We start from the raw sequence: 72,089 nt of genomic DNA, 5'->3' as shown, positions 1-72,089 counted from the left end.
TGGTCAGGACTACCGCAAAGCAACCAGAAACTTTGGCAAATACCTTTGTTGCAAACTCAATGCTTTCCAAAAGGAATATGTTCGCAGCCAACTGAACCTGGCGTGAAATTCCCTTTTACTATCCTATTCTTTCCGACAAAGCAAAAAGCATTCTTACGGTTATGCTTCCATCGAACGGAAATTGCGAATTATTCCTGAAGCTATCGCAAGAATGAAGTAATCCCCTGCTTAAATGTAATCAACATGGCTTTTCACGGGCCTATATGTATTATTTTTTTCATTTGAAACGAACCCCGCATGCCGGTGTTTGCATTCACTGCGACTGCGTTATTACTTATCGCCTTCCTACGAGACACACTCAACCTCCAGACGCAGCACTAATTCCCCGCCCAGGTAGAACTCTGTCCGCGAGATAAGGTGCATTGATCAGGGCCGCTGTCGGCCGGCGTCCGAAACTGGAGCACCCCTCGTTGGGCCTTCGTGCCCGGATATTCTGTTCCTTCATATTTTATTTCCTACTCGGCCGCGTTCCTTTTCATTAACCGCCTTGTGTGCTTGTGTTGTTTTGTTTTGACGAAGCATGTATACAGGTGTCGGTGCTATATACATGTATGAATCGCGCGTATTGCGTCATCGGGTGTTAATGAGCCACACAGCGGCTTCACTCGAAAGGAATGTGTCTGAAAGTTTCTCAACCAGTTTTTTTTTTCTCCGGAACGTTTCGAAACATGCCACAGAGCTGCTATCAATTCTCTTTTTTCTTAAGTGCTCTCCAGGCAGTGACGCATTCAAAAGGAAGCTTGGAAGAGCTCAACTAGCTATGACAAGAAAGGGGACAGGCTCTATGCTAAGTGAGAGCTGCGTCTTGTGGAAGATGTTGCAGAAGTATGTGGACTTCCAGAAGTACAAGACTTGTGAAGCGTGGAACAGGCGATACGGAAAAGTGAATAAGAAAAGAAAGTAGCGCTGTAGGACGCCGCAGAAGCAAAGAAAAAGAGAATGGTTATGGGCTGAATCACTCAATAAGTGCGTACATTAACTGGATAGAGGAGGTTTACACAAAATCAAAGCTGGTTAATGCCCAGCTTTATTGAGGCACTAGCGTCACCTGTTGGCTGTCAGAGGCGAATATCGCTCCACTCAGTAGGACACTTTAAATTTTTAATTTTTTAGATAATTCAACACTCTCGAAAGGTTCTGCGCGAACATGGTGATTATCATGGCGACTCTTCCTGTTCGGTGTAAAATCTGACGCTTAAAATTCCTCCTGCGCTCGCACAAATTAATTTTTTTGGTCTTAATAAATAACGGGGTCTACAGCAATGTCGGGGTGAAGCGCGAACAACGCCTGCGAACGAAATGAAAAATCTTACTTTGTGTACTGTCAGTAGCAATATGCAATTAGTTTGTATCATGGTTCTGGGTAAAGAATCTACAAAGTACATATTCATTAACCGGTTAAAAATGAATATCTCGCTGCGAAGAAGAATATATCGGCATATGCATGTTGGCGTTCATTTTCGGCCCTACTGTACAGAATATTCGAAATTCCCGTGGTGTTTTTTAGTGTTCAGCGCCACGTGGCACGTTGTGGGAGACATGCAAGCTATAAGCCTGTACGCATATTTCCTGGGTTTGAGGGGATTGCAACAGATGACTTCACAATTAAAACAGGATAATATGTGTATTCGAGCACTAACAATTCAGTAGTGTCGTACTCTTGCCTTGTCTTATAATGAATTGGCCTTATTTTAATCCCCCTAAATGTCACGTCTTCAAAGGCAAACAACTAGCCCAACCGCATACACTATCTGCTTGGGAAGACGGGATATTGGCCTCCGTGAACGTAGTACTGCCGTTGGAAATGGCTAATGATGATTATTGTGTTAGTAGCGGATGCTCACGAGTATTAGGCTGTTCGTCCCTCGGTGATAGTATGTGGTTAGAGTTAACAATATATCGGAGAACGGAAACCACAGGGAGCAATGCTTCCCCCTGAAAAACTACTGCTACGATGAGTTTGAATACGTCAGCGAATCATAATGTGAGGGTAACATTAAATACGCATATGTACAGACGCAGTAATAATCGTTTACTTGTTTGAACAATCAGCAGTGCAAAGATGGATGTGGTAAGCTTAAATACATGAACGCTTTATAATATTCATGAGCTGCTCCGAGTAAAATTCCCGATGACCCCTTATGCGGCTAACATCATAATAAATATTCCCGAATCAGCGCAATTTGTTACGTTGACATTTGTCACTGGGATCTATACACTAGGCGAAAGGCGTATTCCTAAACAATCGTCACGAAATCCTCGTAACTTGATTACTATTGCTGAGCGATGGCTTTCCGACATGTCATTTCTGAGGCTCGTTCGTTGGATGTGATGAGCTCCGCCACGTCTTGACGACAGGTATCGCGCAATCGGAAAAAAAGTTTATAAAATTTTTATTTATTTATTGCTTTAGCCTTATGAGGCAAATATACAAGAAAAAATTAATGCAAGAATTCTTGTTGAACGCATTAAATTTTTATTTTTTCGAAATCATCAGTGGCGCCCTCGCGGTCTGCAGCTTCTAGGACAATAGATTCCCAAAAGCTCTTTTGGTAAAGAGAACGGCAGCGAGAAAACGTGCGTTCTTGCTAAATAAATTACAAGCAAGCCAAGACTTCACGCACGACGCCGTTCTTGCTAATTTGAGCTGTACTATATGGGGCACATATGACACTGGGGCAAAGAAGTCTTTTAAAGCTGTAAAAAGGTTTTCCATCATCCTTGTAAAGATTCTCACTTTCAGGGGTGCAATAAGTATTTTCTTCACTACATGGCTAAGGAGCAAGCGGACATGACCTGAAAACTTGTTTAAGGATGTTTACGTGGGCGGGAAAAAAAGAATGGGAATGAGATGGAACAGCCTTAACGCTTTTCCCGTCCTGGCTCGAAAACAGAATCCCTGAAGGCATTGCAAATAGCACATCCTATTGAAAGATTTAATGGGACACTGAGAACGACCCCATCAAACTTATACTCTCAGTAAAAATTGATTGTTTGGCTTTTTCGGCTATGTTGATGTTTGTTCGTTAAGGTAAAGATGAATTTAGTGGCCTCAAAAGTGGAGCTAAAATTGATCACTTTTACTGTCGTCAATAAAGAAAAATACTGTCGTCAATAAAGAAAAAAGGATACTGAGCTCATCCTTTGGAAGTGAATAGCGGGTCGCAGCAGTCTACATATAAACGTTTCTGACGTCATCGGACTTTGCTTGTGAAAATGGTCGGTTGGGGAGATATACCTACACTTTTTAATGCATTAGAAGCCAATTAAGGCCGAAATTTGTAATCGTTCATCAGATTCTCCCTTTGGATGGAGGAAATTGACGTCACCAGATGGAAGCATTACCTTTGGCTGGAGTGAAGTGAAGCCCCCAGACCGGACGCGAAGTCGGTATCATAAATGCATCAACAGCTGCTAATTCTCTACCATTGCTAACACACAATGAAGTTAGGTATCCCCGCGAATTTCTTTTTTTTTTTGAAGCTTATAAGGCCTCGGTATTTCTTTTCAGTAAAAGTAGCCTCTTTTTCATTATAACGCAGTAATTGTATATCGATACTAGCCAACCTCACTTCGCCCTTCAGTGCACGTTCAAAGAACCATTCATGCATTCAAGCAGCACCTATTCACAACAACGCGCTACTATCCAGCGCTTTCTCGAGTCTGTTTCAAGGGTAATTGAGCAGCGAAACATACCGTGCGAGTACACGGCAGCTACAAAAAAAAGAACTTCTTTGTGTTTTTCATTGTGGAAACAAAGACAGCCGTCGTGGCCTCGGCCGTGGCGGAAACAAAAAGAAAAAAAAGCACGCATTTCAGCGCCATTCCCTGCGGACAATCGGCGCGTGAACCTGAACTTGAAAGACAGCCCGAGGAGCTGTCTAGGGAATCGGGGGCAACGCGTGCCACTTTGGGCGTCCCTTTCTTTCGCGTCGCGAATATCTGATGCAATTACTCCGAAAAAGTACATATATATATTAAGGCGACGCCTTTCTTCAGCGGCAGCTGTCATAAGATAACGGTGTACGTTGCCCTGTCTCTGCCCTAGAGCGCGGTGTCGGCGCCTCGGGCTGCCGACCAGTGGAGCCAGTTTGTTTACCCCAAGTTGTTCCTTTTATTGCTTGATCGTTTTGGGCGCGGTCCTCTTGGTCTACATAGGTTTTTGTCTGAACCGTCGGCAGTGTTGCGTAACGCTCGCGTAAGGTCTATCAATTGGCGCGTGCACTTGACAATGGCGGCTGCTTGCGCCTGCTTCCTTATCGGCGTGCACTTAGCGGTAAAAGGTTCTTTATGGTCTCGCTACGCTATTTTCCGGGGAGAGAATGATGGTTGGAAGCCGACGGCTTCAGTTTGCTCGCAAAGAGAGGAAATGCTCGAGCTGCTCCTGCATTCATTAATGTACGGTCGCGATCAAAAGTACCCAGGCCATGGGCGCCCCTGGAAAATCATATTTCAACGCGATAGCGTTATGAAGCTCGTGTAGCAGAAGGTGCGACGTCGACGTCGTCGGCGACCATAAGCCAAAAATCAGCGAAAAATCCCCAGAGAAGCAACCTGGGAGGCAGGTGGGCCACCTAGGTCACGTGACCTTTCGACGTCATCACAACCTGCCCAACGGATGGTGAACAAACTGGCCACCGTGGCAGGTGGCAGTTAACGATGGGTCGCTCGGGAAAAGCAAACTAGGTCGCCCAAGGCCCACCGGTGGCAGCACCTGCCATCTCAGGACAGCTGCGCACCGCTTAACCGCTGCACCACTGCGACAGGTGAGAGAGAGAGAGAGAGACTCTTTAATGAAGTGTGGTATGGGGCCTCCCTTGGCTCACTGAATGTGAAGCCGAGAATGACCAATTCTGCATATATGGGAATTAACCCAATACGCTATCGCTTCTATGTACTCTTAAAGCGGAGCTTAGGTGTCCCCTTCAATTTTTTTAGAATTAGAAGCAAGGACAGAAACTGATTCTGGCGGATGCGCTGAGCTGTTCACAAGCCTAAAAGAATATTGACCCTTTAGAGAAGCGCGAGGTCCTCAACTTTCTACTTCCATTTGCTTGTACCCATTGTAACACTGGTGGGTACCCGGCGGCACTGGGGATCGAACCTCGCACCTCCCGCATGAGAAGCGGATGGCCAGACCACTGCGGTCCCCTGGCCTGGTTTTCGGCTTATTTAGGGTGAAATGCTTGGCAAATGTTTCCTTGACCCCACATTGAGTAGAGGAAAAAAAACCTTGCGCCATGGCGCTCTTTGGCCACAGAAGCCCTTGCGCGTTAAAAATGCAGCATTATCAGCATACTTGGATTCGCAGAGTTTTTTTTAGAGGTTATCAGAACGCTAAAGACATTGCAGAGGCAGTGGTATGTGCATCGTTTGAGCGGGAACGACTCTCCTGAGCTCTCCAAAGGCAGTGCATCTACTAAACAGGCTAGAAAGTTCGCTTTGTTTCTTCCGCAGAGGTTTAGAGATTGCCGCTCATTCAGCAACGTTTCGGATTGGGCAGCATTTCGCACCTCCTACATGCATCGCGTGCTTAAATAAGCTCAAGATGATGAAGTTTTAGTCAACGTTACCCATTATTTGTCCATACTCCGTTTCATACATAGCAGTCAACGCAGCCAAGGCTGCGGCGCCTGTTAGCGCTCCTCGTCCGCATCGTAATGTAGTGCGTCGAAAGTGACAAGAGTAATGAACTTATAATTAAAGTAAATGTTGGTCGATGTTTTAGCATAATAATAAAAGTGTTTTATTTTGCAAAAAGATTGCTTTTTTATGTTCTTCAAAACAGAGGGCCTCAGTTTTTTGGTTTCTTTTTCCGGCTCCTCCTGTATCGGGTTTTCGCAGCTAGGCCGGCCGGTGATGTCGTCTGCTTTCGTCTTTCGGTTTCTGAGTCTGCGAAAATGGCACCGCTATCTCCTACTCGCTTGTTTTCTTCACCCACTGCGACTTCAAAAACATCTCCTGCTCGCCTATTCTCCAAGCTGAAGTCTCCGAAAATTTCGAAAGACTGCAAGCAGGTGATTGTCAACGTTTACTCTAGCGTAAGAAAAGCGCTTCCCGGAGACGACTGTGCGTGAAGTTCTCGAAACTGTGGCCGAGATGACCGGGGTGAGCCCTCGGACAGTGCGAGGTTCAAGAAAGAAGGTCTCTGTACTGGAATAAGGTCACCGTAAAAACGACCTAGCAAGGTGACAATATCTACCTCTCGCAGTGTTAAATATGACAGCTTTGCACTCAACGTTATCCAACTCAAGTTTCATCGTATGTATGCCGTACACTATACTGCCTGTTTCCTTCGAAACAAGTAAACAGTGCTACGTTTTTCAAAGTAGGTATTAGAGTTTGACAGTTTCGGGTTTCTACCTAATGAATCTTTTAAGAAAAAATAAAAAAATAAATAAATAAGCAGCCAAGCCGGGAGTCGAACCTTGGCCCCTTATAAAATGAACACACAGGCGCGCGCTTCGTACCACTCAGCCACGACGCGAGGCGAGCGGATACATTTCGCTTCTTTTTTGCAGCGGACTACTTTCGTAACTTTGGCAGCGTTGACTGCTATGTATGAAACGGAGTATAGAAAAGCACGCGCTACGCAGTCGCTGAGGACGGCGGCTTCTTTGATGTGCCTGCCACAGCACCCCAGTTAATTGCTCGCTGCGCCTGCCTGCATTCGTTGTACCTGTTGTCTGTTTTGAAACCCGTAATAAAAAAACCAAATTGGCCACTCTTCGAAATGCATTCTTAAGTAAGGCACCTTGAGGTTCACCGAACATGAAGTCGGTTAAAGAAGAAAAACCCTGGAAGCGAGGTGACAAATGCATTAGGTTTGCTCAGGCTAATGAAAAGAGAACAAAAATAAAATGAGGTTTTGCTTTCACATTGCTGCAATGTGGATCGCCGCAGTAATCTCACAGTTATTTCTGCTTGGTCAGGAGGGTTCTACCTGCACTTCTGGTTAAGTTGCCGCGCTCTCTACTGTATGCGCGATGAACACCTACTGCCGTGAGGCATTAGACGCTGGCTTTTATTTGCAGCTGGCTGTCCTGCCTATTTTTTCGCCGTGGTTAAGGGCCGCTTGGATAGCACTTGCAATGACGAACAGGTAAACGATGAGTTTTCAGTAAGGGCATAATTATGAATAATTAAGTCCCCGTAGAGATACTGCACTAAATATGCGCATGTCTTGTCCTGTGCACTAAACATATATATCCTGTGCGCATGTCCTGTGCACTAGAATATAAGACGAAAGTAAAGCTATGACCAAGAGCAGCGACGAATTATTTATTTATTCATACTTCAATCTAAGAGAGGGATTTTATCAGTTTAGGAATGCGTTGAAGATAAATAAAATAAAGCAAAGATATGGAAGAGTGAATGAAAACAATTGCAAGTTTTGACACCATTGAATCGAAAGGAAATAGAAACAAGAGCACTAAAACACAACAAGGCAAATACACAGAGATATAAGGCACAGTAAAAATAAGAAAAAAAAATACCAAACAGAAGCGTACAAATCGCATTCAAATAATTTCACGGATGGCTGTAACACTTCATTATTTTGTGAGCACGCTCTATTCTCTGTTTCTGTGCTACTGGGGACTTTCTTAACAGCGGCGAAAGCTGACAAAGGAAAAGGCAGGTTGTGATTGGTAGACTGCTTGTAGCGCAAGAAGCTCAATACCGTTCTGTACTGTTTCCTCTGACAATTCAAGGTATCCACATCGACAGCGATATCGGTGGCACACCACGTCATCGTTGGCCTTAGATCCAAGTAAAAACCAATGCCTGCTCCATTCTAAAGTCAGTAATATCATTCGCTTCGTAATGGAAACTGTTTGGATGCTTCAGTTCGTTTACTTGACGAGATGTGGCACCACCTATGTGAAGCGACGTCTTCCGTGAGGGCGCTAGCTGCTGGCATGATTGGCTGTCCTCCCGCATTAAGCCTTGCCAGTGACATTTATTCCCTCCGGGATGCTGGAGACTGATTTGGAGAAAGTAAGAAAGAATAGGAAGAGATGGCTTGATTTGTGCAAAAGGGCACGATCTGGCTGACATTGAAATGAAGAAGGCATTGCAAAAACAGATAGGTGCATCCCTGCCAAAACAGGTATGTGCACACCCGTTGGCAGTGCGTTTATCAGCAGTTGGTACAGAGTAATCTGATTGGCATTCAATGCGTCGTGAATCCTTCAGTACATATCACGTCCTATGCATTCATTATTGTCTCCAAGGCAGTTGAATATTCCACCTTGCCTCTACCATACTCCTTTACTTTGAGTGGCATCTCGAAGCTGCCCCGCCCCCCCCCCCCCCCCCCCCCGCTCTCGTTTCTCCAAGAAAAAAAAAGGGTTACAGAAAAAAAGGGTTCTTTGCTTCAAGCTTTCGCAACTGCTCTTCGAAAAAAATTACGGCTCTGAGATAGCCCCTGAGTGAACACTTCGTGCTTTCATGTCACGAATGTTATCTTGAAGAAATATATGTGAAATTTCGTTAAATTAAATTCTCGTATTTTGGTCTTCCGGTTTATTAGAATTGGTTAGGTTTATTGGGGTTTAACGTCCCAAAGCGACTGAGGCTATGAGAGACGCCGTAGTGAAGGGCTCCGGAAATTTCCACCACCTGGGGTTCTTCAACGTGCACTGACATCGCACAGTACACGGGCCTCTTGAATTTCGTCTCCATCGAAATCCGGCCGCCGCGGCCGGGATCGAACCCGCGGCTTTCGGGTCAGCAGCCGAGCGCCGTAACCACTGAGCCACCTGGGCGGACCGTTTATTAGAATTGATGCCGCGACCCGGTCAGTATGAAGTGTATTCATTAGGCATCTCTTAAGTTGTAACTCTGCGCAATTCGAACACATTTCCGTCTCCTTCGAGTAGAATGATGTTATGGCGGAGTATATAGGGTTTAACGCTCCAAAGCGACGTGCTCAATGAGGAACGCCGCAGTGAAGGGCTACAGATTAAATTCTATAACCTGGGTTTCTTCAACGAGCACTGACATCGCACAATACATGGGGTCCTTGGGTTTCGCCCCCCATCGAAACGCGGCCGGGATCGAATTCGCATCGTCGGGCTAAGCAGTCTAGCACCCTGACCGCTCAGCCACCACGGTGGGGTATATTGTCGAATGAGCATAGTGTACTAGCACATGCAAACTTGATGTGATCCATTGGTGGAATGAAATATCACTTTGTAGCAAACAAGCAAACAAGGGAAGGGGATGAGGGGCTCGTTATAAATATGAAAGAAGCCAACAGCCACAGAAACCAAGGGACAAAGGGAATTTTTTTAAAATTTATTTATTTATTTTGTGGTGTTGATCAATTTAGAATATTACTGAATATGTTATCGCTTAAAGCTAATTGATTAGAAAAGCAGAAGAAAAAACAACCACATGCCGCCGGTGGGATCCGAACCCACGACCTCCGGAGGTCGTGGGTTCGGATCCCACCGGCGGCATGTGGTTGTTTTTTCTTCTGCTTTTCTAATCAATTAGCTTTAAGCGATAACATATCCAGTAATATTCTAAATTGATCAACACCACAAAATAAATAAATAAATTAAAAATCCCGTGTGCCCCTTGGTTTCTGTGGCTGTTGGGTTCTTTCATATTTGTAGCAAACAAGTAACTCTCGATTTTGAGCACAGGATATGTCAAGTGGGACATAAAATTGATAGCACTCCTACACGCAATTCCTTCGCGGACAATGAGCCTTACCCATTGGACACTGCAATTCCCTTGGAGGTCCCGGGGACGTCCGAGACGTCAAGAGGACGTTCAATGAAGTTTCAATGCTCAATGGGTATGCAGGCCGCATCTTGCTAAAATAACCTGTAAAAATTTATTTGTTTCAGATGAACCAAGAGTCCATTTAGCTATCTTATATGAGCGATCAAGTAGGAGCGGATACTAAGAGTATACAGAAAATATGGCTCGAAATGCACTGAAAATGAGGAGGCAGGAATGCACACTTTTAACGCAGCATAAGCCGTCACTGTACAGTGTGCCACTTTTAACGCAGCATAAGCCGTCACTGTACAGTGTGCCATGGCCACATTGAAATATAAGTAGCAGTTGAAGCAGAGGAGTGGTAGTACAAAGAAGGTCCAGTACAGATCGAGAACTGTGCGGTCGGCTAGCTGGTTCCATTCGTTCAAGGTAAAGAGGAATGGATAATTTCGATTTTGTATTCTTCTCGAAATAAGGCAAATTTTCAGGGAAATGCAAGGTGTCAGTGAATTCTAAGCGCAAGCAAATGCCGAATTACAGTCACACAACGAATGGAAGGAAGGCAGACGCCGCCGATTTCTTCGCAAAGTGGATTGTACAAGATCGAGTGTGCAGCGTCGACTGGTTCTGGTGACGGGAATATGGCTGCATTGTTCTGTCGTGATTCGACGCAGTTAGATTAGCTGTGGGTGGGGGCCAAATGAATGTCTGGTATTCATATTTGACTGTTGGGTATTCAGTATGACTCACAACAAGCAATGCAATGCATAAAATGAATTAGTTTCGGCAGAATGTCGAAGAAGCGCGACGTATAATTGCCGTAATTTCGTAACTATAGTCCGCCGACTACACGTGTTTAAAAGCTCCCATTTGCAATCGGCTTCGATATGCAAGCGAATTCTGCTCGCGATGGCTGCTTTTAAGTGCCTTGATTTGTGGCACATGCGCGAAACATCGATGAATAACGCCAGGGGTGGTGAAGTAGCGCATTGTACTAAGGCGAATAAAGACGGTATCCAAAAGTTGTCGTCTGCGGTTTCACGAAAGCTCCTCTTGAAGCTGTTGCAAAAGAGGCGTCGGATTCTGAAGGCCATGAATACACTGATGAGTCGTTCGTCAAGTCCCACATGCTTGACTTATTCCGGCAGCCCCGTGGAAAATATTGTTACGGGGAAATATCTTTGATGGGTTTTGGACTGACCACTATGAGGTATATGAAAGGGCGAAAGATTTAATGCTTTACAATAATTTTTTTTTCTTACCGATTGGGTATTGCTTGACGGCAACCTAAAAAACTTATTCAAACTCAAAGTTCGTCACTGCGTGCAGTAGGCCGAAACGGACTGTATGAGCAAATATTCTTGTTTTATGGCGCAATTTTTCCCTATGGTCTATTCACCGAGTGCGTACTATAGTCCGGAACACACGGTATAACAATGGGAGTTTTGAACACAACAAAGTAAAATGTTTTGTGGTGAAGCCTTTTTCTCTGTTTTTTTTTAAAGCAAACGACGTTTCTTTCTTTTACCGTGGGTGCCATTTTTTCTATTTCAATTATCTTTACCACCCTGTTCCTTTCAATACTGTGCCAATTCTACCTACGTAAATGATCTTCAACTCTCCCTTTTTCTGTTCTTTGACAATGTTTGACGAATCGCTGCTCTCTGTAAGGCCTCCATCGTATCTCCCTTGCCTTGGACACAGTTGTAAACATCACAGAGTTCAAATGACTGGGTGGAAAAAAAAAATCTAGGCGACTCATCGATCAGCAAGCGCCCCGTCAGATTCCTTCCCATACGGAGCAGCTGCGCCCTGGAGTCCGGCGATAACGAATCGCGCCTTCACAGTTCCGGCGGACACTTACAGTAACTCATTCGACCGCGTTAGCATGTGACCGCACCCTTCGCGACCGCGCAACTCTTAATCCTTTTTCTCTTTCTCCTCTAAACTGGGTCAAGGCTGTTAAATGCAACGACATGTAGAGAGGGGCGGTTTCCCGGTGTTAACGCGACGATTATTTCTCGCCATTTTGTTTGCTTGTTTTGCGGCGAATTAGCGTTCTGACGCTTGCGACACTCACGTTTCCCACGCTCGCTCTCCTCCTGCCTTACGCCTGGTGTGGACAACCTCCGCACTTGTAACACGAACTAAGCTCGCATTGTCACAGTTCCTCCGCAGGAGGCCCAGACGGAATTCCCGAGGCGTGCCCTTAACATACGTATATTCTGATTTAAGACTTACGAACCCTGAGACTGCAGGTTTACAGCGATATCCGAATAGAAGAAGTAATAATTCGTGCGAAATAACGCGTTAGCTTCCCAATGGGCACTGAAGTGCCCTTGAACGTCCTGTAAACGTTTTAGACGTCCTGTGGACGTCCAATGGAGTTTCAGTGTTAACTGGGCTTTTGTGCTTATAACCACCGCTTGGGGGTGCAGTGCATGCAATTCGAACATTTCGTGGTCTGTGAGAACTGGATGCAAACGACATCAGTAGAGTTCAGTAGAGAGAAATAATTTAGGGATCATGAATAGTTCATAGCTGGGATCTTGCTAAATTGGTACGTGAAAATCATTATCTACTCTTATTTTCCGTTATGGTTACGAACATCCCTTCGCTATATGGCCACGGTACAGAGGTCCTCAGAATTACCGAAAGTTTAGTTCAACTTTCACGTAACATTGGCTTCAACAGGACGGCTCACAACTTCCCGCTATCTCAGTGATCATCTCGTTGTGTGTTTGTGACTGCGCTAAGCACGAAGAAGTTCCCATACCTGCCTGAGGAAAAATGTTTCTTTATTGGAATGGGAAAGTGCGTAATTATTAGTTAGGCTCGCAATGGCTTCCTTTAGTGAGTCATAATCCTATTCATTAATTTAGCTACCATGAACCTCCAAAGGAAATGTAGAGGGCTGCGGCCTAGCTGTTACAAATATTCTTTCGAAAACAACAGCAAGTTTCAAGCAAATGCGAAATGAGGGCCCATAGCACAAGCAGGTGTCTGACTGTAAACAACAATGAAACGACATTCAAAACTACCGTTATTTTTCCGTTATTTTTGTCCTGATTCCGATTGTAGTTACCCCAGAAAACATTACAGGACGTTTTTTCTGCAGCAGTCCGTATTACTATTAATTGCGCACTCTCGTGAGCTTGCATGTCCGCGAATATCTCAACCGTAAAGCGCGTGTGCAAGATATGTTGCATGTTTTGTCCGTTGCATTTGTCACACAGCGTAAATAGATACATGTACACGACCGAGGGGGCCTATTTGTGGTAACAGGTATTCAGGCATCAAAAAAATTCTCCTTCCTCTGTACATCTAAACAATTGACTTGCGAACAGTGATTTTATTTGTCATTATTTTAAACAAAATTTATTCATCTAAAACAAGGGGACAGACTTAAACACTTTAAAGATTCGTCCTATAAACGAACCCTCCTCGAAGTCTTGGCGTTTGCCACCAGCGGCAACCTGGATTTGAAGACGAAGCACGCGTTATAGGCAAGAATTATTAGTTTGCACTCTAAATATTTCTAGGCCCCAACATATCATCCTGAGGTAATTATTCCTAATACGGCCACACACAGCATACATATTATTATAACAAAAGTCCTCATAAGCATGGGTTTTTTTATTAATTTGATTATAAAGATCGTATACCAATAATTATTCCCAACAAAAGACGGCAACCTGGATTTGAAGACGGAGTGCACGTTGTAGATATACTTAATCGTTTCCACCCAAAATGTTTCTGGGCAACAATATATCATTCCGTGGTTATTATTTCTAACACAAGGACACAGCATACGTGTTATTCTAACAAATGTCCTCATAAACACGGGTTTGTTTTATTGGTTTCACTAGAAGGCACCTATCCCCATAATTATACCCAACACAAGACCATAGCGTATACATTATCGTAACTAAAGGCCGCCGCGGTGGCTCAGTGGTTATGGCTGCTGACCCAAAAGACGCGGGTTCGATCCCGGCCGCGGCGGCGGAATATCTTTGGAGGAGAAATTCTAGAGGCCCGTGTACTGTGCGATGTCAGTGCACGTTAAAGAACCCCAGGTGGTCGAAATTTCCGGAGCCCTTCACTACGGCGTCTCTCATAGCCGAGTCGCTTTGGGACGTTAAACCCCACAAACTAAACCAAACCATTATCGTAACTAAAGCCCTCACCAATGTTTTTTTTTGTTCGTTTGATAGGAACGTGCCTATTCCAAGCGTTTCAGTAACAATGTGGTTCAGTCCAGACCTAGTAGCGAATCCTGGCGGTGACTTTTCTCACTGCTCCACATTCAGGCACTCACCTCGTTTCGTACAAGCACCGCGACGTGGCAGCACCTCTCGCTCTACATTCTGCGCCAGGGCTCCTGCTTTTCCTTCCTTTCGCAATGCCCTCGCTTCGAAGGCGAGCCCACGTGCTTTCTCCTTCCCACCTTGGACGATGCGTATCGCATCGGCGCGAAATCGAGTGACCCCGATTCGACCCGCCCTAATCGCGAACTCGTAAAAAGGAATGCCGGAAGCCATGAAGTTAAGAAAAAAAAAACTGAGGGGCGAATGAAAACGCTAAGGCCAAGAAACAGCGACGCGCACGTACGCCAGGCGCCAACGCCATCCTCCACGCCCTCCAGTCGCCTTGGTCTTGTTTGGCTTCGTACGACGACATCGCAGCAGCTCCGCTTGGCAGCCTACACTGCGGAGAGCACTTTCTTTCGCCGAAACGTCAGGTTACGAGAAAAGCTACAGAATGTAATGGCGTTGTATCCGTGGGGGGGGGGGGTGATGTGGCAGATTTAAAGCAGGTATTCACTTTCAGCCGCGCCCAGAAGACAATGTTCGAAACATGAGCTGTAGAATAGAATACGTAGAGCCGAATAAATACGTAAGTAAGAATTTTGTAAGCTACGTTAGTACCCACGGAGTGTGAAAGCAGACGATACGGATATTTTAAAAGGGCACAGGAGCCAATGCAACTCAGTTTAAAGATCTTAAGAACCAGGGCGCCGCCATATTGCTTGTTGGACAGAATTTTGCACCTCGTGGTACTAATCAAGCCGCGCTAGAGTTTGAAGCCCGGAGCAGCTTGTTTCATTTAATTTCCTTAAAGGCATCGTTTACATTTCTCAACCTTCTTTTCCTGTGCTTACAGGCACCGAAAAGGTGCCTTTAAGCACTGGCAAAGAAGGTTTGGAAGTGTAAATGTTCAGTAAAACATTTTTGCGATAGTGCATACTTTATACACTTCTAGTCAACTTGTATGAGCATGTGATGATATCAATGTCGCTTGGTAGGCCGTTCCAGACTGCAGAGATGGGAAAGAAACGAATTGTAAAAGGTGGCGGCTAATGAGCATTGACGGGCCAGTGTAACTAAGCGAACAACCCCCTAGTGTGCTGGTAGCGTCAAGCGAACACAGCAGAAATGTGAAGAACATGGCGGCGCCCAGGCTCGAAGAAAAGAGCCTCTAGCTGGTAAGGAAGCGCCCGCACTGCGCAACACCTAGCGCTAGCCAACGACCGAGCCGATCATATTGTGGACGCCTCTAAACATTTGAGTATAGCAAGTGCTCCGCGAAGTGAGCTGCGTCTGCAGCTTCGCGACCTCCAGGAGGCAGCAAATGGCAACTAATTCTTCAAAAAAAAGTTTTTCTTTTTCCAGCCGGGCGACATACGAATTTCTAGGGTTCCAAATTCATACGAAGTCTTCACCTGCTCGGTGCTAATCAGCTTCACTGGCGGCTTGGTTCGTCTGCATATTTGTATAACCTGAAATGTTTTCTAACCTGCCGGCATAGTGTGGCTTCTGAAGACGAGGTAGCATGCTCGTTGCTCGGTGAGCCAAGACGATGATAAAGCAATTTCCACTGAGTAGCGACTACATCCATTGCAGTGGCTTCCTTTGCCATTTACACAGAAGGGAAGCGGCAGCTACTGGCACAAGGCAAGGTTTCCAGACCTGTAGAGTTGCTTCGGGAGAGCGTGAGTCTCTTCCTTAGGCCATCATCTCCCTTTTGTAGCTAACACTTCACTGGAAATCAGTGTTGTGTGATTTTCACGAATGCGCGCACATTGCTGAGCAGCTGGTTTTTAATGGCTCATACTGTCGTCCGTTAACAAAGCGTGTCACATGCATTCAACTCGAAAAATAAAAACGATAGAACAAAACCAATGGTTGCTTCGGATACAGGAGGAAGCAATGAACCTAGAAGCCAAGTCTGATGACTGTAGATTAATTAGTTAATTAATTATAGGCAAAAATGCAGACATTGCGTCCAAATAGCGCGGATGTCGATATAGCCACGGCAACGGTGTGACGTCACATATACCGGAAGTCCTCACGGCATAGTGACAATTTCCACAGAATGGTCGGAAAAAGTTCGGATTTGTGTTAGATTAGATGGAAAAATGTGTAACTAAGCGAAATTAACCCTTAAGATCCCTGAAAGATGTATAATCTGGGTATGGATATAGCCACGGGAATGGTGTGACGTCACATCCACCGGAAGTCGTCACGGCATAGTGTCCTCGGCTTTCGCCTCTCAACACTTTAGTTGCCAAAGTGTCCTCGCAATTTTTGTCTGATGCGCACAGCTTTGTTCCCTGAAATATGTTATTCACTCTTGGTTTAAACACTCTCTTTTCTACGTAAAACGACTTGCACGATGGAAGGGACCTTGTAGAAGCACGTACTATTTGCTGCACCGCTGGCAGAGGCTCGCAGTGTTCTTAACGCGATGCTTGCTTTGCACCTTAATTTTCGAGGTCATGACTGCGGACGGGCAGGTGTTATGAAGGAACGGTCGTTTTCTTGAGACTCCTTCTGGAGGCAGTTCATGTGTCTGGTTGTAGAAGATAGAAAAATCTGTTGTTAGCAGTGGCTTGACCGAGAAATGGCTAAATAGGCACACTCGATCTATAATTACGCCAGACGACCGCATGCGTTTTTATTTGCGTGAACAGCGAGAGAGACAAACATGCTAGGATAACGCTCCCATAAGAGCGGCAGAACGCCTTGGCCACTGCTCATCTTTTTTTTTTCAAACATGCATAAGCGCTAGAATCGCGATATCTAATTAAAAGGTCTGCAGAAATGTAGCAAGTTAAAAGAAGAAATCAGAGCATTGCAGTCTGCTGCATTGGAGAAATCCGAAAGCATTGCGTTGTTGCTGCTGTGGCGGTGATTAGGCGTTTCGTTTGTGCGACAGGTGCTTCGTTTTGTACATTACAAAGTGACATTGAGTGACATTGCAGCTTTTCTAATTTCGTTGTCACGAGACACGATCATGTGACTTTGAACGACGTAACAACTTTTCAAAGTTCGAAGTCACGTGACACTTATCATACGACCCTTAAATGACGTTGCGACGTTTCGAACTTCGTTGTCACATGACGCTTAGCATACGACCCTTGAATGATGTTGCGACGTTTCCAAGTTCGTTGTTACATGGCTCTGATGCATGACTTTTAAATCATCATTGTCAGGCGACACTTATCAGAGTACCATTGGACCAAGCCATTACTTTTTTTCATTTTCTGAAATCATCAGTATCCACATGACACTTTTCACAAGACCTTTAGATAACGTCACAGCTTCGTTATACAACTCATCGTTCGTCACATGACACTTCGTTATAACCAGTTTATTCATTTGCGTCACTACATACGACACCGGCTGGCGCTATGGATCAGTGGTTATGGCGCTCGGCTGCTGACCTGAAAGGCGCGGGTTCGATCCCGGCCGCGGCGGTCGAATTTCAATGGAGGCGACACTCTAGTGGCCCGTGTACTGTGCGAAGTCAGTTCACGTTAAAGAAGTCCAGGTGGACGAAATTTCCGGAGCCCTTCACTACGGCGTCCCCTTAGCCTGAGTCGCTTTGGGACGCTAGACCGCGTAAAACCATGAACCATAAACTTACGACACCGGTATCTCACAGTTAAATGTAACACATGAGCGGTGCCCCTTCCTGTGGAGATATTTTGCGGGCACGATCGGCGGACAACTTCCGGATGTGCGTAGTCGGCTCTTGGGCTGTCACATAAGCGGCAGGCCGGCGAGTACGCTCCGGGGTGGAGGAGGGCAAGACGTGCGGGGCTGAGAAAGGTGTGGGCCTGAAGGTGGCGCCACAAACGTTGGTGGTGCTGGGAAAGGGATTTGCGCGGAGCGGGCAAAGTGAGAAGAGAAAGGCGGTTGTGGGAAGTATCATGGTACATACGTGAGGTGCCCGTCGCGCGTATCCATTCCCAGTGGAGGCGGGCTTGCTAGGTCGGTCGAGTCGAGAGCGATATAGTTAGCCGCCTCGTTGCCAGGATGGGGAGAGCTTAGGGTATCTGTTACAGCCGGCGTTGTCGTTTCGGCGGACGCGGTTGTTGCGACGCGTGTCTTTTCTTTCAATCGTTCTACTCTCTTCTGTCAGCACGTGGCAGCGATTGTGGCTCAGCCCGAGGCAGTGGGCAGGCCCGTGCACTTTCCCTTTCATCCTTCCAACAGTCACAACAACAACAACAGGATTGGCCGCGCCAGTGAGCACTCAGGTGATTTGATGGGGCGAGAGGGGACGGTGTGTGAACCTAAGATGCCGATGGCCGGGGCTGCCCCCTGTCCAACCGCGTAGTTATAGACCGTAGGCGTGGAGTCACTGAAAGGCCGTGGTGGTGGTTAAAAACTTTTTGTAATACTGAAAGAGAGTTTGGGGGTCAGAAAACCCCGCTACATGATCGGTATCCTTAGTCCGGGGCACCGCACGACGAGGTCTCGCGCCTGCTTTACAAGAAGAGCCCTTTGGGACTCCAGTGTAGAGGATTTGAGGAGGGCAGTCTCCCATGCCTCTCGGGTGGAGGATTCTGAGTACATGCCGACACCATGTGAAAGGTATCGCAGATCTCTCCACTGTGCGGGCAGCGCCCATCTGTGTTGGGATCAAAGTGTTTGGCGTTGGCAGGAAAGAGAAGAGTTCCTGTCTACAGACGCCGCAGAGTTCGCTCCTCCGCCTTACTCAGCCCCTTGGCAGGTGCCGGGTAGCGTGTTCGCCAACTGCAGCCGGTACAGCCAGCGATGACAGCGCCGCCCACCGGCAGGTACCAGCCACATTAAGGCTGGTTATAAATATTCATTCAGAACGACGGCTTGACATCGCCGCTATGGCGCAGTGGATTAGAGGCACGTGTTGCGTATGGAAGGTCGGCCGTTCGACTCCGCTCTCTGTACTGTAGTTCTATTTTTTTTAATTTCATTTTTTTTCAACTTTTTCCCTTTTAGGTCGCAAATCGTGATGCATAGTGGCATATAACGCCGTTTAAGAGGATTTATTATCCCTTTTAGGTAAGCCGTTGTGACATCTTCAGTCACCGTGATCAATTCACCGTGGTTTCAAGCCTTGTGGCTGTACAGGCTGCAGTTGGCGAATACGCTGCCGGGTACAGGTGGTGGCTGTCGCAGTAATGAATTAAGAATGCGCGGAACCCCACAAGCGGTTTATGAGCTTCTGAGCTGGGAGAGCTTGGATGAGGAGGAGCCCGGTGTGTGAGCGCTCGGGCGGCCGCATCAGCGGCCTCATTGCCTCGTAGACCATAGAGGCGAGGAGCCCAGATTACGTTTGCGCGAGTTGGATCGGCAGGAGCCCGTCATAGAACGTGGGAGGCAAGAGGTGATATTTCCCCTGCAAGATAGTGTTCTCAGGCCCGGCGAGAGTCTGTGACAACCGATCTCAATTTTGGATCGGCGTTCGAGAGACCTAGCTATTCCAACTTCCTCCGCTCGCGTTGAATTTGGGGCCCAAAAAGATAGCCCATCGACATTCATTCCCCAGTGGACTACGGCAACCGTGTAGAATCCCGTAGGCGACGGCCCTGTGATGTCCACGTTGTAGACCCCGACCCCCTATTTAGATCCATATCGCCGCCGCGGTGGCTCAGTGGTTATGGTGCTCGGCTGCTGACCCGAAAGACGCGGGTTCGATCCCGGCCGCTGCGGTTGAATTTCTTTGGAGGAGAAATTCTAGAGGCCTGTGTACTGTGCGATGTCAGTGCACGTTAAAGAACCCCAGGTGGTCGAAATTTCCGGAGCCCTTCACTACGGCGTCTCTCATAGCCTGAGTCGCTTTGGGACGTTAAACCCCATAAACCAAACCAAACCTATTTAGATCCATGTGTGCGAACCCGAGTTTGGCGTCTGCCTTCATGTGAAGCCATGTCCATGTTACGCGGGAGCGGAGCGACCCAGAGCATGTGGCGCCACAATACCGGGATGTTTTCCGTCCCCTCTGGTACTTATGTGTGTTGGATGTGTAAGCGGTTTAGCAGGCGGGGACCAGGAGCCCTCTCCAAGATCCGCGTATATTAAGACGAAAGCCTTTAATGCCTGATACTGTCGTGAGTTAGCAAATGTGTCCGCGTTTTGGATGAATGCCTTATATGGGCATATGCCAATCAATAGCCAATCGATACTTAATCGGGTGCAATCGAAAGGCATCGGAACATGATATAAAAAGATTTCATGATTATATCATTGTAATTAATGACTAAATGACTAATTGATAATTAGTAATAGTCAAGAAGTGACATGTGGGACTGTACACTGCGCCTGCATCTTAACACTAATTAATCAGTGTACTCGGTAAGGTCACGATAACTATCACTAACCATACATTAACTAGTATCACGAAGTGTTCAAGTCGTGCCTAACTATAATTAACCATCATCAAAAGTTAAACTTTGCTAGATGTTTCATAGACATTCTGTCGAACATTCTAGAGAGTTCTATCACTCGACAGGTGAGTGACAGGACATTATGGATGGCATTAGAACAATAGTAAAGACCAATTAGCCTAATTATCCTTTCTAGTCAGATCACATAAAAAAATAAAACCGAGCAGGAAATTGGTTGAGTTGGGGAATCGAACCAGCGTCTGTGGAGTGCTAGACGAGCACGCTAACCACTCCGTATAGCCAGCTCGATGGTTTGGATTGAACAAAGGCGCGTCTAGCTGATACGGCGTCTTCGTTCACTCCCATCTTCCTCCCTTCCCTTGGCGGGGTGCAGGTCTCCACAGAGATATGAGAGAGTGAGATACGTTTCCTTTCCTCAAAAACCAATTTGCCGTCGAGCAAGGCGTACAGCCGAATGGGCGATGGCGTTCTGTGGACTCCCTGGCAGCGTTGCAAGACGCTGTCACGTTCCACTCTTAGAGGCGAAGCTTAACATCTTAACCACACATCAGTGACAAAAGCAGAAACATTACGCTTAAGGCTTTCGCCTCAACGCACTTTAGGTCAACAAAGCGTCCCCCTGAATTTTTGGTTCACGAGCTGTCCGCGAAAGTGTCCGCAAGTTGCGCAGTCGTACCTTGGTGCCCGTGCAGAGCCCGCCGGGGCTGTTTTTGCGACTCCCCTTTCTTTTGAAAAGGGTCGATGAGGCTGCGTAAGAGACGCCAAGTACCCTTAGAGCTCATAAGACGCCCAGCCGACTTGCAGCGTTGCAGCCGGCCTTCCGAACGTGAGCTAGACAACTGAAAAGCCGCTGTCCAGCTCACGTTCGGAAGGCCAGCTTTCACTGGTGAACCGGGAAAGCACGGCGGCAAAAGCCGAGGGGCTCCTGGAATGAAGGCGTACCCAACCACTTTATGCATTAAACGTTTTTCTCCCTCTCTGTCTTTTGCCAATTCCACACATTGTTAATGCGAGAGCATTATATGGCTCTGTCGCGTCAGCAAAAAGTATCTGCAGTTTTGACCGCTCGATTACGTCATTATCTGAAGATAATAGTGTGAAAGTCTGATTTTACTCTTTCCTCATCTTTTAATTCTCCTCTATCTGCACGTGGCAGCGGTGGTGGCTCGGCTTGAGCCATTCGGCAGGCCCGTGCACTTTCCTTTTCATTCTTCTCTCAGTCGCAACAACAACAACATTATGACACATAGTGTGATCCGCAGAGAGAGAGAGAGAAACAACTCTATTTGCTCGAGCTAAATACGACGTCTGCTTAGACGCCGTCGATGGGAGTGGTTCCCTCTTCACGGGACCCATATGCATCCCTGGCCGCCTGGCCCCTGGATATCAGGACGAGCTGATCTTCCACGGCGGGGCTGGTTAGCAAGGTCTCCCATCGCTCGGTAAGGGAGGATGAGGGATGGGGTGTGGTAGTGGGGCAGGTAAGAGGTGGGGGGATTTCCTTGATGAAGTTGCATACTCCAATGACATGTTGGAGCGTGCCTAACTCAGTCCTGCAGAAATCACATTCCTTCTGGTACCTTTCCGGGTACATCTTGTGTTGAAGGTAAGGGTGCGGGAAGGATCCTGCCTGTATCTGTCTGTAGATCGCTTGCTGTTCTCTGGTAAGCGATTTGTGAGGATCGGGGTAACGTCGCCTCTACGTCTTGTAATAGTTCGTAATTTCCTTATAACTAATAATGGACTGTGGCTCACCTTCCTCTGCCCGGTGTTCCATCTCTCGGGCGAACTGGTGGGCAAGCTCGTTGCCCTCCAGCCCAGAGTGAGCCGGTGTCCATATCAACTCAACTTTCCTTTCAGGAAAGTCGCGTTTACTTTTGAGAATTCCTAGTGCCGCAAGAGACACCCACCCCTTTCTGTAACTGTTATATGCCTTTTGCGAGTCGGTGACAATTCTGGCTCAGTGGTTAAGGCGCTCGTCTACCGAGCCGGAATAGTCGGGTTCGAACCCGACCGCGGCGGCCGCTTTTCGATGGAGGCGGTACTCAAAACGCAACCGTGCGCTGTGCGATGTCAGTGCGCGTTAAATATCCCCAGGTGTTGTTGTTGCAACTGAAAGGAGGATGAAAAGGAAATTGCACGGGCCTGCCGACTGACTGAAGCTGAGCTACAGCCGCTGCCACGTGCAGATAGAAGAGAGCTGAAAGATGACAGGAAAGAGAAAAAGGGAGAAGAGATGCGCGTCGCAACAACCGCGTCCGCGGAAGCGACGACGCTGGCTGTAACAGATAACCCCCCCCCCCCCCCCCCCCCCGGGTGGTCGAGGCGGTTCGACCTCCACTACGGCACCTCTTTCTTCTTTCACTCCCACCTCTCTTCCTTACCTCAAGGCTTGGTCTGGTGTCCACCGAGATATGTGAGACAGATACTGCGCCATTTGCTTTCCTCAAAAGCCAATTTACACAATGTGTGTGATAAAAGTTTGCCGTCTGGGAAAAATTTGTTTGATGAGAAGTAATTGGTGGATTAATTGCTCTAATGCGGGTCACCGCAGTGATCTCAAGGTTTTGGCCAGTGCTGTTGACTGCGGGAACGCCACCATGCGACGCGTTCTTGCTGCACGATCGCAGCCAGCACGTAGCAACGGTCACCGGTTTAACGCTTCGAGCGCTCACCACGTGGAGGCGCCACCGTCTTTGAAAGTTGTGAATGCCAAAATCGCACTTTGCTTTGTTTCCAGATCAGGTTTGGTTTGGTTTGTGGGGTTTAACGTCCCAAAGTGACTAAGGCTATGAGAGACGCCGTAGTGGAGGGCTCCGGAAATTTCGACCACCTGGGGTTCTTTAACGTGCACTGACATCGCACAGTACACGGGCCTCTAGAATTTCTTCTCCATGTTTCCAGATCATTCGAAAAGGAAGAAAACTGCTAATACTGTGAGCCAGCCAGCCTAATGAAGACGACAAAGAGAGAACGGGTTCGCCTGGAATTAACCAAACGAAGCTTTTGTTTTGCGCAAAGGCAGGTAATATCTCTCTTTTTTACAGCGTTTCTCTTTGAGGATACCCTGCTGTGGACATTTAGTGCTCGTGATCGGCCCTTGGAAAGGATGAAATTTTCTTAATTACCAGTATGTTTGCACTTGCAAAGAAGACTTGGCACCTTGTTTCGTTTGTTTCTTGCCGTGTGCAGGTCCTTCACTTGAACGTCCATTATGCCCCACTCCGAAAACCGCCTGCTGCCTGCCTTCGCTACGCAGGTAAGGCTGTGAAACTGCGCTTTCTATTTTTTACACGGTTAGCGGCGTTCGAGTGCCCTGCGTGGTTTGTCTGCGTGGCACCTTTAGAAGTTGAGCGATAAGTTTATTAGCACTGCTAACCTCGCGACTATATACCAAGAAGTCTGCACTCTTTTTTGGCGCGTCTGATTTCACTCCGCGTAACAAATGGAGCATTACAGCGCCCACGAGCCATTTCATGAGAATGTGCTGTATGGCCCCATAGCGAAGGCATGTGGAATATCTAGTTATAAGGTGAGCTTTTCCGAATAGCTTCGTTCATAGAATTTAGGGAGCACCGCGGCAGCCGTGACGGGCAACGTCACGCGGGGTGCTTCAGCATTTCGCCGGCATCGGACCGCGGCTTTTGCGGACAATTACGAACCCTGTTTGTGTGAATGTAGCGACTGAAGGAAGAATGAAAAGGAAAGTGCGTGGGCCTATTCACTCTCTCGAGCTTAGCCACATTCGCTGCCACGTGCATGCAGCAGAAGAGTTAAGAGATGTGAGAATAGACTGAGAGAACAGAGGGATGGGGCAACAACCGCGTCTGCCGAAGCGACGAGGATGGCTTTAGCAACAGATACCGCTGGCAGCAAGGAGCACTCGCCGCCATAGTGGGGAGAGGGGGTGTTGGTGAATAGCACTTATTGCGAAACAAATGAAGAGCGGGGCAATGGCCCCGTTACATGGCCAAAGGCAGCCCTTGGGGTCGTCTTTTCAGAGCAAAAGACAGCCCTTTAGCCACTTCATGGGCGGTAAATAAAAACAGAGCAGTACAGACAAAAATACCACAGTAGAATTTCCGGCGCATAGATGCAGAGTCTTACTATCCCCACAGACCGTCAGTAAACTACATTTTACTTTTGGTTTTAAATCGGGAACCTTACCACTCAGCTCTGCGCGCACAGAGTGTTACTGAGGAGATACACGTATTATTTTGTTCTCCCCATCGCGAACTGACGGGAACTGTGAAAGAGAGCACGGAAACGTGAACGGGGGAAACAGGTAACAGCACGACAATAGGAAACATCCTGGAGGTTTGTAGCAGACAAAGGTGCAGGCCAAAAGTGACCAAGATGTGGTGAAACTCTGCAGCAGACGTTGTCTAGCCCCAATGAATGTCTAGCCCCAATGGACAATAATAACATGGACAGTTCCATAAATATAAGATTATAATTTAAGGAACCGGAAATAGCACAACGAAAGGAGGACGAATGCGCGGTTCTGACGCTATAGCGTTAAAGGCCTCGTTGTCCAAAAATCCAGTGTCGGCGTCAGAGTTGTGAGCGAAAAATCACCGGCATGGCTCGTCAGGTGGACCGCAGAGAGCAACCTAGCAGGCAGGTTGGCCACCTTGGTCACATGGCCTTACGGCGTCATCACATTCCCACCGAATAGTTGGCAAAGTGTCCATTGTGGCAGGTGATAGTCCTGGCACAATGGTGAAAAGAAAAGAGGCGCGTCGCAGCAACAACCGCGTCTGGCGAAGCGGACGCTGGCTGAAAAAACAGATAAGCGGCCATAGCCGCGCTTCGTCACCGCCTCCTGGATTCCCGCTTGGAAAAGCCAGGCATTATATAGTTCGAGTGCTAAACAGGCGCGTTCTGATGGTAAATTGGCAAATTGTTTTTTGAGGAAAGGAAATGGCGCAGTATCTTTCTCGCATATCTCGGCTAAGACCTGAAACGCGCCGTAAGGGAAGGAAGGAAGGTAGGAGTGAAAGAGGAAACAGAGAAAAAGGTAGTAGAAATTATTTATTCGTACATTTAATATGGAAGGTAAAAGAATGTTTGCTGCCCCGGCATCTGCTATCGCAGCTGGAAGTACCTGAGCTGGGGCAGCGAAATAAAGGATACCAGGCCGTATGTAGAAGTGAAAGGAAAGGGGTGAGGGGATAGTAGAAAGGACAGGGGGAGGGGTACACTTTCCATGAATCTATTTACATGGTGAATATAAACATATATACAAGTCGCACGTGCGTGAAGTTCTGGAAGATCACTGTTGAATCACACGCGCACGACACAAAACACAAAACAGCTGGAGTGGGGGCGTCCAGCTGTTGATCGTCCGAGGTAGCACACGCGGAGCGTTCAGGTCACTGCACGTAACTACCTGGCGGAGAACAGGCGGCACGTCAAGCCCGCCTGTTCGAGGAATGCACAGAGGCTCACCATTGTTCGCTCACGGGTGCGCGCACTGCCCTGCGGCCACAATAGCGTTGCGAGGTCGCGACGGGCATCAGCGAACGCGGTGCAGCGAAGAAGCAAGTGTTCGAGTGTTTCTGCTGCAGCGCATCACACACACTGCACTCGTTGCGAATCCATGGCGCGCACGTCGTTCCCCGGGCCACACGCATTCAATTCGCAAGCGAAGGATCATTGCGCGCTGCGCCCGCGTGAGCGGGCGACAGCCGGTGATGATGTGAATGCGCTCACCTCCTGCGATACGGGGATCGGGGTGCTGCCGTCGGAGATGATCCTGGATGACCGCACGCACGTCCTTCAGCGTAAGAGGAAGATTGTTGGGAGGCAGCTGATGTGCCGCGGTCGCGAGGTCGTCAGCTTCCTCGCTGCCGGCGATGCCGCAGTGACCGGGTACCCACTGCACGCGCACGACGCATCCGAGCTGCGCCAGTTGCGCGAGGCGCGATCGGATTTCGCGCACTAATGGCGTACCACGGCCGTTGTTCTGCAGCCGGCTGAGGGCGGCGCGGGAGTCGCACAAAACAGCACACTTGGGCGGCGGAGGGACGAGGGTGAGCAGCAGTTCCAGCCCAAGCTGGAGCCCCAACAGCTCCGCCGTGGTGGAGGAGCCCAGGTAAAGAGGTGCCGTAGCCTCCGAAGTAATTTCGACCGCATGGGGATCTTTAACGTTCCCTGACATCGCACAGCACACGGGCGCCTCTTGCGTTCCGCCTCCATCGAAACGCGGCCGCCGCGGTCGGGTTCGAACCCGGGTACCGCGGTGGGTGGCTCTCCGGAAAATCACTCATCGGCATGTGCGGTATGGTACCCTAAGTGACACGCCTGTTTCGCGACCTCAGCCTTCGAATTTGCGTCCACTATCACACGGATGGACAAAGAAATTCAGGAAGCCTCCCGCCACCGACGCCCTTTTAGGGAATCCTGTGCCAGAACCAAAGCCGGAATAAAAGATATGTTACATACTACCGCAGGCTCTTACCGGATAATATTCAGAAGAGGAAATAAGCTCCTATCACTCCTAAAGAGAATGCGCGGTGTGACCATGTTTCCGTAGTAGGATGATGCTGCAAAGAAAGCGGCATTTGGGCTGCATTGATTGCTTAGCATAACTTAAAACAGGTCGTGAAATAGCCATACTAGTGCGACCTATGCGTTCGTTATTTCTAACAAGGAAATATCTTTTGAAGTCCAGACTAACCTTCGGTTTTTATGTACCTGTTCCTGAACCTAACGGCACCTTTCTGAGATCATTAAATTGCTCGACATTTTGTATACCATTATGCAGACTGTAAAATGGTCTGATATTTTTTCACGGTTTAGTGTAGTTTAAGGCATGGAGGAGTTTTTCTTGACGTCTGCATACAGAAACTTCGTTCCCACATCTTGAGTGCCATCTACGAGGTATTCCTGTAGTGACAAACACAAAATGTGCGGACACCATTTCATCGAATAGGTTTATGGTTTGGTTTATGGTGGTTTAACGTCCCAAAGCGACTCAGGCTATGAGGGACGCCGTAGTGGAGGGCTCCGGAAATTTCGACCAGCTGGGATTCTTTAACGTGCACTGACATCGCACAGTACACGGGCCTCTAGAATTTCTCCTTCAAAAAAATTCAACCACCGCGGGCGGGATCGAGCCCGCGTCTTTCGGGTCAGCAGCCGATCACCATAACCACTGAGCCACCGCGGCGAATAATGGTCATAAATATTTGCCATGGAAGTGGTGGAATGTTAATTAATTTAATACAGAAGAAAGTGATCGCACCGCTTATAACAAGACTTTTCATGTTGTCTCTTATCGCTTTTCCTTCGATACGCAGTCGTGGAGACGGCGGTGCAGGAGACGGTTCTTGGCAGCTCTCTGCATCATCGCAGTTTCGGTCGCTGTTATGGAGACTTCCCTGCCACTTCACTTTCCTTCCAAAGGTAGTCAGTACTTTTCGTACAAATGTCACGGCACGAAAATTGCCCTCGACAAAGTGGGTACAACGCAACGATATCCGTTATTGCGTACTCAAACATACCGGTAAAAAGGAGTGTTGAACAGGAAAGAGTTTATGCGCACAATTTTTTCACTTATTGTAAAATTTCACTGTAGCAATCAATATGTCAGCAGCTCTACCATCGGCAGGCTTGCATTTTCTTGCTATATACGTTTTTTTTTCTCTCGTCGAGTTTTCCCCATTGTTTTTCTATTGCTGGATGCGATCGATGGAAACACTATAAAAAAAATTGCTGCATATCAGAAGAATGGACCATTAACTTCAATATCTCTTTGCCAGGACCTTGCAGTTTTCCAATATTCAAAAATTTTCATTCAAGAATGTTGGACATGGATATCTGTGTGACCTTGTGTCCGCTATCTTGGTGCGGTGCAGACACTGGTAGAACAGGAGTAGTGTGTTGTACTCGCCGCCTTACTCTCCCCGCTAGAGTCTCGTGGCCGTTTCCGCAGTCTTTGCTGTTGTTATGCTCTTTTTACTAATTAATAAATTGTCTTCGAACAATCAAATTTGTGTTTGGCTTAATTCGTACGCTTTTTACTCCGTGATTATCGTTTATACATTTCGCTTATTGATCATTTACGCTTTACTGCGAATATGACTGGCCGTTGCTCAGAAGCCTTTGAGGCATTTGCAGTTTTCCCTGCTGTGCTCTCTTTGTCGTGTATTATGAGTTGCTGTTGTGTTGCCATTTGTTGCACACTACGTCATTGGTTCTAGTGTGATCACATTCCCTATGCGAACGGGAGTAGGCGGCGCTGATTCGAGGCACCAACTTCTCCTTATGTGTCCATGTGAAGAAAGAAGAATAAAAAGAAAAGACCTGTTGGCTGCGCTTAGGCTCTCAAAATAGACGGCCGAATGGTTGACGATGACTAGCCTTTTGTTGCGAAAGCAACACTACGCGAGTCGCCGAATCATTTCGCGGAGCTGACGAAAGGCCATACTGCGCATGCGCGAGGAGCAGTGACGTCGCACGGCGCACAGCTGAGGTGCCATCGCCGTCGCTGTGCGGGTGACTCAGAGGTGCCGCTGCCGCGGTCGCCAGTTGCGCATGCGCAGTAGCGGCGCATAGCTAGCGTGCCGGGGCCGCCGCCGCTGCCGCGCGCTCTCCATCGCCTCTCTCTCTCCTCGTTGCTTTAGCAAAGCTCCAGGTTTAACCAGCGCTAAACCACTGCCAACTTTTATTTTAGCCGAGCGACGGAGCTAGAGATAATCCCGCCCGCCCGCAGTCTCAGGTTTGAGTTGACGCTCGCTAGTAAGGGAAATTATCGCCGACGTTTCCGATTGGACGCCGCAGTCTTGCAACGCGTAACCAGCGGACGTCGCTTTTTCACTTGGTTTCCTGCGCTCCTCATGCGATGAGTTTCGGTTTGGTGCGGGGGAAAAAAAAAACACGCTATTTTCTCGCGCTGCAAAACTTTAGAAAATAACATAATTCTTTGGTTGAGAAATTCTTGAGGCCCGGGTACTGTGCGATGTCAGTGCACGTTAAAGAACCCCAGGTGGTCGAAATTTCCGGAGCCCTTCACTACGGCGCGTCTCATAGCCTTAGTCGCTTTGGGACGTTAAACCTCATAAACGAGAAACCATTTTCTTCGCTTCAACAGCATGTAAGCCACCGTCGTCTTCGTGGCTACGAACTCGTCATTGGCAGTTAACCACCAAACACAGTTAGTTAAAAAGTTATTACTAACTTCTAGTTGATTACCTAGTTAACCAGCACTCTCTCTACAATTACTGATGTCTGCCCCAGCTGAGAGTTTCTTCCTGTAGAGGTATTCTCTTTTTCCCTCCAAAAGTCTACCTGTAAGAATTTTTGAAACGATTCGCTGAAACACCAGGTATTTTTCATTTCTGAAACTCAACGGACTGAAGACCAACAAGGGAGCTCTGGCGGGCCCACTAGTGAATGACTTGGGGTAGACGTCGCCTATCAGTGCTTTCAATATCGCGAGACTAAATTTGGTTATAACAGTGTTTTATCAGTTCGATTTCATCAAAATTGTCCTGCGCGGCCGTGGTTGAATGCACAACCTATAGTGGTCTCAGCTCTCTTATCGGCTGACTGAGTGTAATACTTAAACAGTAGAGAGAAGCGCGGCTTGTTTGATGCCGAGTACCAAGAAGAAAATCTAAAGCCGTAGTCATTAGCAACGTATAACTGACGGTCTCTGTTCACTGTGTCCTCAACATATTTTTTCAGTGTCCCCACCATCGAAGCCAGCAACACAAGCTCTACCAGTGAACAAGTACACCTGCAACAATGAAAACTATCGTCTCATATTGTCTGCAATCAATGCATCTGATCTGATGCTTCGGAAGAATCTGCTTTCGAAGAGCCTTCCTGCGCCGCCTTTAATGCCTTACGAAGACGAATCAATGTTTCCAGAGAGCTCAGTCAATAACTTGTTTACATACTCGGCTTTCCTCGACCAATCGCGCTCCAATTTTTGGACAATCCTCATCACGAGCTTCGTGCCCTCTCCGAAGAAATTGTTTCAGGAAGCAAAAAATAAAACACGGTGCTACGTGGACTATGGAAAAAAGACGCAGAAAACCGAAATCAAATTTATGGGCGCTCCCGAACACCTGTACGGCCAGAACAAGAATGCACTCCTGGTCTGCACCCTCAAGAAAGAGAGCCCAGTACCACCCTTACGAGTGGCTATTGGTTCAGCAACTAATGGCACAAATTTGCGCTGGATGAAGGTGTACACACCAAAGAGTACACGAAAGGTTTTTCTTTCCCTCTGCTTAGCTCCGGTTTTGGGCAATTACACAGGAATCACGCTTATGGTCGAATTTTTTTCGTACTATACTGCCATGGGTGTCGAACAGTTCCATGTCTACCTCAGTGATGATGTCACAGAAGATGTGAAACTACTACTTCTCCGACTTAGGTACCACGGCAGAATTATGATGAACTTCCATAGGTGGAACTTTGACTTCAATAGAACATTCGTTCCCTCATCCGGCCAACTATCGGCGTTAAATGACTGCATCTACAGGTGTAAAACCTCCTCGAAATACGTCGTATACGCCGACGTTGACGAATTCATAGTTCCTCACAAGGACCAAACACTTGTCGAAGCCATCACCCGTCTTGAGCGAAGCATGCGGAATACCTCACTAGGCAGCATACTCATAAAGCAATGGATGTTCTGCTATGAGTACCCTGCCAATCAAGTGTCTCTCCGAAGGAAACCTTTCCTCCAGACAAGAACGATGGTGGCACGTGAGAGGCGTGCTTGGGAATATAAGGAGCGCTCTAAGTACGTCGTCGCCACCAAAGCAGCGGTAATTGGTGGAGTCCATTTTATGTGGACGCTCCGTCCGGGATGGCGAGAACTGCGAGTGGCCGAGAGTGATCTCGCTGTGAACCACTACAGACGCTGCTGCGGCGTATACACCATTTCAAGCAAACATAACTGGGTGGTCCTGAATTCCACGGACATCGTAATAGACAAAGCAATAGGACGTTTGAAATGGGACATCATGAAGTCGCCTGCTTTCCAGGCGATAGGTGAACTACTAGAATAATGAGATTTTAAATGAAGAAGCCAGGCAAGGAATTCCAGAGCGTCAGTTACAGGTTTCAGAAATAAATGTTCATTTCTTGTTTCCAGCCAACTTAGCAAGCCGATGACTAGAATGTGGTGTGTGAAGGTTGTTCTCCCTTTCATGTCAAGTAGCTGATATTCATTTGTGCTCAGCACTGAGCATGTCAATGCGCAGACTAATAATGCTAGTCATCATCATCAGCCACATAACACTGGCGGCTTACGAGGGAGAGGAGTGCACGCATATCACTTGCTTGTTGTAACACGGAGTCCACTTCATGGCGTATTGGCCGCGCCGGGGTTTCGTAGTGGGCTCCGTGTTGAGGAAGAAAGTGCTATTCGTGCACTGCTTTTAGTGTGCCTTTTATTCTTAAAGCTTGGTATTATCTGCAGATCCGCATATCCCTGGACGGTGTGTCTTGAGTGCGGTAGATGCATTCAGCGTCAAAGGAAATGGGAACAAGACATTGAAAAGGGAGATTGAAAAACGACAGGTTTGAGATGAAGGAAAATGAACTGTAGACCGCCTGACTTCGGTTTTATAGTTATTTACTTCGTACAACAGAATCGAAGCAGAACAAATACAGGGAAAACCATATTACACATTAAAGGGCATCGAGCAAAACGAACGACTAAAAAGAAAGCACGAATAATCAATGCGCGCTCTCAGTCATTGTGTCGGTAAATTCCACTTTTATCACAGCGTGAAGGCGTTGTAATGAAGAGTTAATGAAGTAAGTCTATGCTTCCTCTGAAGTACCTAATCTGCTTGTGTTCTTTGGTTGACATTTCCGGTATCATGTTCACGTTACATCTGATGCTGGTGGCACTTTGAGAGCGGATATTTTGCTTGCTCCGTGTACTGTGCGATGTCAGTGCACGGTAAAGAACCCCAGGTTGTCGAAATTTCCGGAGCCCTCCACTACGGCGTCCCTCATAGCCTGAGTCGCTTTCGGACGTTAAACCCCATAAACCAAACCAAATATTGAGTGGGGCCGGCTTTCTTCTTTTCAGAGTTCTTGTCGCATGTTTCTTCATTGCATTCATTACATTATCAGAGAAGTAGCAGCCTGCTACGATAAAGAATGCAGATTCCTCCACACACATAATCAGAACGGTATTTCTAATCCAGATTGTCAATTATCATTAACGCACAAGAAGAAACAACTTGCACGAAATTAAACCGCATACCTTTTTAGAACAGCAGCCATGACACACTTTCGGTTTGGTTCATCGAACTGCCCTTAGTTCATTACGAAAGAAACAAAAATATAATAAGGCAGTATTGTTGCATAGCATCCACCGAGGCCGAGCCATACGGCTACAAATTTAAGGTATTCAGCTTTCACAGATACTTCCTACTTAATTCGTCTTCGAGGTCGGAAGGCGGGGCCAAGCCTGTCAGGGGCAGTTGTTCCACCAATTAAGATAACCAGGGCTGCCGGGACGGCTGGCAGAGAGATTGCAGGGCGAGAGCCAATTGACAACTTGAAGCCGGAACGGTGTTCATCGATTAGTTTTAGTCATGGAATATAGTCATGGAATTAGCATTAAAAGGCTTAGCAAGCAAGTGTTGCAAAGCTTCTCGTAATAACAGATATTTTCGGTAGAAAAACTTTCACTCTTTATCAAAAATGGCTTTCAGATTGCATCTGGTTCTTAGTAGTTTCACGCTTGAAGGTGCTGCAAGAATGCACTTATTTACACTCCGGAAAACTTGGCTGGCTGGATTTGAAAATAACCGACAATCTGTCCTTGACTTCAAGTGGTGCGCCCGTCCCAGTAGAACAGATGTTAATCTCCGACCGAAGGGGCTGCATGATAGTTCTAGCCTGCCTCTGTTTACGCATGGTGCCAAAAAAAAACGATATGTTTTGTAGTCGTAATGAAGACCTTGGCTGTAAGTAAAACATTCCGTTTCAACGGAAAAAAGCTGGCTGGCTTGTGATCGGCTTTCGATTACATTTTTGGAAGCGCGCAAAAGAAATCGGGACGGAGAAAAGATGAACAGAGTTTGATAACGCGAGCAGCTCGCAGGAGGTTTCCTCCGAGATGAGTAGGGAAATTCTCGATAACTTTGAGAAATGCTGGAAATTCCCCAGCCCCGTGTACTACGGCCAGACTAATTAAGAATTCTAACGACGGAATCGTGAGATGTGCGGCAGTTGCCAGTGCGCCGTTAATTTGGAACACTGCAGCATGTTTCTGTCGGAATGGTAGAGTGCACGATAAAAAAATGGTAGGATTTTAACGCAGTTAAACCGAACACATGTGCGAAAGTATGTGTTCACGCTTCGCCTCCTCTTTCTGGCATCTGCATGTGCACTCACCCGCATTTCTTGTTCTCCATTTCACACCCTCTCTCCACTCGGCTGCAGCTGGCGCGGCGCTCTCCTCGCATTGGCTGCAGCTGGCGCGAAGCCCTCCTCCCATTGGCTACAGCTGGCGCGACGCTCTCCTTCCATTTGCTGCAGCTGGCGAGGCGCTCTCCTCCCATTGGCTGCAGCTGGCGCGGCGCTCTCCTCGCATTGGCCGCAGCTGCCACGAAGCCCTCCTCCCATTGGCTACAGCTGGCGCGACGCTCCTCCGAACTAACATGAGCTTACTGGAGTTTCTCCGAGGCTTCACACAATGTTTTTTGCTGGGTTTGACCCTGCCAAGTAGTGCTTTCGTACTAAAAGCATTACTATTATAAAATGTAGCCATTTAGCCAAGTAACCTTTGACTCCTGAGTATGAGAAGCCCTTCAGGATCTAAGCCATTGAATTTCCTTATTTGCTTCGAGACATGAACTAGCCCAATTGGAAGCCTTCGTGTCCGCCATCATCCCAGCATACTAACTGTTGGACTATCAAATTCAGTCACCGCCAGTCTTGAATTCAACCAACAAAATAGCTCTATACTTTTCTTTCCCATTATCTTTCCTTGGCATTTCTCTTCCTGAGCCCACTCTGGAACGCGCACCGCTATGCTGATTATTTTTATGTGGAAGCAAAATTGACCATGCAGTGAAAAGCCTTATCATTCCTTCACTCTCCTCCCTCTCATCCGTCGGAAACGTGATGTGGTTGATGACGATGATTAGCACGATTATTTTGCGCATTGAGATGCTCAGGGCCGCGATTTCTTTTCATTCATCGCTGAATAGCATACGTTCGCTATAAGTCCATGCCTTGCCTCCCGTGGGCTTCTTCGATGACCTTGACTCATCCTGCTTCCGGTTTAAATTCATTCGTAACACATTATCAAGCTTCCACATATCTACAGCAGTGATGTCATATAATGGAATCTCCCTTATACGCTTAAATATAACTGGTGATTCCTTTTCGTTCAAATCAGTTGCATTTAAAGGGCCACTAAAGGTGCATTGTAAAGAAAATTGCTTGTGGCTTAACTACGTTATGCCTGGATGTGCTTAGCGAGAGGTATGGTTAATCTTATTGTTTGGCTTGGTTTTCTCTACGGTTACGTCTTTATCGTTTAGCTTGGTAGGTCCAAGTGTTTAGGTATCGTTTTTAGCTATCGTTAAGTTCTGGTTACATTAAAGACTAGATATTTTTAAAGTGTAACGCATTTATTTTCAAGGTCTTCATCTTGTTGTTTCTCAGTTGCCACAAAGACGGCCCGATGGCCGGTGAAGTAGCAACAGCCGTCTCAAGCTTCGTTTTGAACATTACAGTGTGACTTTGGATTACATTGCAAGTTTTCGAAGCTCGTTGTCACCTGAACTAATCATAAGACCCTTCAAAAACGTTGTGACGTATCCAAGTGTATGGTCACATGACACTGGCGCATGACTCTTAAATCATCATTGTCAAGTGACACTTGCCAGGCGACCATTGGACCACGCCATCATTTTTTTTTCATTTTCACAAATCATCAGTAGTCACATGACACTTTTCGCATGACCCTTATATAACAACAAAGCTTCTTTATGCAACTCATCGTTCGTCATAGGACACTTTGTTATAACCACTTAATTCATTTGCGTTACTGCATACAACACCGGCCGCCGCGGTGGCTCAGTGGTTATGGCGCTCGGCTGCTGACCCGAAAGACGCGGGTTCGACCCCGGCCGCGGCGGTCGAATTTCGGTGGAGGCGAAATTGTAGAGGCCCGCGTACTGTGCGATGTCAGCGTACGTTAAAGAACACCAGGTGATCGAAATTTCCGGAGCCCCTCACTACGGCGTCTCTCATAGCCTGAATCGCTTTGGGACGTTCAACCGCATAAAACCATAAACGTACGACATGGGCATCTTACAATTAAACCTAACACATGAGAGGCACCACTTCCTGTGGACATATTTTGCGGGCACTATCTGCAGACACGATCTGCAGACAACTTCCGGTGCCGGCTTGTCGCTCTCATAAGGGATATAATGTTTTCGCGTTGAAAACACATCTATCTGCATTCAATATTGTTTCCGTGCAACAACCTGTCTCTTCAGCATGCACAGCGCCTGCTTAGTGTTCATCGTTTTCTTAGTGTTCATCGTTTTTTTTAGAACTGGCTAAAAATGAACACGGAGACTACGTTGAAATCTTGAAACTTATGCACGTGATATGCAAGTTGCAGCTAACAGGCTAGTGCCATTCCTGCGTTGTTCCTCAAGTACGGTCTCCGTTTAGAAAGGCGCAGAAAACGTTGCAAAGTGGGTGCTTAGCTATTGTACGCCTGAAGGAATCTCAGAATTATTTCGGAGCCCTCCACTACGGCAAGATGATACTGAGGATCCGTCATCGCTATCCTCGGGCTCAGCGTTCGGCATGTAGTACACCGGGGAATGAATGTCGATGGGCTATCTTTTCGGGCCCCGAATTCAACACGAGCGGAGGAAGTCGCAATAGCTCTCGCTGCCGCCGATCCAAAATCGAGAACGGTTATCACAGAGTCTCGCCGGGCCTGTGAACATTATCTTGCAGGCGAAATATCACCTCTTGCCTCCCAAATTCTAAGCCGCGCTCCCGCCGATCCAACTCGCACCAAAGGGACCTGGGCTACTGGCTACCAGGGTCTACGAGGCAATGAGGCCGCCGATGCGGCTGCCCGAGCGCTCACACACCGGGCTCCTCATCCTAGCTCTCCTGCCTCAGAAGCCCATAAACCGCTTCTGCGGTTCCGCGAAATCCTAATTCATTATTGCGACAGCCACCGTCGCTACCCGGCACCTGCCAAGGGGCTGAGTAAGGCGGAGGAGCGAACTCTGCGGCGCCTGCAGACAGGAACTCTTCTCTGTCCTTCCATAGCAAAACACTTCGATCCGAACACAGATGGACGCTGCCCGCACTGTGGAGAGATCTGCGATATTTTTCACATAGTGAGGGCATGTACTCAGAATCCTCACCTTCCGCCCACCCCCACCCGAGAGGCATGGGAGACTGCCCTCCTCAACTGCTCTACACTGGAGTCTCAAAGGGCTCTATAGTAAAGCGGGCGCGAGACGGGGCCTCGTCGTGCGGTTTCCCGGACTAAGGATACCGACCATGCAGCAAGGTTTTTTGACCCTCAAACTCTGTTTGAATATTAGTTTTTCACTACCACCACCACCTCTACGGCATCTCTACCTTCTTTCTTCTTTCACTCCCTCCTTTATCCCTTCCCTTGCGGTGCTTTTCAGGTGTCCACCGAGATATGTGAGGTACAGTCTTTTTCAAAAGTAACCAGGCTGCACGTTTTTCTTCTGAGTTGTATATTAAAGCTATTATGCCAGCCCTCAAGCTCTAAATCTCTGTATGGTAAGAAGAACCCTTGTTCTCACCTTCAAAGAACTTTGTGATCTTCTGGGTAGCCGTGAGGGCTCTACTATACAAATGAGAAGCACTTAAAGGGACACTGAGGAGAAATTGAAGTTGGCTTGTATCGACAGAATACCAGCTCCTGATTACAAAAACGCCACTCATACTGACAACAAAGCTCTTGTAACGTAGAAAAGAGCAAGAACCAAAATACAGGTATCGCCGCCACAGGCCAAACTCGCAAGTACAAGCGTCATGACGTCATATAACAAAACAGTGTTGCTAGAACCAATGGTTCTAGCAACGCTAGGACACGAGAAGCACAAATCACTGAGGCGCAGCCAATGCATGCGCAAATCTCCGTGACGTCGCCAGATGGCGCCACGTGCCGGGCAGCTACGCGCTCGCCTGAAGCATCGGGACCAATCAGCGCCTGCTCGCCGGCGTTAGGCGGGCTCCCGGTATTCCGCTAGCGGTATCAAGGTACACGGTATGCTAAAGGTGTCTATTTGCGAGAACTTCGTTGACGACTTCGAGAACGAGATCCATCGTAACGCTCGCAAAACGCCGGTGCAAACGTAAGCGAAGCGACTGTAGCGACGGCCGCAGTAGCCGATAGATGCCTTCAACGTGCGGCCGGCGGTAGCTTTCTTTTCGGCTGCTGCTAGGCCGCACTGCTGGCAGCCAGAAATCACGGAGTCTGCGTCACGTCATGTCACGTCATGTTTCACGTCACTTAGTCCTCTGTCGTCATAGCCGAATCCCAAGTTTGAATCACAGCGGCGGGAAAAACCTTTTCAACTTCGAATCCAAATTTCTTAGAAATAAATGCATTTTTCGCTGCCGGCCAAGTGGCAACAAAGCCATGACATGCCGAACTATCGGATTCTGCTATAAAAAATATATTAATAGTGCTCTCCTCAGTGTTCCTTTAAAGATAATTTTTGAAAAATCGCTTGAAGAATCCTGCCTTCCAGATGACTGGAAAATTGCAAGTGTTGTGCCAATCTACAAATCTGGCCATCGCAACACTGTATCAAATTATAGACCGGTATCTCTAACTTCAGTTGCGTGCAAGACACTCGAACATATTTTGTTCACCAGTATAGCAGCACATATGGACGCACATTCATTGTTTAATCCTCGTCAGCATGGTTTTCGAAGGGGCCTATCGTGTACTACGCAGCTGACTGAATTTGCGCACGATTTGGCTGAGGCACTGGACAGGCGACTTAGCGTGGACTGCGTGTTTTTGGACTTTAAAAAGGCCTTTGATACCGTGACGCATTCTTTACTAATTCAAAAAATGTCTTTTTACAATATTAGCCCTCAAGTGATATCATGGGTGAAATATTACCTATGTTTACGGCAGCAGTTTGTGGTTATGAATGGCGCCGAGTCTCAAAGAGTGCAGGTTGTGTCTGGTGTTCCCCAGGGCTCCGTGTTAGGACCACTATTGTTCCTGCTCTACGTGAATGACATTGGTGACGGAATCGTATCTCAAATGCGGTTATTTGCGGATGACTGCGTTCTTTATAGTGTTGTCACTAGTGATCGAGATGCGGAAATGATCCAAGAAGATTTGAACAGAATCTCAGAGTGGTGCGTTAAATGGAATATGAATTTGAATTTGTCCAAGACTGTCCATATGAAGTTTACAAGAAAGAAAAACCCTGATATGTATTCATATGTTATTAGGAACACAATGTTAGAACAGGTATTCGAATTTAAATATCTAGGCGTTTATTTTACTCCTGATTTGAGCTGGCGCCGTCACGTCGATTATATCTCTGCTAAAGCATGCAGAAACTTGGGATTTCTTCGCCGAAATGCAAGCACTTTTCCACTGTCATGTCGTGACATTTTATTCAAGACTTATGTCAGGTCGGTTCTGGACTACGCGTGCACTGTCTGGGACCCGCCTACTGCTAGAGATAAAGATAAGTTGGAGAGGGTGCAGAACATTGCCTCTCGTTTCGTGTCTGGCACACGTGGGGCTCGTTACAGTGCATCGCGTACGAAGGATGCACTCAACTGGGAATTGCCTGACACGCGCCGAAAGAAGTTGCGTCTGAAGCTGTTTCATGCTGTTTATTATTCAACTGTTCGGGTTGAACGCGAAAGGTATGTGCAGGAGCCTTTTTATAGATCCAACCGTGTTGACCATGTTTTTAAAGTCCGCGAATTCGCGGCAAAAACTGAATTGTTTAAAATGTCTTTCTTTCCGAAAACCATTAGAGAATGGAACAGACTACCGAGCGATGTTGTGAGTGTGACATCAAATGATGCGTTCTTTCGTTCTTTAATAATGTGATGTGATTGTGATGTGTTCTTTTGAAGTGAGATGTACATGGTGAAAGTTTTATGCTTGTAACTCTGCCTGCGAGCGGAGGTGTCATGTGTGCTTCTTTGTTGTACATTGCCCCCCCCCCCCCCCCCCACTGTAATGCCACGGCGCTGTGGGTTCCTTACTAAATAAAATAAAATAAATAAATAAATAAAACCATGCAGCCTGGTTACTTTTGACAAAGACTGTACTTACTGCGTCATTTGCTTTCCTCAAAACTAATTTTCAAGGTTCATCGCCCGCCTTCTTCATGTGCAGGTCCGAAGAAAGCGCGCGAAGGCTGATCTCGCCCTGTGACAGTACGATTCGTGCACTGTGGCACCGAGCACATCCGATTGCTGTGGCATTTCCTTTATAAATCCTGTTAAATTCAGCTATATGTTTCCAAATTTGTACGATCCGCATTGCACCTTCTGCGGTGAAGCGGCTGAAATAAGATATGGTACGGGCATGCAAGGGAAATCCAGCTATACAAAGATTTTTGGTTTGGTTTATTGGGGTTTAACGTCCCAAAGCCACTCAGGCCATAAGGGACGCCGTAGTGAAGGGCTCCGCAGATTTCGACCACCTGGGGTTCTTTAACGTGCACTGACATCGCGCAGCACACCGGCCTCTAGAATTTCGCCTTCATCGCAATTCGGCCTCCGCGGCAGGGATCGAACCCGCGTCTTTCGGGACAGCAGCCGAGCGCCGTAACCACTGAGGTACCGCGACGATACAAAGAATCAATAAGCCAAAAACTGAGGACGGAACGGTGATGGTGGTGAAAAACTTTTATTTGTTTGAAGGCCCAAAAAAGAAATAAAAATTATGCACTAGCATTGTGGGTGGCCTTCAGGCTGCCGATTGCGGCGTCCAGGCCGTGCCTAGTCGCGACGGCCTCTGCCAAGGTCTCCAGCCGAAGTTGGAAATTCGGCTCGGTGCTGGACACAGCAGCCTCCCACTGCTGCAGACTGTTCAATAAACCAAGAGGCAGGGGGCAAGTGTGCTGGGTAGGAGAATAGGATATTGGCGTAGTCGGCTCTTGGGCTGTCGCATAAGCGGCAGGCCGGCGAGTACTCTCCGGACATGCGGGGATGAGAAAGGTGTGGGCCAGAAGGTGGCGCCACAAGCGTTGGTGGTGCTGAGAAAGAGAATTGTGCGGAGGGGGGGAAATGAGACAAGAGAGGCTTTTGTGTGAAGTAATGTCATGGTACGTGGGGAGCGCGTCGCGCGTATCCATTCCCGGCGGTGGCGGGCTTGCTCCGTTGGTCGAATCGCGAGCGATATAATTAGCGGCCTCGTTGCCACGATGGGACACGTGAGCGGGCACCCAGATGATTTGAATGGGGCGAGAGGGGACGGTGTGTGAACGTAAGATGCCATTGGCCAGAGGTGCCACCCGTCCAACCGCGTAGTTGTAGACCGCAGGCTTGGAATCACTGAAACGCCGCAGTCCAGCTCACGTTCGGAAGGCCAGCTTTCACTGGTAAACCGGGAAAGCGCGACGACAAAAGCCAAGGAAGGGGCTCCTGGAATGAAATACCACCCAACCACTTCACGCATTGAACGTTTTGAGCCCTGTCTCTCTTTTGCCAATTCTGCACATTATTAATACGAGAGCATTATATACGGCTCTATCGCGTCAGAAAAAAGTATCTGCAGTTTTGTGCGCTCGATTACGTCATTCTCCTAAGATAAATGTGGAAAAGTGTGATGGTGACACACAGTGTGACCCGCCGCGGTGGCTCAGTTATTAAGGCGCTCGTCTACCGAGCCGGAGTGCCCGGGTTCGAACTCGACCACGGCGGCAGCGCTTCAGTGGCGCCGAACTAAAAAATTGGCTGTGGTTTACCTAAGGCTAAGCCTGGATATTTCGAAGCGCAAAGCTGCGGTGATCCGCTATAAACACGCGCTTGCGACCAACGTCAAGCGATGACGCATAGCGCGCGGCAGCGTGCGCCTGTTCTAGGTTGTTGCGTTGTTGCAACTGAGAGAAGGATAAAAAAGAAATTGCACGGGCCTGAGGAGAGTCCACCCGCGTCAGAGCGGTGCAGACGTGCGTCGCATGCGCTCCCGCCAAGCAGCTGTTTTTCGGCGTTCAACTTGGGCCTGCGGGCCGGAAACTACCGCGAACAGATCCGGATTCTCCCTGCGTGCAAGGAGATACTGGATTTCGGGCAAACGGTGGACTATTTCACATTTCATGGGACTTTTCACCTCTCGGACGCGTGAGAGCTAGCTAGACCTAACGCCCAGACCTAGCGTAGCTACCCGTGCATCGACGGGAGCCGGCCCCTGGGGCGGCCCCGTGACCACCACGATGATCAACGCCGTCGACGGAGATGAACTGGCACCCTCAGAATTTGAGAAGGGTGAGTGGGAGACCGTTCTCAGCATGCACGACCGCATGAAGAAAAAAGGCGGGAAGCCTGGAAACGCCAGCGGAAACGCTGGCACGAACGCCGCCGCGAATTTCGGCGGGAACGCTGGCGATCACGGCGCCGGGGAGAAGAAATCGACTGCCACTCAGAAAAAGAGGCAAGACCCGAACATCCGAAAAAGGCCACCAATGCCGAAGCTCCCGGAGAGCGACTATAAAATAATCTTCAGGCCCAGAGGCTGGAACTTGAACGATTACGTGCCACGTCACCTACTGCAGGCCACCTACGCGGCCGCGCAACTACCATACGGAGATGTCCTGGACGAAGACACTTCAAGAATCAACTCCGTGAACAACACGTACACGATCAGCACACCGAATCGTCAACGCGCGAGCACCTACGCGAGGATAAAGACGATAGTTATCGGGGAGAAGACCCTCGCCATGGCACCCTACGTCGCGGCTCCCGACGACGCAATTAAGGGCGTGGTATACAACGCCTATGATATCGGAACACCGGAAGAAGTCCGTCAAGGATTCATCAAACGCAACCCGGGCATCGAAGTACTCAACGCCAGAAGAATTGGCAAGTCGAGATCTATTCTCATCCCCTTTGGAGAGAAAAAAGCTTCCCAGACAAGTCTTCTACTGGGGATCAGTGTTCATCGTCTACCCGTACCGAGAGCGGGTAGAGACCTGCTACAACTGCAGGAAGACGGGACACAGGACGGATGTGTGCTATAAGCCATGGGTAAAGCGTTGCCGCAGATGCGGCGAAGACCATCCAGACCCACCGGAGGGAGAACTGCCGACATGCAAGCCCGAATGCATCGTATGCGGGGGGCCACACAACACCGGCAGCCGGAATTGCAAGTATCGGCTGGCAAAGAAAGCACCTTATAAAGCCAAGAACGACCTGGGGCAACTTGACTCCGGACACCAACCAAGACCGAAGACCAGGGACCACAGCGGCACCCGCCAAGGCCACCGGGGGAGAAGCAGATCGAGCTCCTTCCCACCATTACCGGGGACCGGAGGCGCCAGCTCGGGTCCTGACAGAGAGAGCAGCTCGAGCAGAGGAAGAGACTCAAGCAAGGACAGAGACGCGGGCAAAAAGGTGAGCTGGCCAGATAAGGCCTCTTCTTGGGAAACCGCTCGGGAGAAGGAACTGGTAGAGCAGCTCGCTAAGAGGGACAGAGAGCTAGACACCTTAAAGAGGGAAATGGCGGAGCTGAGGAAACTCATTCACGCTAACACAAAACAGCCGAAGGTGGTCGAAAAACCTTTGCAACAATCACAAAACGCGAGTCAGGCGCCCCCGCGTGACACATATGAAGGGGGAGACATTCAAAACGCAATGGATACAGACACCAGAGTCCCCTTGAAAAGACCTCTACCCAGAGAGGAAAACACAGACGACAGTACTCCCAAAAAGGCAGCAGAAAGTCCTAACGAAGACGCATCGGCTAAAACCCACATCAAGGTTAGGCCGGACATGAACACACTATTGAAGCGGGTTGACGCTCAAGACGCTAGAATTGATACCCTTACCGCTAGGGTAGACAAAATAGCCGAACGTGCTGACAATCTGACGGCGGAATTCGTCACGTTCAGGGAACTAACCATGGGTTGCTTCCAGCAAATTCTGGAACAACTAGCAAACATAGAAGCCAGGCTTTCCCCTGTTGCCGGCAACACCCTCCCCTCGCTGCAACCGCAGCAGCAGCCTCTATAGGACATCATGGCCCCTCGCCAACAAATTAGAATCTGGCAGTGGAACTGCAGAGGCTTCCAGTCCAAAAGATGGAACCTGCAGGCATACATTTAAAAAAACATAACCACACCGGACGTAATCACGCTGCAGGAGGCAAGCGGCATGGTCAAATTAAATGGCTACGCCGCGTACACCCCGCTAGAAGTGCAAAAAGAGCACAAACCCAAGTCGTTCACGGCCAGGCTAGTGCATAGAAATCTAACGGCAACACAACACGCACTCGAAAACACAAGCGAGGACTACGTGATGTTAGAAATAATCCCAAACAGAAAGGGGGACAACAGTCTCTTTATTCTGAATATATACAACTCACCGAAAAACCGGGGCACAGGGCTGGCGGACCTATTACGTAAAGCCATTAGACTATCTTATAAGAAGGGATTAGTAATCACGGGGGACTTCAACGCCCCGCATCCGGCATGGGGATATCGAACGGCCTCCCCTAAGGGAAACAAACTATGGACAGAAATCCAAAACTTAAGGCTCACGCTACTAAACAACCCGCAAGACCCCACGAGGATAGGCAATAGCGTCAGCGTAGACACGTCCCCAGACTTGACGCTAGGCAAAGACCTCGAGGGTGAACGATGGTCAAACACAGGACACACCTTGGGTAGCGATCACTACATCATAGAGATTGAAACACAAACCAGGCCGATGAAGGGGAAGCTGCGCGAAACGAAGCTGACAGACTGGGACACCCTCCGAAAAGTCCGGGACAGAACCGCTCCGAGGGAGATATCGGATCTAAATCAATGGGTTGAGACACTCATAAAAGACGTAAACAGTCACACTAGACAGACCCCAACCACCGAACATGACATCACAGACTCGAGGCTGGCCCACATGTGGGAAGCCCACGAGAGCCTCTTGAAGAGGTGGAAAAAACAGAAACACAATAGAAGGCTAAAGAAGAGAATATCGACACTCGAAAAACAGATAGAAGACTACACAAACGAGCTTCAGCGTCAACACTGGGGACAAATTTGCGATGAAATGAATGGAAAGCTAGGGTGCAAGAACACGTGGCATCTTCTTCGCCACTTACTAGACCCAGGACAAACAAAGTCGGCGTCACAAGGGCAGCTTAAACGATTGATTCACAAATACCAGGGAACAGCCGCGGACCTAATAGAGGAACTGTTGTGTCCCCTTATTGCTTTTGTGTGTGTGCGCCCCCGCATCCTCCTCCTAACGACCACTCGCATCCTCCTCCTAACGACCACTTGCCCCTCGTCGCACGCTGTCGCCAGATGCCCCCCCACGGTGCGCCCCCGCACCCTCCTCCTGTTCTGGGAAGCCACTCCCTCCCGTGGACGCTTCTCCGCTCCCTCCTTTCTTCGGGCGGCCAGTTCGGCTCCTGCCTTTCTTCGGGCGGCCAGTTCGGCTCCTGCCTCGGTCGACGCTGGTCGCACCCTCATCGGCTTTAAATAAACGAACCCTATTGAAAAATCCGGTATCGCGGAAAACCGGATTTTACCGGAACATATCGGTTTCATACCGGTCCGGTATCACTCTCATACTGGCGAGACCCGTCCGGTTTGATGGCTATACCGGTTCATACCGGTCCGGTATCGATCCCAAACCGGACAGACCGCTCCGGTACGGAGCTCATACCGGACAGTCCATTCCCGGTTCGAAGCTCAAACCGGACAGACCAGTCCGGTACGGAGCTCAAACCGGACAGACTAGTCCGGTACGAAGCTCAAACCGGACATACCAGCCTGTATTCAGAGCGATATGTGCCGCGGTTTTGGTGCTTGGTCTGCAGATTGACTGTTGTACGCCAGCAGATATTTTTTAGGGGAAAAGGGGGGGGGGGGCAGCGCGCGCATAAGTGCGATAATCAACACATAGACGGTTTTGTTGAAAGGGCTAGGAAAAGAAAAGGGCTAAGCGTGAGCTTCGCAGTGGCAAAACATGCAGTTTGTGCATGATTTGGTGATTTGAGGGCAACCGCCATATTGGCTTCCCGTGCAGCACCCTGACAAAGTCAGGGCGGCTGTGTGCGGGCACACGGCTAGTATATATCCGCCAGCAGCCTTCGTAAGTCCTGCGCAGATTACTCTGGATTTCACAGTGCAGAACTTCACGACTGGCTGATAAACATGGCGAGCCTCCGGTGACTGCGCCAGAGGCTCCAAAAGGTTTGTTACTGTCGCGTTCATTGCAGCAGCTTTTTTAATGTTCGCTAGCGGCAGTCTGTAGCGACGCATCGATGAAGAAAGAAAATTCTTGGTTTTCGTGCAGGAATTCTTTGCACTTCTTCTTCGTCAAGTGATTGCCCATTGATAACGCAACTTGTCCAAGTGCCATCCCGAGCGGCCGCACCCTTCACTTTATCAGGAAGGCATGCTAATCACAAATCGCCCAGAACATTTCTATCGACGAACAAGAAAAGGTTAATTCAACGGAGCCGGCAGCTTGCGGTGTTCCCTTAAGGGCGACGCTTCGTGCTAGCTAGAAGATACAGCGCTCGAGAGAACAAAATAAAAACAAAAACCACCTGTAGAAACCTTACACGAGTAACCCGTCTTTACGCAAATTTTTAAAGCTTTTTTTTTTCTCTCATCACCGCCTTCTCTGCTTTTCCTGGGTCCGTCACAACAAAAAAAACCTGCGCATTCCTGGTTTTTCTATCGGGCTTTGTTCCTTCCCCTTCGGCTCCTCTGTGTCTGTCAACCCACGACCGAACATTTTAAGCCGCCCTCCCGACCACGCTCCCCGCGACTTCCATGAAGTGGCGAGGAGGTTCCAATTCTGCTTGTTCACTGTCCCCGGCCGCTTCGCGGTGACTTTTTGCAAAAGTGCCCCCCCCCCCCCCCTTCCCCCCCCCCCCCGCCTTTCCTGCGTTTGTTTGGAACAGGTTTTTACTTCTCTCCTGCGGCTGGGTTGAGTGTCAAGCGATGAAGGTAGCTGGGAAAACACGCTGGCACTCGCTCGTTGGCGTTGAATTTGTGTTATACAATTTTTTGCGCCTCTCTTCGTGTTGCCTTGATCAATCCATGATCAAAAATGACATCGCCTTTCATGCGTACGTCCAGTGCAAATATGGTGGAACCCTATCATCCTTGTCTCAGTGATGAATGACTTCGCTCCGAAAGACGTGAGTGGTGAATATTTGACCGGTGGAGGCCGGTGGTGAACATTTGACCGGTGGAAGGCGGATTTTATGACGGCGACGTCGTGCTGCTAGGACGTAAGTACGCATTTTAAATCACTCTGTTCTTTAAGTACTGCCTCCGTCTCGGTTATATGCTCGGCGTCAACAGAAACGTTCTGTGGTGTACTGATAGCGCATGCGCATGTTTTAAACACTGCATTTTCATGTATCGCTTATCAGCCACGCAAGCAGTCGTCGGCAGATCACATGTCCATCGGCCTATAAAAGGCACTGTATCAATAAACGTTTGTTCAGTTCCAGCCTGGCGTCCGTCCGATACACAACAGTTGGCGACGAGGCAGCGACGGCGATGGCCGTCGGAAGGATCGGCGAGTATCGTCTCGGCACGAACGCGTCATGGGACGAATACGTCGAGCGCCTGGAAATGTTCTGCGAAGCGAACGAGATAACGAAAGAAGAGCAGAAAAGAGCAGTCCTGTTGAGCAGCTGCGGCGAAGAAGTGTACGGGCTCATCGTAACTTTGGTGAAGCCACAACGACCGACAGCAGCAACCTACGAAGAAATCAAGACTGCCGTTCGCAAGCACCTGCATCCAAAGCCTTCGGAGCTGTATGCAAGGTTTTTGTTCTACAGGCGAAACCAGGCTGCCGAGGAAACGGTTGCGGACTACGTCACGGCGCTACGGAAGCTAGCCGAAGACTGCGGTTTTGGCAGCGCCCAACTCCCGTTGGACGTCATGATGCGGGATCGTTTCGTATGCGGACTCCGGAACGAAGGGGTTCAGCAGCGACTTCTCGCAGAACACAGCCTTACGTTTAAGGTTGCGTATGACTTGGCCACAACTGCAGAAGCAACCGCTAAGCAACAGCGAGACATACGCAAGCACGGTCGATACGAGACGGACGGCCAGGAAATGGTACAAGCAACCCGTGCGAAGCAAGACACCCCAGCGGAGGGGTCCACCTGTTACCGTTGCAACGGTAAGCACGCTCCACATTTGTGCCGTTTTAGAAAGGCGACATGCTTCAACTGCAAAAGGGTTGGACACATAGCTAAGGCTTGTCGGTCGAAAGACGATAGTAGAACTTCTCGGAAGACAGCGTATGAGCAAAAGAAGAAAGGAGATAAGAGCAAGGGCGTGTACGAAATGAGTGCGTTGTTTTCCCTGTGCGAAGTGAATGAGCAAGAACAGAAGTTCATGGTTCAAGTAATGATTGAAGGGCAAAAAGTTCCGATGGAGGTTGATTCTGGCGCATCGTGCTCAATTGTGAGTGAAGATACGTTCAGGGTTATTGAAAGGAATCACGGTAAAATACCACTGCAAGATTCTGGAACAACTATCGTAACCTGGTCGAAGGAGGCGTTACCCGTGCTGGGTCAAGCAAGTGTCTTGGTGGAATTCAAAGGCAGGAAGGCAAAGCTACCTTTGCTCGTAGTACAGAAGCAAGGTAACAGCCTGATTGGGCGAAACTGGTTTAACCCGTTAGGTATTGGCTTGCGGGGAATACAGCAAGTAAACGTGGAGGACGTGCCTTCGCGATTTCCCGAGGTGTTTCGCAGGGACCTTCCTGGCTTCAACGGACCGCCAGTTCACATCGAACTGAAAGATGACGCCCAACCGGTGTTCCTCAAAAGTCGACCAGTTCCACTGGCCCTCAAGGACGACGTGGCCAATGCAGTGGACCGCTTGGTGCAACAAGGTGTGTGGGAGCCCGTCAGCTACTCCAACTGGGCAACACCACTGGTAGTGGTAAGAAAAAAAGATGGAACTTTACGTCTTTGCGGCGACTATCGCAGTACCGTAAACAAAGCTATTAAGAGCAGTGGATACCCCTTGCCCACTGCAGCTGAAATGCTCACAGCTCTAAGTTCAAGCAAGTTTTTTACCAAGTTGGATCTAGCCCAAGCTTATCAGCAGCTCACGCTAGACGACGAGACGGCTGAGGTGCTCACAGTCAACACGATAAAGGGACTGTACAAGGTTAAGCGGCTACCGTTTGGAATTTCGGTCGCACCTTGGGTGTTTCAACGAGTCATCGACACGCTGTTAGCGGGCATTCCCGGAGTGAAAGCTTATCTGGATGACATATTAATCTCTGGATGTAACGCCGAAGAGCACGCCGAGAGATTAGAGACTGTGCTATCGCGTCTGCAGAAGGCACAGCTACGAGTAAACAAGGACAAGTGCGAATTTAACCAAACGAGCATCGAATTCTTGGGACACAGGATTGATGACTCAGGAGTACATCCCAGCCGAAGCAAGACGGACGCCATCCGGCAAGCGCCTGCGCCCGCAAACAAAAAGGAGCTGCAAGCCTTTTTGGGATTGCTGAATTTCTACAGCAGTTTCCTCAAGGGCAGGACTGAAGCGGCCGAACCGCTTTATCGACTGCTCGACCGTGACCACGAATGGAAGTGGACAGGTGAGCATCAGCGGGCGTTCGAGAGACTGAAAAATTTACTCAGCTCAGACTCCGTACTTGTGCCCTACGATTGCAAGCGTCCTTTAATTTTGTGCTGCGACGCATCGCCTGTGGGGGTGGGGGCAGTGCTAGCCCATCGTGCGGATGACGGGAAGGAGCAGCCCATAGCTTATGCTTCTCGCACTCTTGGCGTCAGTGAACGCAACTATGCTCAGATTGATAGAGAGGGTTTGGCTGTGGTCTTTGGCGTAAAAAAGTTCCACCAGTACCTAGCTGGGCGAGAATTTACAGTGATAACAGACCACAAGCCATTACTCGGCCTGTTTAACACGGACAAGCGAGTGCCCGAAGTTGTGTCGCCTAGAATGCTTCGTTGGATTTTACTGTTGTCTGCGTATAACTACCGCCTTGAGTACAGACGAGGCCAAGACAACTCCAACGCCGATGCACTCAGTCGTCTACCAGCCCCGGGAGACGAGGACGAGCCAAGACCGCCTGGGGACGTGCTCTTGTTGGAAGCGGTCGACTGCGCACCGCTGCAAGCGGCAGACATTGCTGCGCTGATAAAAAAGGACTCGGTTCTATCCCGGGTAAAGGAATGGCTACTCAGTGGCTGGCCGTCAACACAAGTGGACAGCAAGTTTGCGCCTTATGAGGTGAGACGGTCGGAGTTGTCATTGCATCGTGATTGCATACTGTGGGGGAATCGCGTCATAATTCCAACCGCAGCAAGAGAGAATGTGCTTCAGCTCCTGCATGCAAATCATCCAGGGATAAGTGCCATGAAAGCATCAGCTAGAGGGCTCATGTGGTGGCCGAAAATGGACCACGAAATTGAGGAGTTTGTTCGGCACTGTCATCCATGCCAGAGTAACCGTCAAAGCGATCCCAAGGCTCCAGTTCATTTTTGGATCAAGCCAGATCAGCCTTGGAGTCGACTGCACATTGATTTCGCTGGCCCAGTGAAAGGAGAAGTTTTCTTAGTCGTGGTAGACGCGTACAGCAATTGGGCTGAAGTCGAAATCATGCCATCCATGAAAGCTACGGCTGTCGTCAACAGCTTAAGGAAGATGTTTGCGACACATGGTGTACCTGACGTTATCGTTTCAGATAACGGCACAGCTTTCACTAGCACAGAGTTGCAAATGTTTTTGAAGTGTAATGGCGTGCGTGCTATTTTCACTGCACCTTATCACCCAGCCAGCAATGGTAGGGCGGAGAGGATGGTAAGGGAAGTTAAAGAAGCATTGAAGAAGCAGCAGGAAGGTTCGACGCAGTGCAAGATTTCCCGGTTTTTGTTTAAGCAACACACGACGCCACATTCGGTCACGGGAAAATCTCCAGCAGAGTTAATGTTCGGACGAAGACTGAGGTCAGCGTTAGACAGACTCCATCCGGACCGGCAACACGCGCCTGAGCTACAACGACCGGATACTAAGAGGTTTCGTGTCGGTGACGCGGTCTACGCTAAAAGCTTTTGTCCAGGTCCAAGGTGGAAGGCTGCCAGGGTTGTGGCAGTCAGAGGTCCGGTGTCGTACGTGGTACAGCTAAACAACGGTGAGCGTCATCACAGGCACCGCAACCAGTTGAGGAGCGCCTGGACGCGGCTCGAAGTTGACCCAGCCACAAGTGAGGACTACCACGTCAGGCTTCCTCCTACAGCTAGGCAGCGACAGCCGCTGTCTGCTAGCCCAGAAGCAACCCCTGGGGCGAGTCCAGGCCAAGCCACCCAAGTACCGGTCGAGCCGCGAAGATCAACGCGTGTTCGACGACCTGTCCTGCGTTATGGCATTGATGTCTAGCTAGTCAGTTTTGGATTGTGCAAATAATCTTAGGAGAAAGGAGTGTGGTGTACTGATAGCGCATGCGCATGTTTTAAACACTGCATTTTCATGTATCGCTTATCAGCCACGCAAGCAGTCGTCGGCAGATCACATGTCCATCGGCCTATAAAAGGCACTGTATCAATAAACGTTTGTTCAGTTCCAGCCTGGCGTCCGTCCGATACACAACACGTTCTAACTGTTCAGTGTCTTTTTAACTAAAACTTTGTAGACTGCACAGCGTAGAGGGACGAAATAGCGCAAAATTTTCTTTCAGTTACATACCGAAATTGCTTGTCCTTCATGATAGCACGACTAAAATTAGTTTTATAGTTTGTATTATTTCTTTACAGAGGCACATGGTGTATACGTGCGAGAGCAATCATTGATAAGCGTCCTGAGGGGGAGCGGCTCAAGACCTTGAACAAACATCACGCATCGCATCGATGCTGCGGTATGTGCCGTAAATAATGGAGGATGACCACGCAAGCATCGCAATCGTCTGAGCAACCTGTTTACACACCAGCAATGTTACGACGCAGATTTTCAATACATTATTGATTCAAATATGGAAGGCGGGAGGTGCATTCACGATACTGAGCATTGCCAATGCTCAGGGCCTGGCGTCTTGAGACGCCTTGCTTGTCTGTGGCTTGTGTGGGCCCACGAGGGCCCGCAATTCAGAGCCCCGTTTGTGCTACTGGGGTATGCATTTGTTATTGCATACAGGTCCACCTCGGGAATGGAATTTTTATTCCTTCGGCAACGTGCGCAGCAGTTATGGTGGCACCCAAAGATTCGCGTTTCTGTAAAGACGCAGCCTTTGGACGACTCCACAACTCCTGGAAAGGGGCGTTAGAGGGCAAGCTTGCCATTGGAACCTGAAGTCAGAAGCCTCCACAGTGGGCAGAAAGCCAATGACCCCTGAAAAGCTACAAGCCATTGGCCGTAAGTTGCATGTCACAGTGCTCAATGCATTATGTTGTGTGTCAGTGCGCAATTAAATGATAAGCTGGGGGCATTATGTACTACCAATCATATTTTCTTTTCTGCAGGTGCTTTTGACTACTTCATTGGCCAGCACCCTGTAGAGACCCCAGCGCCGGTAGATCGTCGCAAAGGGTTAAATTATTACCTTAGTGAGCTGGTTCAAGACATGCGGAAAAAATAAACATCTTTTGGAGTTTTTGATGCATTATAATACTCACCAAGCTACCAATACTTTGGTAAAAGGTGGGAGCAAATAACACAATGGCACATCGACTGCAATGCGAGTTGCTGATAATCGCAAATTACCAGTTTCTGAGGCTCTGTATATTTCAGAATTTGGCATGTACACTTATGGCCCCAGTTTTTGGGCAGATTTAGTCCGAGTGGGATATATTTGAAGCATTTTATTCTGTCTTTGTCCTGTGACACAGGGCCCTCCTGTATAATACGGGCCTAGCCTGTTTAATACAGGACTGTCCTGTATTCCGGTATGAATTTTAAACCGGGACCGCATACCGGGTTATTGTACAGGATTTGCGATACCGGAGTATCCTGTACAAAACAGGAGAGTCCTGTATTATACAGGACTTTCCTGTTTTATACAGGATATTCCAGTAATCCGGTATCGCAAATCCTGTACAATAACCCGGTATGCGGTTCCGGTTTAAAATTCATACCGGATTTTTCAGTAGGGAAGTCTTAAAGTACCGTGTGCGTCTTTCGCTGCATTCAACACAGCGACCGGACACGACAGTGGCGACGAGGATGGGATTCGACCCGCGCTACGCAACGCTATTGACAAGCCATGGCTACGCGAGGGTTTCCCAATCAGATACCAGAGTTCAACGGCTCATCGTGGTCATCGTGGGTTGGACGCCTTCAGTTCTACTTTGAAGCTAACAACATCACAGACCCAGCCTTGAAGAGGGCCAACCTGCTGACGCTGTGCGGGGAGCAGACCTACGATACTGTCTGCGCCCTTATTCAGCCAAGCACACCAGCGGCAGTGTCTTACGACGACATCGTAAAAGCGCTGCAAAAGCACTACGACCCAAGGCCATCTGAGGTCTACAGCCGGGCTCGCTTCCAACGACGAGATCAACTGGGAGGAGAAACTGTGAGCGCCTACGTAGCCGCGCTCAAGAAGCTCGCTGCCGACTGCAATTTTGGAACGCTGTCGACAACAGCTACCGGGCAGGAGGGAGACGCAGCTTCTTCTGCTAACACCACCATGCTTCCCTTGGACGTGATGTTACGCGACAGATTTGTGTGCGGACTGAGTGACGAGTCACTGCAGCAGTGCCTGTTCGCTGAGAAGGACCTCACATTCAGCAAAGCTTACGACATCGCCGTTCGAGCGGAGAGCGCCGGTCACCAGCAGAGAGGGATTCGCCGGAACACCGAGCCGGTACACCAGACAAGCAACCAGGTGCGCAAGCCTTCTGTTGTTGTAAAATCGGTCAAAAAGGCACAACGCTGCTGGCGGTGTGACGACCAACACAACCCCCAGGGATGTCGATTCCAGTCAGCCACGTGTAATTTTTGCCACAAGCGAGGGCATATCGAAAGAGCATGCATTACGAAACGGAGACTTGCCAAGATAAAGTCACCTTCCCAGCCTAATCACAGCGTCAACGCCTCAGAGAATACGCCGCTATCTGATCTCCATGGAACAACATCAGCAACACCATCTGTGTTGTACGACCTGAACACCATGAATCTCGGCACGCGACCGAAGATTTTTACAGAAGTAAGCGTACATCACCAGCTGACTAAGTTCGAGGTGGACTCCGGCGCAGCCTGTACTCTGATCAGTGAGGACACGTTCCGAACTTCATGGCCATCTGACGCACCCGCCCTGCAACAAGACGACACGCACCTGCGAACGTGGTCAGGACAGAATCTGCCACTATTGGGCTCTGCCAACGTGCAGGTTAACTACAACGGCCAGACCCATACGCTACCTCTGCTTGTTGTGAAGGGCACAGGATCAAGCCTTCTAGGGAGAAACTGGTTTTCTCCACTAGGCGTGATGATATGCGGCATACACCAGACGCCGAGCCAGAACATGGTTGAGCAACTGCAAGAGAAATACGAAAGAGTATTCTCGGAAGAGATTCCAGGAAACGAAGGGCCCCCGGTCACACTGGAGTTGTTGGACAACGCGCAACCCAAATTTCTGAAGGCCAGGCCGGTGCCGTTTGCTCTCCGAGATTCAGTTGAAAAAGAGTTGGACAAACTGGAGCAGCAAGGTGTCATCGAGCCGACGCAGCATTCAGAATGGGCCACACCACTTGTCGTAGTTCGCAAGAAGAACGGAACCATACGCCTCTGCGGAGACTACCGGAGCACCGTCAATCTTGCGACTAAAGCGTCCTCTTACCCGCTACCGACACCTGAAGAAGTATTCAGTGTACTGCGTGGCGCAAGAGTCTTCAGCACATTGGACCTCACCCAGGCGTATCAGCAGCTGAAGGTGAGCGAGTCAACTGCTGAATTATTGGCAATTAACACACTGAATGGCTTGTACAAAGTCAAGCGACTGCCTTTTGGCGTAGCTGCAGCCCCGGCCATATTTCAAAAATTCATGGAGACAGTGCTTCAGGGCATCCCAGGAGTTTGTGTCTACCTTGACGATGTCATCATCAGTGGCACTTCCACTGAAGAGCATGCAGTGCGCCTAGAGCTCGTTCTCGAAAGGCTAGCAAACGCTAATTTGTGCATAAGCAAATCGAAGTGCTGTTTTGCGGTGCCAGAGGTGCAATTTCTGGGACACCGAATTGATGCGGAAGGCATTCACCCTACCGAGGACAAAGTGCGAGCGATCACAGAAGCACGAGCTCCAACAAACAAGCAGGAGCTACAGGCTTTTCTCGGACTCTTGACCTTCTACGACCGGTTCTTGGAACAAAGAGCTACCGTGGCCAACGACTTATACCAACTCCTTCGGAAAGATGTGACATGGACATGGTCGCCACGCCATCAGCAGTCATTCGATGCCCTGAAAGACCTGATTCGAAGATGTACAGTCCTCCGCCACTACGACGAAAGGAAGCCTCTGCTTTTGGCTTGCGACGCATCACCGTACGGAGTCGGCGCGGTTCTATCGCAAACTGACGAGCAAGGAAGGGAAGCTCCCATCGCCTTCGCCTCACGTACGTTGTCGCAAGCAGAACGCAACTACGCGCAACTTGACAAAGAAGGGCTAGCCATCGTCTACGCGGCGACACATTTTCACCAGTACATTGCCGGCCGGAAGGTGACCTTTATAACCGATCACCGACCGCTATTGGGCATTCTGGGACCACAAAGGCCTATGCCACCAACTTTGTCTCCGCGAATGACACGTTGGTGCATCAAACTCTCAGCGTACGACTACGCTCTGGTCTACCGCAATGGGAGTAAACATCAAAACGCCGATGCGCTAAGCCGTCTGCCACTAGACGCAACTGTTGACGAACCATTTCCACCAGGAGACGTTCTGATGTTCGAAGCACTGCCAGAACCTCCGCTTACAGCAGGCACAGTTGCAGCATCTACGCAGAAGTGCGCAGCTCTCCGGCTAGTTTAGACAGCTGTTCAACAAGGCAACGTGCATAAACTCAAAGGGGACAACTTCGACGCTTACCGCAGGCGAGCTACAGAGTTGAGCACCCATCGCGGCTGCATCATATTTGGGTCCCGAGTTGTGATGCCGAGAGAACTACGCGCACAAGCTATGTCTCTCATCCACGCCGGACATCGGGGCATCGTTGCAATGAAAAAGTGTGCCAGAAGCTACATGTGGTGGCCTGGCATTGACAACGACATCGAAACAGTGGTGCGAGAATGCAAGCCTTGCCAGAGCAGCCGGAGCGCCCCGCCGAAAGCTCCTGTCCCAGAATGGGAAAAGCCAGACACACCATGGCACACATTGCACATTGATTTTGCAGGACCAATTGAGGGCTGCACTTTCCTTGTGGTCGTAGACGCCTACACAAAGTGGCTTGAGATAAGGCAAATGGGACAGACGACTTCAGCAGCAGTCATTGACAACCTCCGATCACTATTTGCAACGTTCGGCCTGCCACGCAAGGTAGTATCTGACAACGGAACACCGTTTGTGTCTGCGGAGATTCTCAAGTTTTATCGCGACAACGGGATCTCCTCAGTTACATCGGCCCCCTACCACCCAGCGACAAACGGACAAGCCGAGCGCTACGTAGCCGAGCTAAAACGCGCCCTTGAAAGAGATCAGACAGGCTCGCTGCAGCGCCGCCTTGCGCGCTTTCTCTTCAAGCAGCACACGACGGTTCAGAGCACAACAGGCGAGACCCCCTCGAAAATGATGTTCAAGCGTGAAATGCGAACCCAGCTCACAGCCATCCTCCCCGAGCCAAAGGCAGAGACGTTCCGGGAAGAAAAAGCAATTCCGCGCTGCGGCACGCTTAATGAGGGGCAGCGCGTCCTCGCCCGACAGTTTCTGAAAAAGCCACGCTGGGAGGAAGCTACAATTGTCAGACGCATAGGCCTGCGCTCTTGGCTCGTCAACATACATGGCACAGTAGCACGCCGACATCTCAACCAGCTGCGTAGATTTACGACGCCGTCTGAGAGCTGTCCGCCAGCGGAGAGAGCACGTGCACCATCTTCCCACATAGCCTGGCACCTCTTCCCGGAAGAAGAGACTTCGCCCAGGACAGACCTAGGAGACACAGCGAACAACAGCCAGCCTACAAGTGTTTCTCCCCCGAGCGCACAAAGCCAGCGCGCCTCCACGCGTGAGCGCCGACCCCCTGCACGATACCAGGCAACTTTCTAAGGGGGAAGGAAGTGTTGTGTCCCCTTATTGCTTTTGTGTGTGTGCGCCCCCGCATCCTCCTCCTAACGACCACTCGCATCCTCCTCCTAACGACCACTTGCCCCTCGTCGCACGCTGTCGCCAGATGCCCCCCCACGGTGCGCCCCCGCACCCTCCTCCTGTTCTGGGAAGCCACTCCCTCCCGTGGACGCTTCTCCGCTCCCTCCTTTCTTCGGGCGGCCAGTTCGGCTCCTGCCTTTCTTCGGGCGGCCAGTTCGGCTCCTGCCTCGGTCGACGCTGGTCGCACCCTCATCGGCTTTAAATAAACGAAGTCTTAAAGTACCGTGTGCGTCTTTCGCTGCATTCGACACAGCGACCGGACACGACAGGAACTGAAGAGCAGGTACCTTAACACAGACAAAGGGGGTTCATCTCCAGCTTACCAAGGAGCAGAGAACACACAGCTAGATGAGGACATCTCGATAGCGGAGGTATGGAGAGCAATGAGTCAACTAAGAACCACGTCGGCAGCGGGGGCAGATGGGGTAACCAACAAAATGCTAAGGAACCTAGATCTAGTCTCGGTCACGGCAGTCACAGATTACCTAAATGAGATATGGAAACGAGGTAGTCTACCTTCACAATGGAAACATGCCAAAGTAATCTTTATTCCAAAACCCGGGAAGAAACTTGAAGTGGGCAACCTCAGGCCGATATCGCTAACGTCCTGCCTGGGGAAGCTGATGTAACATGTCATATTAAACACTCCAGGAATACGCAGAGGAAAGGGAGGTATTTCCTGAAATGATGCTAGGCTTCAGGAGCAAGTTGTCCACGCAGGACGTCATGCTCCAGCTCAAAGCAGACATCATAGACCCGCCCAACAAAGGGGGCGCCAAAACTGTACTGGGCCTAGACCTACATAAAGCCTTCGATAACGTCAAACACGAGGTCATACTAACTAATCTGGCGGAGATTGCCCCTGGAAAGCGGACCTACGATTACGTAAGGGACTTTCTAACCGGCAGAACGGCAGAAATAAATCTAGGAGACATCCAGTCAGAAACTATTAAGCTGGGAGATAAGGGAACTCCGCAGGGCTCAGTGCTCTCTCCTTTCTTATTCAACCTGGCGTTGAAGAACCTACCACCGCTATTGAAGACTGTCGAAGGTATAAACCATACGCTATATGCGGATGACATAATATGGACGCAAACAGGAAACGATGGGGAAATAGAACAAAATCTCCAACACGCGATCGATATTGTCCAGGAATACGCGGAATGGGCAGGACTAAAATGCATGCCAAGCAAATCCGAACTTCTGGTGATCCGGGGGGCTAGCAAACGCGATACCAACGCAGGAGACATTCACGTACTGGTAAATGAGACTCCGGTAGCCAGAGTTGACAAAATCAGGGTCCTAGGACTTATAATACAGGACAATAGAAAGAACACAGAGACAATAAACAGGCTTAAGTCCACAATTAACGTGACAACCAGGCTCATAAGGCGAATAGCTAACAAAAGACGGGGAGTCAAAGAGAAAGATCTCTGCCGAATGGTTCAGGCTTTCGTGATAAGCAGAATAGTTTACGCCGTTCCCTACCTCAAGCTAGGGCTGGCGGAACAGATCAAAATAGATGGGATCATAAGGCAGGCATATAAAGCAGCATTGGGGTTGCCCCACTGCACTCCTACGGAAAGACTTCTTAAACTGGGGATCTACAACACCACCACGGAACTATGCGAGGCACATATATTTGCGCAACTAAGGAGGCTTGCGACCTCACCCCCGGGGAGAAAGATCCTGAGCAACCTAGGATTACATGATAAAATTCCGGAAAGAAACGCGCAGGCAAAATTACAGACCAAAGTTAGAAAATTACTCACTATTAAACCACTTCCAAAAAACATGCACCCTGCTTTTCACAAAGGCAGGAGGAGAGCCAGAGCATAGGCCCTTGAAGCCAAGCTCGAAGGCTCGGAACACACAACCTATGTAGACGCGGCGGAATACGAAGGAGGCGACTCCTTTGTGGTCGTGGCCGTGAACGACTTAGGTGAAACATTAACGGCCGGTTCGGTCAAAACAAAAAACTCAGGGACAGCGGAGGAGGCGGCTATCGCCATGGCAATGGCCAGCACCAAAGCAGTCACCATAATTAGCGACTCCAAGGTGGCTATCAACAATTTTGCGCGGGGTATGATCTCCCAGGAGGCAGAACGAATATTAAGACATAAAGACTGGGACCAAAGAGAGGTGGAACTATTATGGGTGCCGGCACACTCGGGGAACAGGGGAAACGAGTTGGCTCACAGTATAGCTCGAGGTTATGTCAGCCGAGCAGTGAGCCGGGTCGAGTCCCCAAATTTCACGAGAGATGCATTCATATCATTTCACGAATACACCAATCAGTTTAAACTGGAAAGGAGGATCTATCCGCCACCAGACAAAAAGCTCGACAAAAGCCAGGAGGTAACGTGGCGTCGGCTCCAGACGCGAGCCTTCTTTAGCCCGTCGAGACTAGCACACATGTATCCAACACAATACAACGCTACTTGCAAACAATGCGGCGAGATAGCCGGATATGACCACATTTTATGGAGCTGCAAAAAGGCGCCGCCACCGGCGGACCTACTACCAGTCCCTTCTCTGGAGCGGTGGGAGGCTATACTGGCCAGCTCAGACCCGTTGACGCAAGTCCGGGCCGCTGAGTGGGCTTACAAGGTCGCCAAGAGCCATGGGCTTGAAGCCACCTAGTATAATGCCCACTAGGGCTCAGTGCTGACAATAAACGTTTTCCAATCCAATGCACGGGCCTGCCAACTGGCTCCAGCCGAGCCACCACCGCTGCCACGTGCAGATAGAGGAGAGCTAAAAGATCAGAGGAAAGAGAAACATGGGCAAGCGCGCCTTTTATACCCCTCCATTCAAATGCGCACTGTGCACAGCTGCGGCCAAAGGTGAAACAGTGGCAAGGAGGAGAAGCGGCAGCGCACATGCGCAGTAGTGACGTCATTCAGGCTCCGACATACGCCGGCTCACGCGAAGCGCGGCGTTGACTAGCCTAGTGAAGATTTTCGCTTCAAAAGGCACCCGTGTGCTGTGCGATGCAGTGCACGTTACAGGTCTCCAGGTGTTGTTGCTGCGACTGAAATAATTATGAAATGGAAATTGAATGGGCCTGCCTGCTGAGCCAGAACCGCTGCCACGTGCAGACAGTGTGTTCAAGGATTGAGAGGAAAGATTGAAAGAACAGACGCGCGTCGCAACAACCGCGTCCGCCGAAGCGACGACGTCGGCTCCCCCCCCCCCCCCGGGTGGTCGAGGTGGTCGAAATGTTGTTGTTGTTGTTCACCTCAAAGAATGGCGCATACCCACAGAGGGGGATCGGCCAAGAAGAGGTTTGGTTGGTTTATGGGGTTTAACGTCCCAAAGCGACTAAGGCTATGAGAGACGCCGTAGTGGAGGGCTCCGGAAATTTCGACCACCTGGGGTCTTTAACGTGCACTGACATCGCACAGTACACGGGCCTCTAGAATTTCTCCTCCAAAGAGATTCTAGCCGCCGCGGCCGGGATCGAACCCGCGTCTTTTGGGTCAGCAGTCGAGCACCGTAACCACTGAGCCACCGCGGCGGCTCGGCCAAGAAGAGGGGTGCATAGAGAGTTAGCGGAGACCTCCATTTCGGAACCACTTTCTTCCTTTCTTTCTTTCTTCCTTTCTTTCTTTCTTTCTTTCTCTCTTTCTTTCTTTCTGTCTTTCTTTCTTTCTTTCTTTCTTTCTTCCTTCCTTTCTTTCCTTCTTTCTTTCTTTCTTCCTTTCTTTCTTTCGTTCTTTCTTCCTTTCTTTCTCTCTTTCTTTCTCTCCTTCTTTCTTTCTTTCTTTCTTTCTGTCTTTCTTTCTTTCTCTCTTTCTTCCTTTCTTTCTTTCTTTCTTTCTTTTTTCACTCCCACCTTCCTCCCTTCTCGTATGGCGCAGTTCAGGTGTCCACCGAGATATGTGAGACAGATACTGCGCCATTTCCTTTCCACAAAAACCGATTTACACGTAGTGCGCGATAAAATGGTGCCGTGGGGAAATTTGGGTGATGAGGTGTAATTAGTTCATCGATTAAAGACGAAAAAAACGCAAAAATTACTTTGAAGTCAAAATAGCTATGGACCTCGATATAGTACATGGACGTCAGAACAGCCACGGATGTCGATATAATATGTGGGCGTTTTGCTTTCGCATCGCTCTAATGCAGGTCGCCGCAGTGATTTTAAATTTTTTTCCAGTACTATTAACTGGGGGAACGCCACCACGCGATGAGTTCTTCCTGCACGATCGCAGCCAGCACAAAGCAGCGGTCACTGGATTAACGCTTGATGTGTCAATGCAAGCGTTAAGCGTTAATCAAGCGTTAATCCAGTGACCGCTGCTTTGTGCTGGCTCCGATCGTGCAGGAAGAACTCTCCCCCAGATCCGTTCCTGTCCCATGTCACCGATTCACAAGCTCTGCGCCAGCGAACAGGCGCTCTAATTCCTCCGTGTTCGCCCCCTCTCCCCCGTAGCCTTACTCGGCAGGAGGAGGTATCAGTGCGCCGGATTCGGGCAGGGGCGGTCCTGACCCCATCTGTCCGTTATCCGTGGGGTGATAAATATCTGCCAGCAACTGACAGGTGCCCTCACTGCGGCGCTGCACCGGACATTTGTGATGTGCGGCACCTGTTGTGGACTTGCCCAGCGACGGCCCCTATTAGAAAACGGCTCCTCAGGGAGGTCGGCCTGTGGTGGAACCGCGACGGGGACTATGTGAAGTGGACTATGGACAATCACTTCACCAGCAGCCTATGCGAGTACCTCGCCGAAACTGGTCTACACTCCTTCTTTTAACTTTCTGAAACCTACATTCCATTCCCCCTTTTCTCAACTTATGCCTCATGGCAGACTTCTCGAATAAAAAAAAAAGATTAACGCTTCGAGCTCTCACCGCATGGCGGCGACACCTTCTGTGAAAGTTGCGAATGCTCAAATCACGCTTTGCCTTGTTTTGAAATGATTCGAAGATGAAGAAAGTTCCTTATGTATACCACTATACCTTGGCCAATCCCCCCACGTGGGTATGTGCCATTATAAAGAGGTGAAGAAGAAGAAGAAGAAGAAGATACTGTGAGCCAGCCTAAAGAAGACGACAAAGACGGAAGGGGTTCACCTGGAATTAACTAAACGAAGATTTTGTTATGCGCAAAAGGTAAGTAATATCTCTATTATTTACAGCGTTTCTCTTTGAGGATACCTTGCTGTGGACATTTAGTGCTCGTGATCGGCCCTCGGGAAAGGAGAAATTTTCTTAATTGCCAGAATGTCTGCACTTGAAAACTGGACTTGGCACCTTGTTTCGTTTGTTTCTTGCCGTGTGCAGGTCCTTCACTTGAACGTCCATTATGCGCCACTCCGAAAACCACCTGCTGCCTGCCTTCGCTACGCAGGTAAGGCTGTGAAACTGCGCTTTCTATTTTTTACACGGTTAGCGGCGGTAGAGTGCCCTGCATGGTTTGTCGGCGTGGCACCTTTAGAAGTTGAGCGGTAGGTTTATTAGCGCTGCTAACCTCGCGACTATATACCAAGAAGTCTGCACTCCTTTTTGGCGCGTCTGATTTCACTGCGCGTAACAAATGGAGCATTACAGCGCCCACGAGCCATTTCATGAGAATGTGCTGTATGGCCCCATAGCGAAGGCATGTGGAATATCTAGTTATAAGGTGAGCTTTTCCGAATAGCTTCGATCATAGAATTTAGGGAGCACCGCGGAAGCCGTGACGCGCAGCGTCACGCGGGGTGCTTCAGCATTTCGCCGGCATCCGACCGCGGCTTTTGCGGACAATTACGAACCCTGTTTGTGTGAATGTAGCGACTGAAGGAAGAATGAAAAGGAAAGTGCGTGGGCCTGTTCACTCTCTCCAGCTTAGCCACATTCGCTGCCACGTGCATGCAGCAGAAGAGTTAAGAGATGTGAGAACAGACTGAGAGAAGAGAGGGATGTGGCAAGAACCGCGTCTGCCGTAGCGACGAGGATGGCTTTAGCAACAGATACCGCTGGCAGCAAGGAACACTCACCGCCATAGTGGGGAGAGGGGGTGTTGGTGAATAGCACCTATTGCGAAACAAATGAGCGGGGCAATGGCCCCGTTACATGGCCAAAGGCAGCCCTTGGGGTCGTCTTTTCAGAGCAAAAGACAGCCCTTTAGCCACTTCATGGGCGGTAAATAAAAAATGGCTGAGGCTTAACCTGGTTAAGCCTGGAGAATGCGAAGCATCAGCGTGTAGCGTAATTTGGAGGCGCACAACCACAGCAACGGCGCGAGGTGGGCCCCCGTTTCTCCACTGTCGTGACGTCATCGTGTCACGTGGTGTGACGTCATGTATCACGTGATTTGGAGGCGCACAACCACAGCGACGGCGCAAGGTGGGCCCCCGTTTCTCCACTGTCGTGACGTCATCGTGTCACGTGGTGTGACGTCAAGTATCACGTGATTTGGAGGCGCACAACCACAGCGACGGCGCGAGGTGGGCCCCCGTTTCTCCACTGTCGTGACGTCATCGTGTCACGTGGTGTGACGTCATGTATCACGTGATTTGGAGGCGCACATCCACAGCGACGGCTCGAGGTGGGCCCCCGTTACTCCACTGCCGTGACGTCATCGTGTCACGTGGTGTGGCATCATCGTGTCACGTGATTTGGAGGCGCACAACCACAGCGACGGCGCGAGGTGGGCCCCCGTTTCTCCACTGTCGTGACGTCATCGTGTCACGTGGTGTGACGTCATGTATCACGTGATTTGGAGGCGCATAACCGCGGTGAAGGGCTGAAGTGGTAGCTAAAGTAGTATGCTTCGCATAAAACAGAGCGGTACAGAGAAAAATACCACAGTGGAATTTTCGGCGCATAGACGCAGAGCCTTACTATCCCCCCAGACTGTCGGTAAACTACATTTTAATTTTGGTTTTAAATCAGATCAGGCAAAGCAGAAAGTTGGGCAAGTTGGATAACATCATGATTTTAAATCAGATCGCCTCTTTCTTGTCACTTGGTTTTAAATCGGGAACCTTACCACTCAGCTCTGCGCGCACAGAGTGTTGCAGAGGAGATACACGTATTATCTTGTTCTCCCCATCGCGAACTGAGGGGGACTGTGAAAGAGAGCACGGAAACGTGAACGGGGGAAAAAATTAACAGCACGACAATAGGAAACATCCTGGAGGTTTGTAGCAGACGTAGGTGCAGTCCGAAAGTGACCAAGATGTGGTGAAGCTCTGCAGCAGACGTTGTCTATCCCCAATGAAGCTTTCCGTGGTCAATAATAACACGGACAGTTCCATAAATATAAGATTATAATTTAAGGAAGCGGAAATAGCAGAAAGAAAAGAGGACGAACGCGCGGTTCTGACGCGATAGCGTTGTAGGCCTCGTTGTCCAAAAATCCAGTGTCGGCGTCAGAGTTGTGAGCGAAAAATGACGGGCATGGCTCGTCAGGTGGACCGCAGAGAGCAACCTAGCAGGCAGGTGGGCCACCATGGTCACATGGCCTTACGGCGTCATCACATTCCCACCGAATAGTGGGCAAAGTGTCCATTGTGGCAGGTGATAGTCCTGCCACAATGGTGAAAAGAAAAGAGGCGCGTCGCAGCAACAACCGTGTCCGCCGAAGCGGACGCTGGCTGAAAAAACGGATAAGCGGCCGTAGCCGCGCTTCGTCACCGCCTCCTGGATTCCCGCTTGGCAAAGCCAGGCATTATATAGTTCGAGTGCTAAAGAGGCGCGTTCTGATGTTAAATCGGCAAGTTGTTTTTTGAGGAAAGGAAATGGCACAGTATCTGTCTCGCATATCTCGGCTGAGACCTGAAGCGCGCCGTAAGGGAAGGGAGGAAGGTAGGAGTGAAAGAGGAAAGAGAGAAAGAGGTAGTAGTAGTAGCAGTGGTTATTTATTGGTACATTTAATATAGAAGGTAAAAGAATGTTTGCTGCCCCGGCATCTGCTATCGGAGCTGGAAGCACCTGAGCTGGGGCAGCGAAATAAAGGATAGCAGGCAGTATGTAGAAGTGAAAGGAAAGGGGTGAGGGGATAGTAGAAGGACAGGGGGAGGGGTAGACTTTCAATGAATATTTACATGGTAAATATAAACATATATACAAGTCGCACGCGCGTGAAGATCTGGAAGATCACTGTTCAATCACACGCGCACGACAAAAAGCACAAAACAGCTGGAGTGGGGGCGTCCAGCTGTTCATCGTCCGAGGTACCACACGCGGAGCGTTCAGGTCACTGCACGTAACTACCTGGCGGAGAACAGACGGGACGTCAAGCCCGCCTGTTCGACGAATGCACGGAGGCTCACCATTGTTCGCTCACGGGTGCGCGCACTGCCCTGCGGCCACAATAGCGTTGCGAGGGAGTCTGGCAGAATGCCCAGCGCCCGGTAGGCCGCGAGCATGTTGCGACGGGCATCAGCGAACGCGGTGCAGCGAAGAAGCAAGTGTTCGAGTGTTTCGGCTGCACCGCATCCAACACACACTGCACTCGTCGCGAATCCATGGCGCGCACGTCGTTCCCCGGGCCACACGCATCGAATTCGCAAGCGAAGGATCATTGCGCGCTGCGCCCGCGTGAGCGGGCGACAGCCGGTCATGTAGTGAATGCGCTCACCTCCTGCGAGGCGGGGATCGGGGCGCTGCCGTCGGAGATGGTCCTGGATGACCGCACGCACGTCCTCCAGCGCAAGAAGAAAATTGCTGGGAGGCAGCCGATGTGCGGCAGTCGCGAGGTCGTCAGCTTCCTCGTTGCCGGCGATGCCGGAGTGACCGGGTACCCACTGCACGCACACGACGCATCCGAGCTGCGCCAGTTGCGCGAGGCGCGATCGGATTTCGCGCACTAATGGGGTACCACGGCCGTTGTTCTGCAGCCGGCTGAGGGGGGCGCGGGAGTCGCACAAAACAGCACACTTGGGCGGCGGAGGGACGAGGGTGAGCAGCAGTTCCAGCCCAAGCTGGAGCCCCATCAGCTCCGCCGTGCTGGAGGAGCCCAGGTAAAGAGGTGCCGTAGTCTCCGGAATAATTTCAACCACGTGGGGATCCTTAACGTTCACTCACATCGCACAGCACACGGGCGCCTCTTGCGTTCCGCCTCCATCGAAACGCGGTCGCCGCGGTCGGGTTCGAACCCGCGTACCGCGGTGGGTGGCTCTCCGGAAAATCGCGCATCGGCATGTGCGGTATGGTACCCTAAGTGACACGCCTGTTTCGCGACCTCAGCCTTCGAATTTGCGTCCACTATCACACGGATGGACTAAGAAATTCAGGAAGCCTCCCGCCACCGACGCGCTTTTAGGGAATCCTCTGCCAGAACCAAAGCCGGAATATCTTAGAGACTACCGCAGGCTCTTACCTGATAATATTCACCACACGAGGAAATGAGCTCCTATCACTCCTAAAGAGAATGCGCGGTGTTACCACGTTTCCGTAGTAGGATGATGCTGCAAAGAAAGCGGCATTTGGGCTGCATTGATTCTTTAGCATGGCTTAAAACAGTCCGTGAAACAGCCATACTGGTGCGACCTATGCGTTTGTTATTTCTAACAAGGAATATCTTTTGAAGTCCAGACTAACCTTCGGTTTTTATGTATCTCTTCCTGAACCTAACGGCACCTTTCTGAGATCATTAAATTTCTCGACATTTTGTATACCATTATGCAGACTGTAAAATGGTCTGATTTTTTTTTTCACGGTCTAGTGTAGTTTAAGGCATGGCGGAGGTTTTCCTGACGTCTGCATACTGAAACTTCGTTCCCACATCTTGAGTGCCATCTACGACGTATTCCTGTAGGGAAAAACACATAAAATGTGCGGACTCCATTTCATCGAATAGGTTTTTGGTTTGGTTTAGAATGGTTTAACGTCCCAAAGCGACTCAGGATATGAGGGCCGCCGTAGTGGAGGGCTCCGGAAATTTCGACCACCTGGGGTTCTTTAACGTGCACTGACATCGCACAGAACACGGGCCTCTGTAATTTCTCCTCCAAAGAAATTCAACCGCCGCGGGCGGGATGGAACCCGCGTCTTTCGGGTCAGCAGCCGAGCACCATAACCACTGAGCCACCGCGGCGGATAATGGTCATAAATGTTTGCCATGGAAGTGGTGGAATATTAATTAATTTAATACAGAAGTAAGTGATCGCACCGCTTATATCAAGACTTTTCATGCTGTCTCTTATCGCTTTTCCTTCGATACGCAGTCGTGGAGACGGCGGTACAGGAGGCGGTTCTTGGCAGCTGTCTGCATCATCGCAGTTTCCGTCGCTGTTATGAAGACTTCCCTGCCACTTCACTTTATGAAGACTTCCCTGCCACTTCACATTCCTTCCAAAGGTAGTCAGTACTTTTCGTACAAATGTCACGGCACGAAAATTGCCCTCGACAAAGTGGGTACAACGCAACGATATCCGTTATTGCGTACTCAAACATACTGGTAAAAAGGAGTGTTGAACAGGAAATAGTTTATGCGCACAATTTTTTCACTTATTGTAAAATTTCACTGTAGCAATCAATATGTCCGCAGCTCTACCATCGGCAGGCTTGCATTTTCTTGCTATTTACGTTTTTTTTTCTCTCGTCGAGTTTTCCCCATTGTTTTTCTATTGCTGGATGCGATCGATGGAAACACTATAAAAAAAATTGCTGCATATCAGAAGAATGGACCATTAACTTCAATATCTCTTTGCCAGGACCTTGCAGTTTTCCAATATTCAAAAATTTTCATTCAAGAATGTTGGACATGGATATCTGTGTGACCTTGTGTCCGCTATCTTGGTGCGGTGCAGATACTGGCAGAACGGGAGTAGTGTGTTGTATTCACCGCCTTACTCTCCCCGCTAGAGTCTCGTGGCCGTTTCCGCAGTCTTTGCTGTTGTTATGCTCTTTTTACTAATTAATAAATTGTCTTCGAACAATCAAATTTGTGTTTGGCCTAATTCGTACGCTTTTTACTCCGTGATTATCGTTTATATATTGCACTTATTGATCATTTACGCTTTACTGCGAATATGACTGGTCGTTGCACAGTAGCCTTTGAGGCATTTGCAGTTTTACCTACTGTGCTCTCTTTGTGGTATGTTGTGAGTTGCTGTTTTGTTGCCATTTGTTGCACACTACGTCATTCGTTCTAGTGTGATCACAGTCCCTATGCGAACGGGAATAGGCGGCGCTGATTCGAGGCACCAACTTGTCCTTCTGTGTCCATGTGAAGAAAGAAGAATAAAAAGAAATAGACCTGTTGGCTGCGCTTAGGCTCTCAGAATCGACGGCCGAATGGTTGACGATGACTAGCCTTTTGTTGCGAAAGCAACACTACGCGAGTCGCCGAACCATTTCGCGGAGGTGACGAAAGGCCATACTGCGCATGCGCCAGGAGCAGTGACGTCACACGACGCACAGCTGAGGCGCCATCGCCGTCGCTGCGGGGGTGACTCAGAGGTGGTGCTGCCGCGCTCGCCAGTTGCGCATGCGCAGTAGCGGCACATAACTAGCGTGCCGGGGCGGCCGTCGCTGCCGCGCGCTCTCCATCGCCTCTCTCTCTCTCTCTCTCTCTCTCGTTGCTTTTGTAAACCTCCAGGTTTAACCAGCGCTAAACCACTGCCAACTTTTATTTTAACCGAGCGACGGAGCTAGAGATAATGCCGCCTGCCCGCAGTCTAAGCTTTGAGTTGACGTTCGCTAGTGAGGGAAATTATCGCCGATGTTTCCGATTGGACGCCGCTGTCTTTGCAACGCGTAACCAGCGGACGTCGCTTTTTGGCTCGGTTTCCTGCGCTCCTCATGCGATGAGTTTCATTTCGGTGCGGGAAAACAAAACACGCTATTTTCTCACGCTGCAAAACTATAGAAAATAAAATTTTCTTCGCTTCAACAGCATGTAAGCCACCGTCGTCTTCGTGGCTACGAACTCGTCATTGGCAGTTAACCGCCAAACATAGTTAATTAAAAAGTTATTAGTAACTTCTAGTTGATTAGCTAGTTAACCAGCACTCTCTCTACAATTACTGATGTCTGCCTCAGCTGAGAGTTTCTTCCTGTAGAGGTATTCTCTTTTTCTATCCAAAAGTCTATTTTTAAGAATTTTTGAAACGGTTCGCTGAAACACCAGGTATTCTTCATTTCTGAAACTCAACGGACTGAAGACCAACAAGGGAGCTTCGGCGGGCCCACTAGTGAATGACTTGGGATAGACGTCGCCTTTCAGTGGTTTCATTATCGCGAGATAAAATTTCGTTATAACAATGTTTAACAGGTTGATTCCATCTAAAATGTCCTGCGCGGCCGTGGTTGAATGCACAGCCCAGTGTTCTCAGCTCTTTTATCGGCTGACCGAGTGTAATACTTAAACGGTAGTGAGAAGCGCGGCTTGTTTCATGCCGAGAACCAAGAAGAAAATCCAAAACCGTAGTGATTAGCAAAGTATAATTGACGCTTTGTGTTCACTGTATCTTCAAACTCATTTTTTCAGTGTCCCCACCATCGAAGCCAGCAACACAAGCGCTACCAATGAACAAGTACACCTGCTACAATGAAAACTATCGTATCATATTGTCTGCAATGAATGCATCTGATCTGATGCTACGGAAGAATCTGCTTTCGAAGAGCCCTCCTGCGCCGCCTTTAATGCTTCACGAAGACGAATCAGTGCTTCCAGAGAGCTGAGTCAATAACTTGTTTACGTACTCGGCTTTCATCAACGAATCACGTTCAGATTTTTCGACAATCCTCATCACGAGCTTCTTGCCCTCTTCGAGGAAGGTGTTTCAAGAAGCAAAAAATATACCGCGGTGCTACGTGGACTATGGAAAAAAGACGCAGAAAACCGATATCAAATTTACGGGTGCTCCCGAGCACCTGTACGGCCAGAACAAGAATGCAATCCTGGTGTGCGCCTTCAAGAAAGAGAGCTCAGTACCACCCTTACGAGTGGCTATTGGTTCGGCAACTAATGGCTCAAATTTGCGCTGGATGAAGGTGTACAGACCAAAGAGAACACGAAAGGTTTTTCTTTCCCTCTGCTTAGCTCCCGTTTTGGCCAATTACACAAGAATCACGCGCATGGTTGAATTTTTTTCGTACTATACTGCCATGGGTGTCGAACAGTTCCATGTCTACCTCAGTGATAACGTCACAGAAGATGTGAAACTTCTTCTTCTCCGACTGAAGTCCCACGGCAAAATTATGATCAACTTCCATAATTGGACCTTCGACTTCAACAGAACCTTTGTTCCTCTCTCCGGCCAACTGTCGGCGTTGCATGACTGCATCTACAGGTGTAAAACCTCCTCGAAATACGTCGTCTACGCCGACATCGACGAATATATAGTTCCTCGCAAGGACCGAACACTTGTCGAAGCCATCACCCGTCTTGAGCAAAGCATGCGGGATGTCTCACTAGGCACAATACTCATTAGGCAATGGATGTTCTGCTATGAGTACCCTGCCAATCAATTGTCTCTCCGAAGTAAACCTTTCCTCCAGACAAGAACGATGCTGGCACGCGAGAAGAATGCCTGGGTATATAAAGAGCGCTCCAAGTACGTCGTCGCCACCAAAGCAGCGGTAATTGCTGGAGTCCATTTTATGTGGACGCTCCGTCCGGGATGGGGAGAACAGCGAGTCGCCGATAGTGATCTCGTTGTGAACCACTACAGACACTGCTGCGACGTATACACCATTTCAAGCAAACACAACTGGGTGGTCCTGAATTCCACGGACTTCGTAATAGACAAAGCAATAGGACGTTTGAAATGGGACATCATGAAGTCGCCTGCTTTCCAGGCGATAAGTGAACTACTAGAATAATGAGGTTTTAAATAAAGAAACAAGGCAAGGAATTCCAGAACGTTATTTATAGGTTTCAGAAATAAATGTTTATTTCTTGTTTTCAGCCAACTTGGCAAACCGATGACTGGAATGTGGAATGTGGAGGTTGTTCTCTCTTTCATGTCAAGTACCTGATATTCATTTGTGTTCAGCACAGAGCATGTCTATGCGCGGTATAAAAAATCGCTGTGGCTTAGCTTGGTTAAGCCCGGTAATTGCGAAAGCAATATCCGTACCTACGCCATGGTACAGCTGGTAGTGTAGCTGCTGGTGGTGCTTGTGGTTAGACTTGTGGTGATGCATCGCTTATACAATCCAATCCCATCCCATCCAATGCAATCCAATCCAATCCAATCGAATGCAATCCAATCCAATCCAATCCAATGCAATCCAATGCGATTCAATCCACTCCAATACAATCCACTCCATTCCAATCCAATCCACTCCTATCCAACCCAATCCAATGTAATCTACTCTAATCTAATGTAATCTAACCCAATCCAATCCAATTCACTCCAGTCCAATCCAATCAGATCTAATCCAATCCAATGCAATCAAGGTCAAAGAAGGTCAATGGTGGTCACCACCGCGGCACGGCAAAGGCGCGAAAGTGCAAGTAGTATTGCTTTCGCAATAATAGTGCTAATCATCGTCATCAACCACATAACATTGCCGGCGGACGAGGGTGAGGAGTGCACGAATAGCACTTGCTTGTTGTTACACGGAGTCCGCTTCGTTTCGCATGGTGGCCTTTGTGGCAGTGCCGGTGCCAGGAAGTGTGCTCCGTGTTGCAGGAAGAAAGTGCTATTCGTGCACTATTTTTAGTGTGCCTTTTATTCCTAAATCTTAAAGCTTGGTATGATCTGCAGATCAGCATATCCCTGGACGGTGTGTCTTGAGTGCGGTAGATACATTCAGCGTCAAATGAAATGGGAACAAGACATTGAAAAGGGAGATTGAAAAACGACAGGTTTGAGATGAAGGAAAATGAACTGTAGACCACCTGACTGTGGTTTTATATTTTTTTATTTTTTACAGCAGAATCGAAGCGGAACAAATACTGAAAAAAAAACATATTACACATTAAAGGGCATCGAGCAAAACGAACGACTAAAAAGACAGCACGAATAATCAATACGTCCTCTCAGTCATTGTGTCGGTAAATTCCACTATATTATTATATTACTGCGTGAAGGCGTTGGAGGGAACAGTTAATGAAGTCTGTGTTTCCTCTGAAGTACTATCAGCAACGAATGAAACGCGAACAAGAAATCTGAGGTGGCAACACAAAAACACCAAC

General features: G+C 49.0%; 2 protein-coding genes across 2 annotated transcripts; one reads left to right on the top strand and one right to left on the bottom strand.

The window, feature by feature from the left end:
* Nucleotides 1-47,217: 47,217 nt before the first annotated feature.
* Nucleotides 47,218-51,097, top strand: LOC149347735 (uncharacterized). Its single transcript, XM_089541633.1, has 4 exons — nt 47,218-48,135; nt 48,379-48,568; nt 49,212-49,291; nt 50,954-51,097. Exons 1-4 carry the CDS (start codon nt 47,218-47,220, stop codon nt 51,095-51,097), a joined length of 1,332 nt encoding a protein of 443 aa, XP_089397759.1.
* Nucleotides 51,098-65,205: 14,108 nt separating this feature from the next.
* Nucleotides 65,206-65,931, bottom strand: LOC149347734 (uncharacterized). The gene has a single exon (XM_089541632.1). The coding sequence runs from the start codon at nt 65,929-65,931 to the stop codon at nt 65,206-65,208; it is 726 nt and encodes a 241-aa protein (XP_089397758.1).
* Nucleotides 65,932-72,089: the final 6,158 nt, after the last annotated feature.

The sequence above is a fragment of the Amblyomma mixtum genome, chromosome 4 (genome assembly GCF_055824585.1).
Source record: "Amblyomma mixtum isolate Tamu chromosome 4, ASM5582458v1, whole genome shotgun sequence".
NCBI classification, from domain to species: domain Eukaryota; kingdom Metazoa; phylum Arthropoda; class Arachnida; order Ixodida; family Ixodidae; genus Amblyomma; species Amblyomma mixtum.
The sequence above is the reverse complement of the archived record's forward strand: the minus strand, read 5'-3'. Positions and strand labels throughout refer to the sequence as shown.

What these genes read in the sequence shown, in the direction of transcription:
- LOC149347735 (XM_089541633.1), top strand. Translation starts at nt 47,218, where the DNA reads ATGGCCGTCGGAAGGATCGGCGAGTATCGTCTCGGCACGAACGCGTCA. An exon ending in CTGGCGCATCGTGCTCAATT is followed by an intron (nt 48,136 to 48,378) that starts GTGAGTGAAGAT and finishes CGGGGAATACAG; the next exon opens with CAAGTAAACGTGGAGGACGT. An exon ending in CCACGAATGGAAGTGGACAG is followed by an intron (nt 49,292 to 50,953) that starts GTGAGCATCAGC and finishes TTCCTCCTACAG; the next exon opens with CTAGGCAGCGACAGCCGCTG.
- LOC149347734 (XM_089541632.1), bottom strand. Translation starts at nt 65,931, where the DNA reads ATGGGGCTCCAGCTTGGGCTGGAACTGCTGCTCACCCTCGTCCCTCCG.